General features: G+C 38.3%; 1 protein-coding gene and 1 long non-coding RNA gene across 3 annotated transcripts; one reads left to right on the forward strand and one right to left on the reverse strand.

The window, feature by feature from the left end:
* Nucleotides 1-7,210: 7,210 nt before the first annotated feature.
* Nucleotides 7,211-28,064, reverse strand: YWHAZ (tyrosine 3-monooxygenase/tryptophan 5-monooxygenase activation protein zeta). 2 transcript variants are annotated; one of them, XM_081325175.1, is made up of 6 exons: nt 27,828-28,064; nt 25,141-25,444; nt 15,607-15,730; nt 8,690-8,853; nt 8,510-8,605; nt 7,211-8,253 (listed from the first exon to the last, which is right to left on the reverse strand). In XM_081325175.1, exons 2-6 carry the CDS (start codon nt 25,432-25,434, stop codon nt 8,194-8,196), a joined length of 738 nt encoding a protein of 245 aa, XP_081181301.1. In that variant the 5' UTR covers nt 25,435-25,444; nt 27,828-28,064; the 3' UTR covers nt 7,211-8,193. The 2 variants fall into 2 exon arrangements, with proteins under 2 accessions (XP_081181301.1, XP_081181302.1); XM_081325176.1 differs by lacking the exon at nt 27,828-28,064 and adding an exon at nt 26,269-26,607.
* A 281-nt stretch (nt 28,065-28,345) lies between these two features.
* Nucleotides 28,346-33,497, forward strand: LOC308666383. Its single transcript, XR_014026113.1, has 3 exons — nt 28,346-28,803; nt 29,590-29,721; nt 29,988-33,497. It is a non-coding gene; the product is annotated as an uncharacterized lncRNA (long non-coding RNA).
* Nucleotides 33,498-72,089: the final 38,592 nt, after the last annotated feature.

Here is a 72,089-nt window from a genome sequence, read left to right on the forward strand (position 1 = left end):
TCTTTTTTAAGGAAAATGTTTTCTGGAACAGTTTTAATAACTTGGTAATTGTCTGATGTAGATAGGAGATTAGGAAGAGAAATAAGGGCTTTCCTCATAACCATTCCTTTCCTACTTAAAATTACTGCAAGGAGGCTGTCTGCATCCAGATTGTTGGGGGCAATTAAGCTGACTTTGTAATAATGCCGCTTGGGAGGGGTGTGAAAGCCCTAATAAGCAGGCATATACATAGAATGAAGGCTACTGCTAAGCTTGTAAGCCGCCCTGAGTCTTCGGAGAAGGGCGGGATATAAATGGAATTAAAAAAAATATCTCAGAAGCCTCTTATATTCAATATTACTTTTCTGCCTCTTCAATTGGTCTCTTTGTTTTGCCTGTGTGATTTTAGGCCTTTGGAGGGGTTAGGGAGGTTTTTAAGGCAGGAAATGAGTGATTTGCTTCCTGGAGATTCCTTACTCTTGCTCTCATTCTTATAACTGTTTCTCAACCTTGGCAACTTTAAAAGCATGTGGACTTCAAGTCCCAGAATTCTCCACCCAGTATGCTGGGCATGGGGAATTCTGGGAGTTGAAGTCTGCATCTCTAGAGGTGCTAGAGCAGGGGTGTCAAACTCCCGGCTTGTGGGCCGGATGCATCACGTGGAAGCCGCGCCCACCCCAACTCCAGCAAGGGGAAGTCACAATACATCGCGACACACCACGTGACACAGCAAGTTTGACACCCCTGCTCTAGAGGTTTCAACGTTTCTGAAAGATTCTTTCCATTACAAGAGAGAAAGGAAATCTCTCTGCTCTTAGATCTTAAAGCTGGACTTTAAATCCCAGAAATCCCCAGCCAGTATGCTGGTTGGGGAATGCTGGGAATTGAAGTCCACATCTTTTTAAGACTGCTAAGGTTAACAAATCCCGCCTTACAACTTAATATTTAGAAAAAGAGGCCCCAAAGATCCTGTGCTATCATCATTTTTCTAGTCATATGTTTTCTAGCCCTCAGCTGGTTGCCATAGAGTTGTGCTCTCCTGAGCTAAACAGTGAATTTAATTTTACTAATACCTGAGCCCTGACTAAAGTTCTGAATGGGAACCAAAATATTCATAACCTTTTTAGAATTGTACACCAACTTCAATATATTGTCCCCCTAAATAATACCTACATAGCAGGGGTCCCCAACTTTAAGACCTATGCTGGCTGTGGAATTCTGGGAGTTGAAGTCCATAGGTCTTAAATTTGCCAAGGTTGGGGACCCTTGCTATATATAGTAGTGGCCAAAATTGTGGAAACCTTTTGGGAAAGGTGTACAGTAGAAATGCCACCTTTGGTTAAGTTTCCACCAATTTTTCTTCTAATTTCTTTATAACTGTAGCCTTGTTCACTTAATACTATTTTATATCGCTTTCTGGGCAATCAGTCAACTCTTTGTACCATTACTTTAATTTTATTACGTTTTACAAGTTCACTACATGATAGAACACTGACAAATGTCCTCCTCTCAGCTTCAATATATGACATCAATAACTGAATCCTGTGATCTGATTGGCTCATTGCCAAAACAAGAGGACACCTGATTGGCTCTCTAAACACTCATGCTCATTGGCTACAATCAGATGAAGGAAAGCTACCTGATATCAACCTAAACAAGCTGTGCTTCCTTTTTCTGGTTATTTGGCTATAGCTTTTCATAGAATACAGTACAGATAATTGAACAAACTTTGTCACATTACATTCTTGATTAAATTATCTTTCCATTGGTATATAATTTTATGGCATTACTCCAAAAATAAAGTGGTGTTATTAGCCATCAAACCTCAAAAATACACTTTTCGCAAAAGGTTTCCACAATTTTGGCCACTATTGTACTATTAAAATTCTCATTTCTTTAACCCTTACTTGAGTTATTTTGATAAGATAAGATTCTAATTGGTCATCGCTGCAGCAACACTCATGGAAGAAATGTTACATGACGACTCTTGGTGTGCTAGCTGAAAATTCCAGAGAACTTCAAGGGTAGTTCAGCCTTCTGTGCATTGCTATAATCCAGCCACTAGTTTAACGAAAGTATGAATAATTGAAATAATCTCCTGATGCAAGGGAGGCTGCAGCTGGCTCAAAAGATGTAATTATGAAAAGGCCCTTGTGGTTATGGCCTCCACCTGCTGTTCAAATAGGACCCGTAAGCCCAGGCTGACTGCATCCCAGCTAGCTCCATCTGGGAAAGAAGCACTGTTCCGATCAGAGTCAAAAATGGACAATCCTTAGTCAGCTTCCAAATTAACAGCTACTCTCTTGGTTTGGTAGAATTCAGCGTATGCCTGTTTAATCCTTTCTAGACTAGCTGCCAAGTCAGGACTTCTGTTATCTCTTGCTTAGCAGGGTGAAGATATAAAAGTGGGAATCATCTGCATATTGATTACACCTTATTTCCTAAACATTGAATTACATTTCTTGTAGATGTTAATAGTAAGGGGAGACTGAACCCTGAGGCACTCCGTAACTCTGGAAGAATATAGTATGGGTTCCCAGGAGGGAGAGGCTGAATTCCAGAGGGCAGAGACTTAGTTGATGTGTGTGTGTGTGTGTGGTTAGTTAAGGCTCCTCCCTAGCTATACGGATGCAGATGGTGGCTTTAGTTTGGCAAGATTTCTGTCTACAGGCGTGGAACAATAAAGGAAACTGCAGAGAAATTTGTATCCTTATTAGTTCTTGAATTCTATCAACTATTTCTGATCTGCCTATAATACAACAAAGAATTCCATGTGAATGAAGAAAATGTTATAGACCAGGGTTCCCCAACCTTTCCAGTCTTGCAGACGGGGGGGGGGGGAGGGAGAGGGAGGTGAGAGAGGATGCTGTATGTGAGTGGCTGGAAAGCGTGCGTGTGCAGTTCCATTTGCACAAGCAGTGTACATGCAAATGGAGTCCGTGGGCATGTACTCGCACACTACTTGTGCAAGTGGGACGCATGCTTGCCCATTTCCACGGACCGTTGCAAACACCTCACAGGTGGCCCAGAATTTGGGAACCACATATGTCACTTATCATTTATAAAACAGCCCACTTCTAGCTATGGAACATTGATTTGAAAGACAAGTATAATTTTGTTAGGATGAAAAGAGGACATACTCCTTTTTAAAATGCCTCTTCATAATTTGCCTACAGACTACCGTAATTGACTGAGGTGTCTTCATCAAGTCAAAATTTGTACTTTAATGCCCGTCATGTTCTTTTCCCCCTTGAGTTTATAGAGCTCAATTGGCAAATAATCTTTTTCAGTTTAACAAATTACATCATATCCAGCTGCAGATGTATTTAACTCTTCTTCCACCTGTCAACAGGACCTTTGCTTTTATTATTTTAGCTCCCTGTCCCAAAATAACTTCAGTGAATGAAATGACTATGTTTTTCTTTTGTTCTAATCTTGCAAGTCTTTTGTGAGTCTCTTATATCTTATTTGTAGAGCTGGCACAAGATCTGGATCACTACAGGGGAGTAATCCTCTTCTTTCCAGAAGCTATTACTCAGAAGCATGTAACAAAATAAAAAAGATTCACACTGATTGGGAGAAGGAAGGCAATTCTCAAAAGTAAACTCACACATTATAAGAGCTGTGTGAAGCCATTAGAATTACCTCCCTCTTAAAAAAAAAGTTCTAATCTTCTACAGAACTTTAGAAATACAGTAAGAGTAAAAAACATAAGTGAGAAGGAAATGGATTTGATTACTGAGCTGACAAATCATTCATCTCTTATAATTCTAAATCGGACATCTCAAACCCGTGATGTCACATGACCTCACACAACATATCGGGAGTTTTGCCATTGCTGGCAATGGGATGGGTGTGGCTTCCAGATGATGCATCCGGCCCGTAGGCCAGGAGTTTGACACCCCTGTTCTAAATGTTTTGCACTGTATACTTTTCTTAGTGGAAAATTCATTACCCAGTCTGTTTAGCTGATGATCAGAATCCTCTGAATATGCTTTAATGCAATAGGAAGCAGGCTTTCCTCCATTCCTCAGTTGAAAAAATGTATTTAAAAGATAAATGATATGCACGGAGACAGAAGTGTGAATAGCGATAACCTAGTTTCAAACAATGGCATATTGGAAACACTCCCAAAAAGAAAAGATTTGGAGATAACTTTCAACTAATGGATGCTCTAGGCCTGCTTCTCCTTTGCATATAGAGCTACCAGCTCCTTACAGTTTACATGCAAGAACTACTTTGGTATGTGCTAAATGATTTAGAAACTGACAAAATGGCAAGTTCCACCCTAGCCATGAAAACTAGCTGAGTAAGTTTGGGCCAGGATATACATCCAATAAGTAAATTTTAGCCAATAATCTCTGACTTTTTATGATACTTCCAGCTGCAGAATGAGTGATCCAATATTGACATATAAGAGTATTTCTTTAAAGGTTGAGATTAAATCGCCCATTCATGGGAGTTAATGTCAATTACATAATCTGTTGTCTGGTACTGAGTAACAGTGGAAGGAAGTTCATCAGGTAATACAATGAAGTTGCTACTGTTCCTTTGACAGTGCTGTCTTCTGAAGCAGCAGGTCAATTGATAGTATGAAGGAACTGGGTGAAGTGTGACACAGAAATATAATATAGTTTGGTAGCAGTGTTCCACTGGAGATCTGATAAACATTCAAGCATGGTAAGAGATTCTTGAAGGAGAGGTAAGGGTATAGATTTCAGCTGGAGTTGCTTTACCTTGAGCACAAAATTGGGAAAGTAGCAATGCATTGAAAATACTTCTGAGCAACTAAAGAATTCAGAGAAAACAATTTTGAGAATTGGGGGTCTATAATATAGCACTTCATTCTATATTTTTCTTTTGGCACAATGAAGAACACAAAGGAAAAAATCGAGAACATTTCTGAAGTCAAGACTTTTCTACTAACATCTACATTCAGGAGAAGACTGCCACTGTAAACATATAATGCTTGCTATAAGAGAACAAATTATTAGAAGTAAGACTATGAATCCCAAAGGATACCACATTGCTTCCAGAATCCATCTGAGTCATTTCTTATTCATGAAGAAAAACAAGTGCAAAGAAAAATCTTCCTAACCTCCCGTTGGGTATTTTAAGCATTTTAGGAGATTCTTGGCATTTGTGAGAACTGTAACTCCTTCTGCCTCCCCTACTCCCCAAAATCTAACTTCATCCTAGCCATAAGAAAGGCTGCCTGAAAACATAGGACAAATTCATGTCATCTACAGTTGTATCATTTCGTGCTTGCAGTTCATTGAGCTTCAGAAGCCTTCCTCATACATTTTCAATATGAACAGGTGCCAACAGTAGTCATTTACAAGAAAAAAAAAATCAGTCTGCAGGGAGCAAAATATTGCTCAAATTGATAAGCTCTCTGACGTTGAATTTACCCATTTGGATTTTGCCCGTAGAGAAACATTACAAATTTAGTTTTGTAAACTAGTCAGACAAATTGTGTTGATTTTAAGTAAATTAGCAAAGATGCCATGTATGGCTTGCCTCAACATGCTTTTTATTCTATCAGTTTGAAATCTTCCGAAGACCTTCAATATTATCCTTCCACTCTCAGAATGAGATTTTAGAAGGAGACAAGCTACAAGGAGTATTTTATAGTTAAGAGGAAGGAAACCATCACCCACCCCTTCTGTGGACCTAAGAAGGCAGGAACGGGTTTTTCCCCCTTCTTGGTCAGCAAAAAGCTTTCAAACTGAAAAGAAAGGGATATGCAAGGGGCGGGCGGAGCGTCTTATTGGCTTTTCTGCAACATTTGAAGGATAACCTTATCTTCCACTACTGCTGGAAAAACTGCAGTACATTGGAATTACAGCCATACTACTAAATCTCTAATGAAGGCACAGAAAGCAAAGTTTTGCTTTTAATTTGCCAATTGTATATATAGAACATCTTATATGTTTCATAAGAAAAGGTATCAGATGACTTTGTACCTGAGATATTGAGATAATCTTCATGTCGGGCCTGCATTTCTATTCTTCAGATCTTCCTTTTTGCCGTTTCCAGACCAATGTGTGCATGGGAAATGCACAAGGTAATTTCCACAGAAGGAAATTTTCTCTGAATTGATAAAACCCCAATTTCAGCCATTTCGTGAAGAGGAATTAATCTTTGCTGCTTGCTTTCTAAAATAGTGAATGGGAGAGAGCTCAGACCATAAAATAAAAAGCTTATGAATGAGGGATCAGAAAACATAAAATATTTTACATGCAACTACCACCAGAGGTATATTGAGATGATAAAAATGCTAACATTACATATATATTTTTTTATACTTATAATTCATATACAACTGGAATTGTCCGACTTTGATTTTTTATCTTGGTGAATTATATATTTGGGATTTCACCATTCATTGCAATGACTAATTTGATAAACAGAAAATTTTTGCACATGCTCTCTACCATGGCAACAATGCCTCCCAGTGGGAACTGAAATATCCTGGTAGACAGTAATCCATTGGGAAGCATATCTGATAAATAATGCCTTGCATTGGCCTTCATTAATGATATCTCTCAAGGAGTTTGCTTATGAGATAATGGCAGTTGAGAAATAACATGCTTTATTTTATAGCCAATACCCAGTGAACTCATCTGCAGCATAACTAGACATCTATCAATTTTCTACAAGCAAGGGCTTGGCACATGATTTACTTTGTTGTTAGTTGAGAAGTCGTGTCCGACCCATCGCGACCCTATGGACAACGTTCCTCCAGGCCTTCCTGTCCTCTACCATCTTCTGGAGTCCATTTAAGCTCACGCCTACTGCTTCAGCGACTCCCTCCAGCCACCTCATTCTCTGTCATCCCCTTCTTCTATTGCCCTCAATCTTTCCCAGCATTAGGCTTCTCCAGTGAGTCCTTCCTTCCCATTAGGTGGCCAAAGTATGATTTACTAAACATGTGTTTAAGATTGTTACAAAAACATATTTTAATAATTAGGGACTGAATTCAGTAGGTGCAATTTTGTAGGCTTTACATATATTAACTACCACCTAATATTTCACTCTGAGGTTTCTTTGGTAGTTTCCAGGCAGAGCAGCCTCACAAAAATATGGAAGATTATGTTTCAATTTTTCAGATTCTAAATAAAGACAGCTTCAGAATTAGCCCAATCTGGCACTGCAGACAGTACAATGGAAGATCTCTTCAACAGAAGTTGAGATGTACAGGAAAGCTACTGAGAAAATAGTTGAAAAGTCCATTCATAAAACTTTTATTCCACTTACATCAACTTAATACACATGTTCTTAACAGTTATGTTTAGATTGTTCATGAAAATTTTCAGGAGACATTAAACAAAGCTAGCCATCATCTCAAGTTATTTCCCTGTTAACTATTTTTACAGCACATGCATGTTAGGCAAAGTATCAAAAAAAATCACAAAAGCAAAACCCTAAAAAAGTTAAATACATGGGTTTGTTTTACTGCTGTGCTCGATATACAGTGTAATTATGGATATCAAGCATTTCATTTTTTACTGCATCTTTACTTGTACATTTGTTCTTAGGTTGCCTAAACCATTTAAATACAAATAAATTGTGTAGCAAAAATAATGAAAGCAACAGCAGGTAACTTTACAAGTAATGGAATGTGAACCGTTTCTGCCCTTCTCTAGAGAAAGTTCATTTGGTTAGCAAGCCACTTTAAGGAACATCTTTCAGCTTTAATCGAAGATGTATTCTTGGACTGTAGATTCCACAGATTCACATGATTGACATGTAATATCCATGGGACATTAATTTTTCTTTGCTGTGCGTTCCAACGTTGAAGTACCCACATTCACTACACCTATGTGGTTGCAACCATCATCCCTTTTTTTTAACCACTGTGAAGACCAATATGCAAGCACTTTTTCATTGCTCAACATAGGAAGTTGTTTAACATTGGCTTTTGTGGGAAGCCACAAAGTACCAAGAGTACTATGCCAAACATGTAAAACTTTTATAAAAATTCCACATCCCTATATTGGCCACCTTGGATGAAACAAAAGTTCCCCAAATGTTAACTGGCTCTATTCCCCTAATATTAAACATAAACCACATGGGAAATATAGAAATCCAAATAGAAGTAACATAAACCTGTCATAAATCGTAAACAAAAACTATTTGTGGGACAGCATGGATGACAAATGGTCTACTGTGTAAATTTTTGAATGAGGCAGACAAAAATTGGAAGGCTGGTTAATTCTCCCCTCCTTCTCCTGCTTCAGCTTCATCTCCTTGGGTATCTGATGTCCACAACTGTTTTAAAAAAAATGCAGACATGTGTTACTGTTTAACATTTTAGTCATACAAAGCATTCAGCAGGATTATCTCCTAGAAAGCTATGCTTTTAAGAAAAGAGACTCAAGAGTTAAAACAACCAAGTAAAATAAATCCAGGCCACAAATTTTTACCAATTAGACTTCAGTTTTTATTAGCAATGCCTATTTGATAACTTAGCATTAATCTCCTTATTCTTACTTGTATAAAGTATTTAAAATGTCTAAATACTTACTGTCAAATTGTCTCTCAGTAACTGCATTATTAGTGTGCTGTCTTTATATGACTCTTCACTTAACGTATCAAGTTCAGCAATGGCTTCATCAAAAGCCTATGGTTAAAAAAAAGTACATTTGTACATGGAAAACCTGTTTAAAATACTAAATGCAACGCAATAGTTAGATTATCAACTCACAGTCTTCGCAAGGGAACAAGCTTTTTCCGGTGAATTCAGGATCTCATAATAGAACACGGAGAAATTTAAAGCCAGTCCTAATCTGATAGGATGTGTTGGTTGCATCTCTTTTTTGCTGATTTCAAAAGCTTCTTGGTATGCTTGTTGCGACTGCTCCACTATCCCTGAAAAAACAGAGTAAACATCACACTAGCAATTTTATTTGGAGTTCAAAAGCACAAGCATCGATTAAATTTACTCATCACCTACACATACAAGATAATTTAGTTTCAGAAAGTGATTCTTTTTTACAGAAGTAAAAGAAGTATATTTACAGAAGTACGCTACTTCTTGGAATTTTTATATTGTTAAATTTATGTAATCTAGATGAAATTAATTTACCTACATTTTCAGATTAAAATCTTAAAAAGAACCCCAAAAATGTGACTTTCACAAGTTTGTTACTTCTATAGTTTTTTTTTGTGTGCCAAAAAAGCTACCAGCTACTCAACTATCTGAAAATGCTGTCAAAAGTAATAGTATTTAGGCTAAAGAATACCAAGAATCTTGCTCTACCTATTTCTTGCTTATACCAAGATGGTTCTTACCATCACAGCAATAGTACTTTTCCAATAGTACTTTTCAAGTGATATATTAAATCTAAATATAGAAACCTTGGTTCCATTGGTTCTAGAAAATACGGTAATTTTAAAACGAAATTTAATTTTAAAACAACACACAAAGAAAAAAAAGTCCAAGTTTTAAAAAGGGTAAAACTGGTCAGCAAATAGTTTAATTATTTAATTTTGCTTACTGGCCTGTTTATGTTTGGGCAGTCTTTTGAAATCCAAGGGCAGGCATCTAGATGGAATACATCACATCATATGTGGGTAGGGGGCTACAAGAGCCTTTTTAAAATTGTAATATTTTGGGATCAAACAATTTTTGTTTTATATTTTTATCCTGCCTTTCCCCCCATATATAACTCAAGCTGGTGAACATACCCAATAATCCTTCCTCCTCCTATTTTTCCCGCAACATCACTGTGAGGGGCTGAGGAAGTGACTGGCTCAAAGCCACCCAGCTGGCTTTCATGCTTCAGGTGGGACTATTACCTTCATCTCTTTCTCCCTTCAAAATATAAATGATGCTGAAACTTTATGCAATCCTAATCAGTGGGGAAAGGGCTACAAAGGGCAAAGGAGTTGCTTGCAGCTCTGAACTACCTGCTGCAAGTCTTGGGCCAAGAGTTAAGGAGTTTTGTGACAAGATTTAAGTCTTGCAGTTTTAATACAGCAACATTTATTAGATAAAAAGTGTTCTAGTGCAGAAGAGGCAGATGCTATAGAGGCTAATTATACTAATTTTAAAAAATGACCTTGTGGCACAACCAGTATGGAATGATGGAATGAATGATCTAGATCAGAACATCTATTTTTAAAACAATGACAGGCACAACTTACTTCAGCCTTCCTGAGCTTGATGCCCTTCAGACTGTTGGATTACAATTCCCAGCCAGCAAAAAATACAACAATAAAGGCCTTGTTCTAAATAGGCAGCAAATGATTAAGAACTGTATTTTATGCTGGCAAATTCTGATAGTCAAACGTATGTAGTGTAAAGCATATTTGGGATAACTATCTTACTAATACCCAGAATAAATGGTTTGCTACTCACAACAAGGAGCAACTATATTTTCATTTTATTATTGTGTCAAGTTGCACCCAAGGAAAACTTGCCTTGCATTCTATAACCCGAGAGCAGAGTAGAAGAAGGCCTTTTCCTGAATAGAAGATAGATAGGCATCATGGATTTTAGGGCTTAGTCATATTTGTACAGAAATGAGTACTTGTTCATACAATCAGATCCTAAATATTTAAAATTGAAAAAACAACCATTTGAATTATGTTCAAGACACCATATGATTCCACTACAGTACTGTTAACTGGCACATTTTGCAGAAACTGAAATTTCATCATTCTCCAAACCTGTTGTAACCGATTGCCCAAGTTAACATTTGTTAACTCTCCATCTCTAGAAGCAAAAGAAATTGGTAGGAAGCAATTCAAATGGTCTTAATTCTTTCATGCTTACTGTACAACTTGAGGAAACCACGTATTATCTTCACATTCTTTGTTACTCAATAATCCTGTGTGAGGGGTACAGTTATACCTGTGCTATTAATCTGAATACTCCTTAATGAACTGAGAACATCGAATCAGGTAGTTCTCAACTTACGACCACAATTGGGACTGGAATTTTGGTCACTGAGCAAAGCATTCGCTAAGCAAGATACCACATGATTTCTTTGCTCAATATGGCAATCCCAATTCTCCCAGCTGTGGTTGGTAAGTGGAAGGAGTGAAAAAGCTGTGTGTTGGAGGGCACGCAGCTCCTCTCTCTGCAGTGGAGAAACAAGGTGGGTATTGTGAAGATCCCCACATCATCTTCCAGCCCGGTACACAAGTTCCTTTTCCCTCCATTTGGAAGGGAACTCATGCCCTGGGCTGGAAAGATGAGTGGGAATCAGAGATACAAGCTTCATTTCTGCAGCCTGATGAAGATTCCCCCCTACCACACACACACACACACACACGTGCAGAGGGGAAATCCTTTGGCAAGCAGTAGCATGACTTTCTGGGGAATCTGGCAGAAAAGATTACAAATGACAATCACATGATCGCAGGGAACTCAGCAACCAGTTATAAGCGTGAATAGGCTGCCAAGCACTCAGATCACGATCACTTGATCACCGGGGGGGGGGGGGGGGAGGGGGGAGGGGGGAGGGAAAGAAACCACAATATTTTATGAAGTTCCAGAAATACTTTATGGATCCTAAAGCACCTTTTCAAAGCCGCCATAACTTTGAACAGTCATTAAGTGACTGGTCATAAGTCAAGAACTACCTTCTCTAGGACATAGGAGCCATCTGCTATACAGCTCCTAGCATTTTTTTTAAACGCAGGAGCAGTTACTTCCTTTCTGGATAGCCACAGAAACACAAAGCATCAGAAATTCCAGTCAGTTCTATCAGAAGTATTATTTTAAAATAAACATGCTTTGTTTCAAGGTGCACCCCTCGGCCCAGATAACAAACAAACAAAAGTTGAGGTTACAGTGACTGGTTACTTTGTGGCAAACTTTTTGATAGTGCTCTCAACATTCTACCTGTGGTCACTGGTCCAGAAGAATTAAGAGACCTCTGCTCTCTACATGCAAATCTCATATAGAGCCCCCCCAGTACTGGTTACATACCACTCTTACTTGGGCTTGCCTTCTTCTGCATCTACAAGATCCTGCAGTCTAGTCATGCAACAAGATCGGCTACATTCATCACATCATGTCATCATTACCTTGCCATTTGTCATGTAGCTCTCAAAATCTCCGATGATGCAATTCAGTAAAAGCTGGTGATTTGGCCAGTATTTGTACTAAGGAGATTTATCTCTCTATACTGTTATTCGCTCTATCAGTATTTAGGACACAACCGGAAGGTATTACAGATACACTATAGTAAGAGTGATACAGCAGGCTCCAATAGCCATTAGTTCTTTTTGCTCTTCCCCCCCCCCTAATCTGAAAGAAGAAATCTTAATAAAAACTTTGCTTTCTGAAAGCTGTATTTCCATCCCTGAGGAACAGATTTTGGTCTCTCCTCCCATAAGCTCTGAGGCAATTATCTCAGGAAGCTCTAATTGCCTATGTATTTATCAATAAATGCTACTCATTTGCACAATTATTTGGTTCACTTTTTTACAAAAAATTTGGTGAACACACATTAGATGATGCTGTGCATAAGACTGAAATCTAATCACACGACACAACCTAAATAACTATGGCTGGTCTTCAAGGTTTCATCCATCCCAGTATCTCTGCGTTCATGTGATCATTATTGGGGGTGCTTGGCAACTGGCCAACACTTATGACAGCTGCAGTATCATGCAGTCATGTGACTGCCCTTTGCAACATTCCCTGCTGGCTTTCCACAAGAAAAGTCAATGAGGAAGATGGCAGGGAAGGTCACAAATCACTCCCATCCATTTTTCTTAAGGAACCCAGCTATGGAGCATGAGATCCCTTGTGCACACTCTTACACTTCACAGGAGCCATTCCCTGCTGGCCATGATTGTGCCATGGCAGCCACTGCCCATCCAACCATCAACCTGCTTGAAAGCCGCCCACTATTTGTAACTTTGTGGTGGATGTCCGACTTTGCTTCTTGGAAGCTGGTAGGAAGTCACAGTGACATGAGGTCCTTGCCTAACATGATGTCGTGCTTTATGGCCGCATTGCTTAGCCTTGTACATTCCGGTTCCAATTACTGTACTTAAGCAAGGACTATGGCCATTCATTTAACAATGGTTCAAAATTACAATGGCTTTGGAAAATGTCACATGACCTGTATTTGCTCAGGTTTGTTGCATGCCAAGGGAGATGCTGCAATTGTTGTAAGTGTGAAGAACGGCCATAAGTCACTTTTCTTCAGTGGTGCTGTAACTTCAAAAAGTGACTAAATGAATGGCTGTAGGTTGAGGACTACCTGTAAAGTTTTCTGATAGAATAGCCACCCATTAAATATCCCAAATCAATGTTTAAAGTTATGGAGAGACATATTATAGTAATTCAGCAATTGAACAAACCATAGAATCAGTTTGACCAGAAAGGATGGTTTAAAATTTAGGTAATTATTTCTTGTGACAAGAGCAGAATCAGATCTGTCTATAATTTCTGTCTCTCCTTCTGAGAGAGATACACGTAGTTACATACAGATACACACTCCATCATGTCTAATTGGCAGCACATGAAGACAATAATAGTTTGCAGTGGCAGGAACTAGGAAATAAAAGTTTTTATTGCCCAGTATGAACAGAAGATGAAAGCAGGGTAGTATTTATAGATTTGTGCCCTGCCTCCCTCAAAAATCCATTTTTCCCCCTTTCTAAAGAAGTTTATTCACTCAGCTGGGAGTTGCACCGCATCCACAGTCTACAAGATATAAGGGAGCAAGAATGCTATGAATCACCAATAATTTGCCTAGTATATGATGCAGACAATCCTATTTCCAAATTCCAGCTTAAACTAGCAGCTTCTTCTTAGCTTTTTGTTCAAAAAGACGAGCAAAAAGAGACAAATCTTTGGGGAGGCGTTGCTTATGCATTTTGTATTTATTAAGAATATGTAAAATGGAGAAATTAATTTCCTGAATGTTCCATTTTCTCCTTCGGAATGGGTTGATCCAAGCATATCGGGATGATTACACACACACACACACACACACACACACACACACACACATATATAAAAGATGCTTGGATTGGCCTGTTGTGCAGAAGAAATGGAACATCCCGGGGGTGGGGGAGGAGGGAATAATGTTCCAGAAACAAATAGCACAGTGTTTCTTAGGTCTGTGCAACACTTTGTATTTGAAGGCAAAAAGAGTTAACTTCCACTGTTTAAACCAAACCTATCTTCTCTCATAGGATAACCATGTCACCCTGGAAAAAGGAATATTTTGTTTAAGGAATATTATGTGATTAGTAAAAGTATGCCCCCAAACATATGAAAACCTTTTGAGCTTTAAATCCAAATCATTATATTTAGTAATTTTTTCAGAATTAATGATCACAATGAAGATACCACCTTTTACTTGATTTTAAGCAAAAATAATACTCTCAGTGGCTAAGCAAGACTATTAAACACCCTGGAATAGAGCTTTGAAAAAGTATTGATTCTCCAGATCTGAACGTCTGACATATCCCTTTCCTTCTCTTTTTAGAAATACTACTGAAGAGGTGGCTGTCCCATGTTCAGTCTCCCTTAAAGTTGCTCAGTACTGCACTTTAGTTTCAGCTCTATTTGCAAAACAAATCCTTCTTTTCAACGTTTTCTTCTACATTTATACCTTTACTTCTCATTTAGAAGAAGAAATGGTCTTGACAGTATATTTCTTCCAAATATCTTCCAACTCCTACCACTTCACCCCAATTTCAAGCAACTATAAGATCAGAAAATTTTACCTTCTCAAATAATTGAAGAGGAAAGCAGAAAAGAATTTTGTATCTCTATTTTAATCTTTTCTTTGTTCACCAGCTCTATTTGCAACTGGCTTCTATCACAATGTCTCTGAACTGACACAGTTTTCTCTGGCTTCTGTCTGTCATCTCTCCCCTCTCCTTTCTGATCATTAAGTCTTCATTCTTCCTTTATCTTGCTATCCCACCACTTCAAAAATTCTGGATTAGAAATCAGCCACATTTTCTCACTGACAAAATTGTCCTGATCACATTTGATTGATCTTCTCAAGTTCTTAGTGAACACATCTCAAGTCAAAAGAAACAATCCATACCTGTACCCATTCCAGCTTAATGTATATTCATGCCTGACATCTGAATTTCAGATATAATCAGCAGCTGCCATAATTTTAAATAAAATATTGATAACTTTTTTAAAAAATTAAATGGTATCTATTTTCATTCAGGTGCCAAAGTCCTGCTATTATATCATTTTATGAAATGTACCTTAAAGAACACATACTGGAAAACAATATATATCTTTTGTTCATGTATAAACATAGTTCAGTTAGACAACAGTGAGAGAGGACAATGAAAATGTTGCCTAAATATATCGCCTTGCAACAATTAACTGTATGTATTCATAAATCAACAAGAACATGTTTAAATCTGTATCCTTGAAGCAACTGGTACCCTCACTTTCATGTGCTGGGAATTGTATTCCAATATGTCTCCAGGAAACCAGTTCGGAGAATATTACCATAAAGCAACATTCCATTGCTGCAAAATTCAGGTATATGTTGCCATTGCTGAAAATGTTTAAAATATTTCCTTTACTGACTTATATCAACCGCCTCACCCACAGCTATTATTCTATTAAAGATGAATCTATGAAAATGCAATGTAAAAAAATATAACACACTGTACCTTTCTTGTCATCACCAGCAGCAACCTCAGCCAAATAACGATAGTAGTCCCCTTTCATTTTCAAATAGAAAACTTTGCTTTCTGCTTGGGAAGCATTAGGAATCAAAAACTTTTCCAACAGAGACTGCAATTAAGTAAAAAAAAAATAGAAGGGTTTACATACAGAGAACTTTTAATATGTTATCAACTATTACAAATGGATAAACTCTTATTAAAAAGTTTTTATTAGTGCTACAGAAATGAAACTACTGTATTTATATACTGTAGTAATGTTAGAAATAAACTTAAAATGTCTAGTCTTTTTAAAATTAGCTCATCTGAATATGCATACTGATGTTTAGCATATTTGGCTCCAAATAAAATAGAATCAAATTCATTTGGCTCCATTTGCTTTTGAAAGTTATAGAAAGTAAATAGTAACTAGAAGATTCAATAGCTCTATGTCTGTAGCATCTCACTGTTCTAATAAGGCATAAAGTAACTGACTGATGTTTATATAAAGCATTTAAGTGTTGCTAATCTTTCAGCAATAAAGATATCTTCAAAATGAATAACTATTTTTAATGATTTCAATTGCTTACTGTTCTCCATATTTAGATGGATTTTTATAACTTTTAAAACATCCAAATAAGCCAGTTAGTATTCTTATTTTAGAAAATTTATATGCAAGTATTTATTCAGAGGTTTCAGGATAGCTTATAATATCGTAAAATAAAATGCAACAAGCTGCATGCATGCATGTATTGTTTGGATACATCATTTCACGTTTCCCACCTTGAGTAACTTATGAAATAACAACTGTGAGGTAAAAAAAATCAAATAAACAAACAAGCAACCCTCTTATCGATTCCATTAGCAAAATAAACTATATGAAAATGAACCTGCTCAGTTTTTCTAATAATGATTTCAACCTAAGGCTAATGCTGAATTCAACTAGAGAAACAGATCTCTGGCTGCTAAACCTGCAATTTGGTCTGCTTATATGACCAAGTTATTTAACTATTACCCCATATAGAGATATTCTAGCAGAAAAACGAGCTCCCATGTGGCCACCGTAGGGTTATGTATCAATAAATTAAGATTAAAAAATACAATAGTAACAAATATATTGATGAAAAGTCTCCCAATTTAATAGTTATTACAACTCCGTGTCATAATAATAATAGACCAACTATTTCTGCCTTATTTTTACATATAAGTCAAGGTTGTGAACATATCCAACACAACTTACTATTTTTCCCACAACAACAGAGGGAGGTGGGTTGGGCTGCAAAAGAGTGTTTGACTGGCCACATCATCCAGCTGGCTTTCATGGCTAAGGTGGGACTTAAACTCACAGTCCTTCACTTCCTAGCTTGGTGCCTTAACTACTAGGCCAAATTGGATCAAATCAACATATACCAAAACTACTATATATAGATTTTTCCTTAAACAATAATAAACAAGCTATTATGCATCCCTCCAGATGTTTAGCATTAAAACAGAAGAAATTTTACATTAATCCTGGTCAGCAACAAAGTAATGATTTTTTTAAAAAAACATGTTTCAATACCAACAACAGATTAACATCATACTGTACTTCCAAAAGAATGTCACTGAACTACAAGTTGTAAAAATTAGGGTATAATTAAATATAATTTTAATTGATATACTGGATATCCACCAAAACTGGGAAGTTACTCTTAATAGCTGTTGCAAAAGGTTCCAAACAGTTTGCAGGGTATACTCACAAAAATATTGCAACAGAAGGAGCCTCAGTAAAGATTTTATCCAAATTGTGCTAGCAAATCAGAAAAATGATATAATGATCAAGAGATAGGAAGAAGTCAATCTGCATTCCAATACAAAAAAAGAGACTTAATATAATGTGAACTATTGCACAATATACTTAATATTACATGCTAGCCAAATAATGCTTAGGATCATCCATTGCAGTTCAGAGCCTAGAGTAGAAAAAGAAATGCTAGATGTTCAAGTTGGCTTTAGCAAAAGCCAAGGAACACAACGTATTATTGCTGATGCACACTGGATAATTGAGAAAAGCAAAGAATAAAAAAATGTATTGTATTGACACTGCGCTTTATTGATTATAGAAAGATATTTGATTCTGTGACGTATATCAAGCTGCAGAATGTGCTAGAAAAATGGGAATCCCAGAATATCCTATTGTTCTCTTCTGAAATCTAGCCAGAACATGGAGAAATAGGATGACTCCAGGTTGTTGAAGGAGTAAGGTAGAGCTGATAGTCTCCCTTTCTTTTTTTTAACTATCTGCTGAATATATATTAAGGGCAGGTAGTTTGGAAGATGTTGAATTTGTTTTTAAACTGGAGGAAGAAACATTAATAACCTGACTATACAGATGATATTTCTCTTGATAGCTGAAAATGCAAAGGATCTGCAAACTCTAGTAAGAAAAATTAAATAGTACAATTAAAAACATGGGGCTAAAATTAAATACGAAGACCAAATAACAACAACAGGTACACCAAGCCTCAGAATTGACAATAAAGATACTGAAGTGGTGGATAGCTTCTGCCTTTCAGGATCAACCATAAACAGTAAAACAAAACAAAATGAACAACAACAACAAAAAACCCAAACAAAAAGTACACCAACATAGCACTTGGTAGAGCAGCAATGAAGGTCTTGGAAAAGATATTCAGCTGCCATGATGGGTCTACTTGGAAATAGCAGATTAGTGTAAGCAAAGGTACACGTTGTGACACTTTGTGGAAGCAGAAATTGAACTTTGAATAAGCAAATTAGGAAGAATATTGATGTTTATGAACTTTGGTATTGGGAAAGACTTCTGAAAATACTGTGAACAGCCAAGAAAATAAAACAAATGGATGTTTGAACAAATCAACCCAAAGTTCTCACTCAAGCCACAAATGACTAGGCTCAAATTTTCCTACTTTGGACAAAGTATGCGAAGACTTAAGTCTCTGGAAAAGATTCTAATGCTGGGAAAGATGAAAGGAAAAAGAAAGATTGACTAGGAGCAAGGTAGATACAGTTAGTTACCATTGAAAGACCAGGTTAGGAACAGATTGTTATGTGTAAACAGAGTCAACAGTAATCTGATGGCACATGATCAGTAATTACTTTAAAAAGTAAACAGAAATTGAACTCCACATGAGATCATTTTGGCGCCTTACTTTGAAATAATAAGTTGGAAAAAAGCAACCAGACCTTTATACAGTAAATAAAAGTTCTGGAAAGTGCAAATTTAAAGATAAATAACCAGAACTTTCATACAAAGAATAGGACTGGTAAAGAATAGATATTGCTTTCTACTCATCTTCTGTACAAAAATGAAGACACTGGCAGGGAAGAGAAATCTCTATTCTGCAATCATCTTGCAGCCCTAATAGGCTAGCATTTTTTTAAAAAAAAAAGCCCAATAATTTTAATATTTAAGAGAAGAAAGTTATTTAAGTTAAACTGACTAGCATTTCTAGTCAGAGAGAATAATTTGAAAGCAATATCACATTTTGTTTTTATAAAGACTGAATTTAATAGGACTTATTAATTCTATTAATAAGTTTCAGCTGAAGCTTTATAACATATCATCTGACACCAGACGAAAAACAAGCTTTATTCAGCAGCTTGACATTAAGGAGTCAGTTCTGCTTGTATCAGTTTTTAAAAAGGAAGCATGTGTGAAATAAGTGTTATTAGAATCTGGTCTATGTATCTGAAAGAGAAGAAACAGCTAGCATGGATATTGATAGAGCTAAGCTGAAAGAAAGGGAATATGTTCAGCTTACTTCTGGACACCAAGTTCTGTCGCCTGTATTTATAAAAGCAACTCTATGCACTTTCTAGCTGCAGATCAAAACCCATGAAATTGTAATGGACATTGATCAACTCATACATAAACACATCAGCACTATTAGTGAACAGCAATTCTTGCAGCTTGATGCTATTGTAAAAAAAATACGTGTGGTTTTAAAAGAGATTCAGCTGATGGGCCACTTTCTTACAAATAAAGTAAAAGATAGGGAGCGGATGTAATTCACAATTGCAAATAAGCCATGAAATTTGTGACTGAAGTTCAAGAATTTTCTCTCTACTATTCTCTTTGATGTTGGCAACATTAACATGTTTCGGAATCTTGTATTTTCTAATGCCAACATACTATATTTTCATGCAGTGAAGAATTTCTTTCTCATTGCTATAATATGCTCTTCTCTCAATAATTCTGTTTCCATACTTTTCCCAAAAGTTGGCACACAGCATATTACTTTACTTTTCAACTATTATATGGTCACTATAGCTACACAAATAAATCATGAAATGGCACATTATCAGCAGCTAATAGATTGGTTGTCCTGCCCAACCTATGTCCAAACTCCTGGCATGTTAAAAATTCTTGAACAATTAAGAATATATTCTTAATGATAGTGTAGCTTTTTTTTTACTTTTAGCACCTTACTATATATAGTGTTATAACTAGTACAAGCTGGCAACTTTGTCCATGTATTCATCAAACCCCAAAATGCAACAACTCTGGCTGAAATGTTTGCTGTCACCATTCATGTTTTTTTCCTGAAATCTCACTATTTTCTCAAAAACCAATCCATGCCATAGAAGGCAGAATATGTAGGCAGAGATGCATAGTACTTCAGAACCACACATAGTATCTAGAAATTTCTATAGTTACAATATTGATAGTTTCTTGTTTATATAAATCAGAAACAAAAAGTATATGTAACATATGTTAGATAATTCAGTTTTAAATACAATATCAAATAATTAAAAATGTGTGATATATGTTTATATTATACAATACGATATATATTATATATAGTTTCACATTTGAGATTTTATTCAGAATTGAGTTCCTACCACTACTAAGCTGACCCATTATATAATTATATTGCAAGTTTAGATTCCCCCCGCCCTCAGATAAATAAATTGCAGATGGCAAAAAACTTTGTTCCAGTAAATTAACCTTCTATTTAAGATTCTTTGCTGGCCTATTATGATGAAGGAAGAAACCAATTTTTAGTATTCAGTTTCTCATATGCAGATGCTGATAATGAGCATTAAAATCAACTGGGATTTCAGTAATTATACTAATGATGAATTGCACTAATAATGTTCTACTTCCATTTTGATGAAATATTTCACTTAACCCAAACAATTGTGACTCACTAAGAGGAATGCAGCCATAAGTAAAAGTGAACAGTTCCCCCTCCCCTCCCCCAATACTGGTCTAACTACATCAAGCCAATTGTAATCTTTATATTATTTAGATGAATTCTTCACTTTTATTCCATTATAGAATATTCTGGAGGAGTTACACCTAAACAATTAGAATTACTGACTTCTGACAGAAAATTAGAAAGAGTATGTTAACTTTAGCAAAGGAAATCTTAAGTGTTCTGAAATATGTTCATTCTGACAAATACATTTGTTTTAAGAGTGTGACATCTTGCAACTTCCTAAGCCTTAGCACTATTGATCTCCAACTCAATGAAACTGGAAAGAGGAAGGAATCTCCATATGCACTTGCAGATTACTGAGGTTTCTAGACTTCTGAAATGTTTTCTTCACAGAATCAGTTCTTGAAGTCAAAGCTTATCCTTCATCCTACTAATTATACTTTTAAGGCTGTGTTTTACCTTTGGGAGGAAATTCATTCCAGTGTAAGGATCCAGTTTTTTATGATGCTAAAGTTATCCTTACAATAGAACTCAACTGCCACCCTGACTTGCTGATCCTATTACAATTAAAAATATTATTTTCTAGGTCATAGCAATGCTTCACCATTGATACTACATGAAAAACATATTTATGAATTAGCAAATTCTATACAGTGATTCAATTGGAGTATTTCTTCCACCTTTCATTTATTTATACTTACTAAAAATGAAATCACCACTACATGTAATAAAAACCTGTGGCAGAAACATCCTTTTTGTTTATCAGTTAAGAGTTTTTCATTTGGAATTCACTTCAAACAAACCATGATTCAATATTATATGGATGCTGTAATGCAGACTTGTCAATCTTTGGTGCCATTATGGATAGTATGTAGAAACTATAGTTTAATAAAATAAGATAATGGATTGAAAAACTTAGTTGATTTGTGACAATTACTTCATTCTGACAACCTCACAAGCTTATTTGCAACATTTTAGAATTTTTGCTCTCTGTATAAAGAAACTAACCAATGGTAATGTGAACAGAGATGAATACAATTTTATCTTTTTTGTTTAGATGTTATCTGATATAGTTTAATTAACAGAGCTAGGCTGTCATTTTGAAATCTGGATCTAAATGCTTGGAAAAAATGTAAATGAAGCCATTTCAATGAAATTGCCTAATAATTCCAGGCTTAAAAACAAGGTGCCTCAAATTTTAACACACACATAAGCTCTCAATGATTCCGGAAGTTTCACAAGATATAAAATGGACTTTCTATCCATCTACTAAAATATTAAAAATGCTTTTATTTAAAAATTTCTAAAATCCACAATCAGTAACTATTAGCATTAACCACAAATGGTCAAAATTATAGCTGTTTTTATAATTTTCAGATGTCTTTGATCAAGCAATGTTAAAAACTACATGCTGTAAAGGGGGAAGAGGAAAAGAAAATATAAAAGATTGACAATATCCAGCCAAAGAATTGTATGATCAGTGTTTTAAGATAAGTCTTGCTATTTAGTTAACAGATGCAGGCTTTAAAACAGTAAATTTTATCAGAAACCTTTCTGTATTATATTTATGATTGATTGTGCTACCAGGATGATAGAAATTGAAGTCAAAGCACCTAAAAGGCTTCAGGCTAATCCCTGGTTTCTAACCGTTCCCAAAACTAAATATGCCAAGTGCAATTAAATACATTCAATCAAGTCAAAACTCTTCACAGTATTGTTTAGCATTTTATAAAAATATGACCAGAAATTCATGAAATTTGCTCTGAAATCACAATGTCAATTACATCACTGACAAGAGGCAGATCATTCAGGCTTAATTATTCTTCTCTGTGCCAAGAAGTATTACAGCTATGTTGGAACTGTATGGAATTATTGATTGGAAGCTAATGTACTTGCCTAAACTTAATCAAGGCAAAATTTGTGGTCACCAGGATCCTAACCTTCCTTTCAGCTCAGACCTATATATTTTACTTGAACTAAGGGGCTTCCAGATAGGCAAAATGGTTAGTAAGATGAGGTCAGAAAAAGACAAATTGAGTTACAAATAATTGAGCAAGATTCAATGTCAATGTTAAGTTTTCAGGTGTCTACCAATAGCTTGTGCTACATCACCAACATATACTATACAGTATTTTCCAACACTAAAAAATAAAAATAAAAACATCCCTCCTTTGTGATCCCTTAATTCGGGGGAGAGTTGGGGTGAATGGAGTATTTTCCAACGCTATCATATTAAAATTCAGCAATCTCATGCTGTTTAGGGCTGGAATAGGGATATTAACTTTTCATAAGGTTGAGGATAATCTCTATTCCTGAGCTCCAATCTTGAAGGTGAGGCTAGGACTCTTCTTCACAACATTAGTAAGCATAAAATATGGATTCCTAAACCCCATAATTCTTCACCAGTTGTAATTGTGGGAACTGACATAAGTGTAGCAACATAGCCTGTGAAATAAAAGAGGAATCTGGAATTATGTTCAATTCATGCATGGTGATTTTAATCTCCCTGGTTTCCATGATACTCTCTACATCATCATCCCTAAGAGTGATCCCATTGAAAAGAATATCCATATAAAATAACGGATGAACCATAAAATATTTTCCCCAGCCTATTTCATATTTACATAAGTGATTCTAAAAAAAATATAGTTTACAATCTGGGATGCAAAAATGGACAAAACATAGTATACAGAAGGTAATTCTATAATTTCAACCACAGCTTACATGCCAGAATAAAGTCATTCAATTTTGAGAGAGAAAGTAAGTTTATACTTTAGGGACAATGCTAGAAGAATGGGAATTTTTCTCCACTTTTCAATCCCAAAAGGGATGCTCAAGTGGAAAAGGGAAACAACTACTCATCCTTTAGGAAGCAAAATATTAACATTCCTTTTAACAAATACAAAACAAAAAATCTTGACTGGAGAGACTTTTTTTACTAAAGATCTAGAAGCTACATCCACTTCTTTTCAAACTCTTGATATAATAATTCTACTTACTATTCATATAACAATAAAAATGCCCCAATTTCACATACACAGAAAAATTACACATAAAAATTGTTCCTCCAAGGAATAAATAATCACTGAAAGACCCTAAATCATATTAGTCATATCCACTGTCTCCTGGGTCATATTTATAAAATGAGATTTCAAAAGGTTACAAGGCCCAGTAAATTTAATACTTAGCTGATGTTTTACAAAAAAGGAATTTTTCAACATAGTTTACACCAATTCAAATTATCCAACTCAACAGTTTCCTTCCCTAATTTATAACTAGAAATTCATAAGGTTTGCCATCAGTTGAAGTGTTGTAATAATCTGGGTGAACCAATTTTGACATCTGATGAAAACTGAGAATACAGCTTTATATTATAGCAGAAAAGTATTTTAAATATTCAGATTTATATAAGCTAATAGATACAAAATCATCTGCATAGCTTTAAAGGTTGTATTGCAATAAGCAGTGTTTTGAAAAAGGAAAATGTATTTTTTACTATACCAAAATAAAATTTACTTGGAGATTAACTGGCTAAGATGTTATTTCATATATGTTCTACCTCTCCTGTGATTATCACTCTTATTTCCTTAAGGCTTTGTATGGAGAAAAGCCAAGGTAAATGAATGACCTTCAAATTAATATACTTCAAATATGGCTTTTGGACATACCTAAGCAATATATTAAGATGCACGTTAACTATGATAAAATGATTGATTCAATACATTAAAGGACAATTCTTACTGAAATATATCCAAAATAATATAAACCCAATGTCAAATATTTTAACACAAAAGCTACTAGAAGAAATTGCTGGTTCATCAAAAAATAAAACTTAAGCATATATGGTATTGCTAGATTTTTTAAATTCATACAATCACGTTTAAAGTCCAATGGTGCAGTTATAGAAAACTTGCTTGGAACTTATTCTTTAAAAGTGCTCTATAGGGGTGAGTCATTGCTAACATTACATCATCTTATTTAGGGAGGGACCTGATTTCTGTAGTGAAAATTACAACTTCTCATACAAAGCATATAACCTCTAAGTTACACAGATAATAGGTAAGATTGAAATATTTTACTTTTCCAAAGTACTATGATCAAACATACTTTCCATTTACCTTTAGTGAATTGTAAATTATTTGAACACTGACACTGTCAGCAAGACTTAACATGTTATTGCAATATCTAAACAACATGCTAATTTCCAGGTATAAGATTTTAGAAAAAAGAAAATTATTCTGATTTTCTAAATATGGCTGTACAACAGATGAGATTTTAAAAAACACATTAAAACATGGAGTTTGCCTAAACACGTTTATCCACTCTAAAATGTTAATAAAAAAATTAAATGAATTCTTACCAACACATCATTACAGATGTCCCTTAGTTCAGTCTCAATTTTCTCTCTGTATTCTCGAGCCATTTGCTGCTTTTTCTCAGCACCTTCTGTCTTTTGTTCAATACTTGAGACAACTCTCCAAGATGACCTTCTTGCTCCTACAACATTTTTGTAAGCGACAGAGAGAAGATTCCTCTCCTCATTGGATAATTCTGCTCCTTGCTCAGTCACAGACTTCATGCAGGCTGCCATATCATCATATCTCTCAGCCTGCTCAGCCAGTTTGGCCTTCTGCACCAGCTCGTTTTTATCCATGCTGATTTCTCTACAGAATGAAAAATATCAAAATATTATCAAATATCTACCAAACAAAAGTATTTGGCATTGAGTTTGTCTCTTAGCAAGGGCATGGACAAATTGTTTAGGCTCCAATCTTGTATGCATGAAAAACACATGCAACTGAATATGATTATCTTTAGTCCAAAATGAGTATAAGATTGCAAACTGAGTTCCTATAATTTTGTCACAATAGGAAGAAAATGTATTTATTTTCTATTCAGTAAAACTATAGAAATAATTTTATAAGATCTCCAGACAAGGAATGCAAAGCGTTCCCTTGGAAGCTTCAGCCTTCTATCCCTAGATGATCCTGACTCTTTTTGCTATTTTGAGACAACCATTTTGGAAGTTTGCAATGTTAAGAATTTCATTGGACAAGGTCTTGTGAAAGTCAATTCTTTTTCAAATGAAACTCAAGTTAGATAGTATCAGCTTCTTTACACTCTTACTTCCTTATACACAACTAAGAAAGTTTTGATTATTTATCATTAAATCTAAAAGCATTAAATGTAACTACTATATAGCTAAATCAAAGAGATTCTAAAATACATGTTAACATTGTAATACGTAGCTTTTACACTGGACAAAACTCAGTTCTATTTAAATATCCTAGGATGAAGACGGAAGTGCTACAATCTACACTGCTCGGGTTCGGGGGGGGGGGAAAACTTTTTGATTGTAATCTTATCACAATCTTAGTATTTCAAAGAAGGATTACTTCTGCGTTTTCTGATCTACAATAAAATTTAACGCTAGAGAATTCTAAAACGGGAAAACAATATTTTAAACGTAAGTGGCTATGTGCCTCACTTGCAAAGGATGATCGCGTACTTCTGCTTTTTAAGCGAAAGGGAAGAAGTTGCGGGGGGAAAAGAAACGGACCAATTCCCCGTCGGGCAGACGCTGCGAACCGACTGTATAAAATGGTGCTGCTCATGTGGCCACGGGTACGTTGCTGCATTGGCACAGCTCGGAAGGAGAGCGAACGGCGAGGCTACGGCGCACAAAAACGAATCCGACCGAGATGTGGGCGAGGAGGAGGAGGAGGAAGAGGACAAGATACGCCAGGCCAGACTTTGGTCGCTCCTCCCTGCGCGGCAACCGCCCGCCCGGCTCTCAAGACGTGAAGCGCCTTGTCTGGGCTCTTTGTCATGGCGGATTCGTGTCAGAGCCCAGCCCACTTCTGTGCACGTTAATTCCCCCTCACCTCCGCCCCGCGCCGGGAGGGAGATGCAGCATCTCCGCCCCTGCAAAGCGAAGAAAAGGGGAAGCCCAGGCGGCGCCTAACAGCGGGAGGACGAGCAGACACGCCCGCCCACCTGCCTTCCTGCCCCGCTCCTTCTCTGCCCTGCGGCGCCATCCCGCCCCGAGGGGGGCTCTGGTACCGCCGCGATGAGCTGCTCCAGCCCACCGCCTTCCTCCGGCGCTCCTTCTCCCCCGCCCAGAGAGGAGGAGGAGGAGGAGGAGGAGGAGGCGGCTGCTCCTTTCGCGGCGGCCCCGCGGATCTTTTATGCGGCGACGAGCCGCGGATCGCCCCGCTTGGATGCGCCTCTCCCCGCGGGAGGCCACACCCTAGAAGCCACCCCGCACTCAGTCACTCCAGGCCGGGAAGGAGAAGGCCGCCCCCCCCCCGCCTTCCTAGGGAGAGATGCGGGGAGGAATCGAGAAGCCACCCGACTCCCCAACATGGCGCCCTCACAGGGCACTCCCCATTTTACGCCTTCCGCCGCCCTCATGGAGAGGTTGCTCGACACCCGCCTCCCGCCCGGCACGGGGGAAGAAAGGGGAAGCCGGGCGGGCTAAGGGGAGGGAGGGAGCGGACGGGGGCCGCAGCTCCTTCCCCCTGCCCGCCTCATGCGAAGGCTTCCCAACGCCGACCCCCACCCCACCCCCCGCCCGCTCGCTCGCTCCAACGCGGTAATAACCCCAGCGCTCCGGATGCGTGGAGAAAGGGGCACCGCCCCGCGGCTTCACCTGCCACCGCCTAGCTCCGGGCAGAGGGGCTCCCTCCCAAAGCCGCGCTACTTCCTCCCGCTCCCCACAAGGGGAGGCTGCCAAGGCAGGTGGGGCCGGCCGCACCTGTGCGAGGGCTGAAGGAGAGGAGGCTTCCGCCGCCGGAGAATGAATGGCTCTCCCCCAGCAGGCCGCTCGGACGAGTCAGCCCGGCGGAGGGCCGGTAGCCGCCGCCCTTCTGCCCCAGGAAGAACGGGGCCGGCGAGCCACCGCCTAGCCCTCCGTCTTCCCCTTTCCTCCCTTGCGGTCTCCCGTGCCCAACTCAGCCAGTCCTGCTGCCCCACCTACGGTTCCGCAGCAAGAAAGGAGGGCGATCCACAAGGCGGGACGCCAAAGAGCGCCCTGTAGGCCGTTACCTGCGAGGTTGAGGGTACCAGAGTCTCTAGGCGGGTGGACCGGCGCCGACTGTGCCTATATCGGAGCTCGCTCCGCTGCAGCCTCACTCTCGCTCTCTCAGCGCCACACACAGGGTCTCCGCCAATCACCGCGTCGCAACGCACGGGCAACACAGAGCCATGACGTCAAACGACACCATGGCAACCGCGCGCGGGCACGCGCCTGCGCCTACACTTTCCATCTCTCTCTCGCTCTCGCTCTCGCTCTCGCTCTCCTCTGACCCACCCCGCGGTTTTCTGTCCCTTCGCTTCTCGTTCCTGCCGAGGCGATGACTGCTCTAATCTAACCGCCGCCAGCGCGCGCTCGTTCGCGCGGCGTATCGGCCACGCCTTAACCCTGCTGTTACCCTGTCCCGACGGCGGGGTACGCGCGTACGCGCGCTCTAGCTTCTCACCCCCGCCCCCCGCCCCCCGTCTACCGCAGAGCGTGTTCGCACGCGCATGCGAGAGGGCCGCGCCTCTTCCCAGCGCAGCCGGCGGGTCAGCTCCTGAGCGGGCGGAGAAGGGCAGTGGGGCTCCGCTCTGTCTTTTTCGGGCCCTTAATCTCTTACGTTACCGGCTTTGCCCGTTTCTAATATTTTAATAGTGGAGGCAAAGTGGACCCTCGCGCCCGGAGGCGACAGAAACGCCCGACGCCTCCTTCCCTCAGACGCGCGCGCGGTCATCGCTCGACTCTTTTTTCCCCCCGGGTTTCCAGTCTTGGAGGCCTTGAGCCAAGTCTCAGTCATTCAAGGCCACAGAGGAAGTTCTCTCAGGTCCCTTTTTCAGTGGTTTGCTTTATTTGCTACATGTTTGAAAGGGCGGAAAAAAACAATGTGCGGGCGTAACGGGAGGCTCAGGCCCAGCGCTGCGATCCGTTTTACTTTTTAAATTAAGCTGTGGAGCCATCTTGGGAAATGTACCGATCCCAGTACAGTATAGTGACCAAATACAAAAGGTGACCTTGGCCGCTTTCAGTTGTTTTTTCAGTCTTTTATTATGTGTTGTATACGAACTTGCTCCGAAGGGCTTGGTGTTTATCGATGTGTATCTGAATATTAAAGTTCCGGTTTAAACTGTAGTGTTTTGAAGAAATTATTAACACTACTAAAGTGCATTTTGTGTTAACTTTGTGATAGAAAACGAAAGGAAGTAATGCTTTTGAATTCCATAAATAAAAACGCTGTATATTTGAGAAGCAATCCAGATTTACATGGCACCAGATCTAAACTATTTCATGCTGCCATGTAAATGATTAAAAATTGTATGATGCACCAATCTTTTGTTAAATTACTTCAGAGGATTTTAAAATGTTGAAGTCCTGTAAATGGCAAAGATCTTAACAAAAGAAAAAAAGAAAAAATGGACAGAAGTACAAATTAAACTGTTAGTTTTAATAAAGTATGGTAGCTTTAATGTTACAGCTTCCTAATGGATTCTTGTACACTTCTTGTGAGAAAGGTCTATTAAAAACCTCATAAAGCTTTGAAAGCAGATATTTGTTATTCCCTAACTTTCATTTGATGACAAAAAAGTGTATGTAAGCAAGACATAGGTTAACCAAGAATTTAAAAACTACCACATATAAAGGGCTGTCACTAAAAAAGCTGCTACACATAATATCAGAATAGTTGTTTGAAGTGGTCATTAAGCTTGATTATTTGCATTTATGAAGGTATTCATACCTCTTACTGTGTACAGCAAGTACTTCAACTTGACTCAGTTCATGTTTGTTGGAATTCAGTTCCCAGATTTCCTAGCCAATGCAATCAACATGCCTGAAGACCAACAGATTGGTGAAAACTATCTTGTAGAAAGAAACCTCACAATCATTTGCATTTCTAAGTTCAGCTGGCATCCAGCTACTTTGAATACAGTAAGACCATTTTAATTTTCAAACATGTCAATATTTGATTTCCATTTCAGTCCTAGACAAAATTTTAAAAGTAAAAAATATTGATTTAACAGATTGCCAAAAAATTGTGTGAGGGATTTGGGGACTTTCAAGCCTGCATTGTATTTCTTATTCCATGAAGATAGTATTAAAATAATACTTGCTTAAAAGGTTTTTGGAACCACTCTTATTTGCTATTTATTTGCCCAAGAAGTGTAGTGTTCTTAGGCCTATTTTCTTTCATTCAGGTGTTGCTGTAAACAGAAAAGGAAAGAAGAATATGATGTATTTCATAAAGAGTGTCTGAAATGATTCAGTTAAATGTCTTCATCAGGGACAAGAAATCCTTGTACCTTTTTTGGGCCCCTGAAAAGGAATTTAATCAAGAATGTGCTTTTAAAATGAATTGAAAATGCAATAATTATAAAAAGAACCCTTTTATTTAAGTAAAGGTATTTGAAAAATGTTGAATACTGTATTATTTTTAAAATCTGGGCTATCTTGCATTTTCCTTAGCTTCTCTGAATGTGTGAATGTCATTTATATAAAGAGAATCCTTCTTATTTCATTTCCTTAGCACCTAACAAATTACTGAGGGAATATAGTTGTTCTTACAAAAACCAACACCATTTATTGATTTACAAAATATGTCACTGATCTCCATTGGATAATGTCAATGATGTTTTGAAAATATGTTATTTTTTCACCCTTACTGTATGACCTTTTCCTCAGGAAATTACTTTTCTCAAGTTACATTTGCTTTAAATTATCTTTTCTCATATGTTCTTGTTTGTATCTTAATGTAGAGTTGTCATACCTGGACTGCATGAATATAGATGACCACTGGGTGGAAACAAAGATACACAGGAAACTTTAATATACTGCCATCTTGTGGCTATCTGAATCTAGGTGTGGCTCTACTTAAATGTCAGTGCTGAGAGAGAATATTTATATCTAGGTTAAAATGAGGGGTCCTTGGTGTTCTCTGAGTTTGGTTCTTTTCTTGCAGACATTTCATTACCCAAACTACGTAACATAACATGGCCTAGGCCCGGGATATTTGCAGGACCGTCTGCTGCCGGGAACGACTTCCCATCGCCCAGTGCGCTAACACAGAGAGGGCCTCCTCAGGGTGCCGTCGGCTAGACAATGTTGGCTGGCGTCCCCCAGGGGGAGGGCCTTCTCTGTGGGAGCGCCAGCCCTGTGGAACCAACTCCCCCTTGAGCTCCGGATGGCCCCGGATCTCCGGTCCTTTTGCCGTGGCCTTAAAACTTTCTGACCTGGACTGATGACAGGGTTTTTTAAAATGTTTAATTTTTAATTGTTTAGTTTAACTTATTTATTGGGGCTGTTTATTTAATTTCTTTTAACTTTTGTATTGTTTTTATTGTTGTTAGCCACCCTGAGTCCTTCGGGAGATAGGGTGGCATATAAGTCCCAAAAATAAATAAATAAATAAATAAATAAATAAATAAATAAATAAATAAATAAATAAATAAATAAATAATCAGTGCTAGTGGAGAATGAGGTTTGCTTTCATTTTATATTCTAGGGTTTTGCCCTGTCAGTATTGGTGGGGGTAGTCTTGGGCTGTTGGTTGGGCTGTTTACTCTAGTTGGGCTTTGGTTGGGCTGTTTACTGTTAGCTTGTTTGATAGCATTATTTGCTTTTTGATTCTTAGTCTAATGCTAATCTTGGTGTTAATCTCTGCTCATCTGGGTATTTATTTCTGGTGAGGAGATATTCTGATCCAGCAGAGCGCAGACTATCAGAGCCCATCCATGAACACCAACTAGCAGTCAAAAGAAATAATGAAACCATAGTTTCGACTGGTAAGCTGATCATCTTAGACCAAGCCAAGTCTCAAAAACACTAGAGAATTCCTGGAAGCATAGCACCTTGACAAATCAGCCATCAACAGGCACATAGGAATAAACAATTTCTTCTTACCATTCAAAAGAGACAATGCCAAAGTGAGACCAGAACACTTCCTTACCAGCAATCATATTGTGAAGTATGCAGAATGACATGGCAGTCCGTCTGGTAAACTCGTAAGATTCGTTTTTCTCGCCATACACATGTATACGGTACATAACCCGAACTAGACTTGTTTCTCTGTGTCATATAATATATGTGGGTATATGCATAATTCTGTATTTTTGTCATATTTATGTAGTATATATTGATGGTGACCCTTTACGAGCTGAATGCATTGAAATTTCATTTTAATGTATACCGATTATGTACATTCAAAGTAACAAAAGTTATTCTAGTCTAATCAACACCCAGATGACCAGAGATTAATGTCAAGATTAACATTAGACTAATAATCAAGAAGCAAACAATATCCCAATCAAGGAATTGCCAAACCAGCTAACAATAAACAGCCCAACCGAAGAACCCAGGAGAACACTCCCACCAACACTCATAGGGCATGCCGCTATAAAATGGGAGCAAGCTCCACTCACTACTAGTGCTGATGAAGTTACCTAGTTTTGGGTAATGAAACATCTGCAAGAAAACAACCAAGCTCTGAGACCATAACGATCCCTTACATGTCAGAAAATGGAAAAAAAACCTTGACTGCTATCTAGATAATTTACAGTTCTGCTTTCCACTGTCTGAAAATCAGGTACATATAATAGAAATTTGAATTACGAAAACAGCAAGCTACTTTGTAATTGGACTAACTAGGAATATATTTTGGGCAAATGTTCCCTGTCTGCTTTTTTGAAAATACCAAAGGTTAAACCTAGTCTATTACTTTGCACTTTATCATGGTCTTATACTTCATTTTATTAGTCTATTACAACTTTTAGTTAGTAGCTGCTTGTTAACTATATGTATACTTACATGGATAAAAAAACTAATGCAGTAATTTCACTAAATATAACCCCAGGCATACTACTACACTTCCAGGAAGTTAAATTGCATAAGAATTTTGTTGGCTCAGTTCTTCATGCATTTGTATGGGAACAGTCTCACAGACATCATATGTAAGATAGCAGGATATTCCATTCCAGGTCTGAGGTCATACTATACCAAATACTCTCAGTGTTTGCTTCAAGCTACCAAAGTCTTCTGATGCACTTAGCCAGTGAGCACTTTTTCTTGTTTGTTACAAGTTAGTCAAGTACATTTATTTCATTTACTGTTTTTGAAAAAATGACATTAAAATTTTGCCCTGAACATTAAAGACACCAGGCTGAACAGTTGTTCAGTAGTTTTTGATTTTTCAAGCCCTGATAGACATCAGCATGCCAAGACTATCTGTTAGTAAGTGCTTTGAATTCTTGTAACCTCATGCTTGTTTCATGAGGACCACACAATTTTCTACAGCAGAGGTTCCCCAACCTTTTGGACACCAGGGACCGGTTATGTGGAGAGAGGTTTTTCCACAGACCAGACGGGGTGTGGTTTTGTGCTGCCTGCACCCTGCAGATGGCGCCTTGCTTGTTTGTGCAGACCAGTTGCTGGCATGCCATGGCCCAGTACAGTATAAACAGTACAGTATAAAAAGTTTATACTGTAGACCCTTGCTCTACAGTATAAACTTTTTTTTGCAAAAGGAGGAATTGGAAAGCAAAGTAATGCAAATAGACATTAGAAAAGACAAAGGTTGTAAATAACTGTTGTGCACACTCAAGTCCCATAGAAATACAAAGAGCTTAATCACATTGATCCATTCCCCCCAAATAGGTTGTATTTGCAATTGTTACTACTTATTGTTAATCTATTGATTTGTTTTAAAATTTCAATAAAATGATTTCAAAATATGGTCATTAGCTTACAAATTGACAATGAACATACCCATTCTTCTGTCTAAATAAAGTTGAAAATAACGCTTTATACCTTTAACTCTAGAGGAAAGCAGGGAAATCAGGCTGTTCAAGTGGATATAAAGATTTATTGTAAGCCTAAGGTCTCTACAAGAATCTGAACTACAATTTGGCGGTAGATAAGGAATTCACAGTGGGCTGGACTTGGATCTCTTGTGGGCGTAAGGGAACTCGTAACTGATGACATGTTTGGTCCCTTCCTCGGGCTCAGCCTAGTCATCTCCTACATCTGTCTTCCAGCTTTTGCCCATCAAAAATGGAAACCACATTTTAGATGCTGTCAGAAAGCAGCATCTCTTGTGCAGCCCTGATAAAATCTGGTGCTTTATAAGGCATTTCTGTGTAACAGTGAGTGTGAAACCTGAATGTAGAACACACAGACTTTCAACATTTTACTGACATACCTGAGAAGGTTATTAATGAGGGGAAAGGGCATTAATGAGCTTTAGCTAATAATCATGTTTGTTTTACACAAACTGGTATCAAATGTGATGAGAAATATAGTTGGGCAGATGTTACTGCATCATCTGCTAGCAGGTTTACCTTAAACATTTGATTGGCCTTCATGGAAAAAATGGAGGACAAACTAGGATTTTAGCTAGTATAACTGTTTATACATGTAAGATCATCAGATAATGATTTACAAAAATCAACATGTGAAACATTCCATGGATAGGTTACATATCAAATTAATGAGATCCTCAGAATGTTTTAAAGAATGTTAGTGTTTCAGCAATTTAAATAGTTGTCAGTATTTAACATACAGCCACTAGAAATTTTCAGAAAGGAATGGTATGATTGGCAGATTTTTCTATCCATGGGCTATTTTAAATCTGCATTTAATTTTTATATCTGAATATTGATATAGAAATTAAGAAAATACTCTCTAATTGGATGATACGGATTAAAAGTAGAAACATACATGGAAAATTAGTGCATTATTCTCAGACCAAAATTGAGCTCCTCCCCGTTTTGTTTTGTCTTTGCTTCATGCATTCTGTTTTCTTGCTCATTTCCAAATCTCTTGCACAAGAAAATAACTGAAAATTTATTTCACTGACATTTCTAAAAATATTGGGAAAGATTATTTACTTAAATTTAGAATTGGAACTAAAATGAAATACAGGTAGAAAGTTCAGATAGTACTTTGTCATGTAAATAATATTGAAGTACAGGTAGAAAAATAGAAATATTACATGACATTAACTGAATGTAAAATTATTTTACTAACAATGGCAGTAAATATTTGAAGTTCTTAGTGAAGTTCACTCAAGGTCTAAACAAATGTTAAACAACCAAATGATAATCTCTTTTTAGAATTAATTACTATTAGGAGAGAAGTAATTGTTCCATGCTACATTTGTAGGTACATTTATTTCAGAAAAAATTGAGACACTCAAATAGGATATACTTCAGAATGAATACTTTAAAATTACTCTGAATGAAATTATCCATTAAATTACAGGAACAGAATCATATACATAACATCTTGAGCAGTGAACTTTGTTATGATTGTGATTGCTACCAGTATCATGTATATCTTGCTGCCTACCCAAACAAATAATCTGGATATACATTTAAGTTATAATGTGAATAGCAGTATCATATGGTAAAGTGTTTCTTTGGCTTGCTCATGCTTATCTTTGCTGATCACATAGCACAAAGATTGCCATCTTGCTCATCCCATTAACAATACAAATCCACACTAATCTTTTTAGCTGTGTTCCAGTCTTGGGAAAGTTGAAGAAAGCTATTATTAAGGAAAGTCTATAATCTTGCTTATGTGAGACCAATCTTCTTACTGAATTCAGTGCAGACGGCATTTGTGCCATGTTCTAAAATCTATGTCTCTTGTTCTAGAGTACAAATGCAAAACAGGATTGGATCTATACTTTTGTAATATTTCACAAACCAGTTACAGAGTCATGGCACATCAAATATTGGCTAATAAAAAACTGGGTAAATAAATCATTCCCTATATGCCTAAGAGCAACACTTAGTGCAAGTCATGCCGGAAATAAAATTGAGCAATCTTGAACTTTCTACACATGAGCTGTATGTTTTAAAGCTTGAAAGTTTGAAAAAGGCTTTCCTTTTCTCCAACGTGAAACCAGAGAGTCAGAGGCAACAGAGCTTTGTAGTAATAAATGTTGAGGGAACACTCATGAAGATGTGAATTATGGTAACAGATAAGAACCAACATTCTATAACATAAAATGCATTACACTATACTTCAGATGAACAGGGAAGCAGGATTGTATTTGTTTTAAATTTTGTGAACTTAAAAGTACATTATGAATCTTGTGAGAACATAGTTTTGAAAACTTGCCTTTTTCTAGGCAAGCAGACACCATCATAAAAAACACAGTCCACTGTTTTTTTATTTTTGAAGAAAATGTGGCCATTTCGAGTCAGAAGCATTTATGGAAACTCAAGTGGTGCTAGAAATGGTTGTTGTGCAGAAGGCAAGCTTCCCATTTGACAAGAAGTAATTAAAAATGTGTAAAAGCCCAGGTGAGGCAGGCAGCCTGGAAGGTGCCAAGGGATCCATCCATCTGTTTTTGACCTGATCCCTCTGTAATATTTATGAATGAAATGGGCAAGTTAGTATTTTGTGAAATACGTTTACTGCTCTCTGCGTCACTGAAATAACACTATAAAGGAAAGTCTTTTCTGGACTTCTGTGGAAGGAATGATAATGTGCACATATTTATATCTTTGTATCATCAATGTGCTACACTGTATGTTTCAGACAAGGGGCCTCTTTGAGGAAGAAGTGCTCTGATCTAGTGGGAAAACTTGCCAGCCACTCAACCAAGGAAACCTGCTGTTCAATTGCTGTATTGAGAAACATCAGCTGGCCAGCAAGCTAGGATGCCTGCCAAAACAACCTGCAGCAGCTTGTCTTAAGCTGGAACTACTCAAACTATGAGTAGGCTTTGCACATGTTGGCCAGCCACGTGTCCCTACTTGGCTTGTGGGACACCCAAAAGACTAGATAGTGGCTGCAGCTGCATTTCTGCTCTGAGGAGTGTAAGGTTATGCTTAAGCAGACTTGGGGCTACAGTGCAGGCCAAAACTTTTGTTTTAAATGTTGGTATATCACATTGGACTAAGGTATGGCTTAACTATGGTTTGCTGAATAAGCGACAATAGGCCAGCTGCCATAATATATGCTTTAACAGAATAAGAGAGTTGGAAGGGACCTTGAAGGCCTTCTAGTCCAACCCTCTGCTCAAGCAGGAGACCCTATAACTTTCCAGACAAATGGTTGTCCAATTTCGTCTTAAAAGCCTCCAGTGATGGAGCATCCACAACTTCTAAAGGCAGGCTGTTCCATTGGTTTATTGTTCTCACTGTCAGGAAATTTCTCCTTACTTCTAGGTTGCTTCTCTCCTTGATTAGTTTCCGACCATTGCTTTATAAACTATAGTTATCAGATTCATAAAACATAAACCCAAACCAAGCAAATCACAATATATAATGTGTGAATGTACACTCTGGGTCTGTTGTTTGACAAAGTCACAAACTTCGTCATCAGCAAGGAGTTCCAGAGACATATACTGAAGGCTGAATTTCTTTGATTTAGATCCCACTTTTCTCCTGGGAGCTGGCATATAGGGCAATCTCCTCCATTTTCCAGCAATAATTACCTGAGAAATAGGTTGGGCTAAGATAAAGTGACTAAGCTCCAAGTCATCAAGCAGGCTTCCATAGCAGAGAATGGATCTGAATCTGAGTTTCCCCAGTCCTAGCCTCACACTTGAACCACTGCACTAAATGGGGCTTTTTCAAATTGCAAGCTGAGTTTATCGCTCCAAAAGGAAATTCAATTCATGGCCTATTCAGGAAGAAAGACAGCATTCAAAAGCAGATTTGGCTTAAATAATTCACCTCTGCTTATTTTTTTATTTCCTGAATCAAAACTGTAGTTTTTCTCACTCCACACAGAGAGCTAAAGGAGATTACGTCATCTTTTGCTAAGAGAGAAGGTATGTTCACAACCCCCTTCTCTGATTAGTTTTTCCTAAGCAGAACATTGCAGAATAGCTCTCTATCCAGGAACAATCTCCCAACAATTAGCTCTCACTGAGGGGCATAACTTTAATATCTCAGGCAATTAACATTCCTTCCTCAAGTCAGACTCCAGTCAAGAATTATCCCGAAGGCAAATCACACTGGTAATCTTTGTTAATACCAACAGCAAAACTCAGAACAATGTGTTATTGTTACAAGTGGCTGCATTAGGATGTTTGGGTGGGAAACATTACTTTGGAGAGCAGGACTAACTTAGAGAGTTGGTTTAGAATTTCATTGAAAAAATAAATCAGCAAGAACCAGTGCAAAGCAATTGGGCTAGGACCCAGGTAGCTTAGATTCAAATCTTTATTCAACCATTATTCACTAAATTTCATGTGCCCTGCTTGCTATAAACCTCTCAACCAGCCATAATATATTTGCACACAGTGCAAAGCCAAAACCATACAAATAAGATTTTGGCTTAGCAGCCAACCAAATACTGTGGGTGAGTTATTATGTGAAAGAGAATGGGATAAAAGGCATTTATTTTTTTATTTATTTTATTTTAATTCCATTTATATCCCACCCTTCTCCGAAGACTCAGGGCGGCTTACAAGCTTAGCAGTAGCCTTCATTCTATGTATATGCCTGCTTATTAGGGCTTTCACACACACCCAAGCGTCATTATTACAAAGTCAGCTTAATTGCCCCCAACAATCTGGGTCCTCATTTTACCTACCTCGGAAGGATGGAAGGCTGAGTCAACCTTGAGCCTGGTGGGATGCGAACCTGCACTAATTGCAGGCAGCTGGTGTTAGTTAAGGAGGCATTAGCCCACTGCTCCACCAAAGCTTAAACATTTTAAGATGTTTGTTGAAATGACCATTCAGTATGGGATATATTAATGTTATCCAGCTTTTTAAAGCTACATATTTATTCCCTTGGTCAGTGGAATTTTAATAGGCTAAATTTATGGTGTACTAATTCTAAAACTTAAAAAGAAATGTGTGCTCTATGGAGTTTTAGGCTAAATATGCCTATTTCAGTCCCTGCTCCCAGTGCAAAGTATAGTGCTGCCCAAGATAAACAATTTATTACCAGGTTTCAGTGGAGGTAACAAAAATGGGCTATAGACAATGTGTGGTACATCCTTCCGAGGTCGGTAAAATGAGGACCCAGATTGTTGGCAATATGTTGACTCTGTAAATCACTTAGAGAGGGCTGTAAAACATTATGAAGTGGTATATAAGTGCTATTGCTATTATGAAGCATTCTCATCTAGGCCATGGTGGCTGAGGCAGCTAGGAGTTTGTAGTTCAGCAATATTCCAAGGATCTTCCATTCCCCAACTAGCTGTCTTATATTTGCAGGCTATGCACTTTGATCTAAAAAATAAAGAATTTTGGCTCCCCTTCCCTGGGTGTGTTCAAGCACAGCCTGAAGAGCTCTAAGCATCTATAAGAGGAAGCAGAGGATGTATGTTGAGTGACAACTCATGGAACATTTTATCAAACTAATACAGTTGCGTCAAACAAGCATCACAGTGCAAAATGATACAAGTATGTAAACAATCTCATTTGTATATGAGGATATCATGATGTTCACGGTGCAATTTTTATGTACAATCTCATTTGTATATGAGGATATCATGATGTTCACGGTGCAATTTTTATGTCATTGTGGTTTGTTACAGGTGTCCCTATGGACATCTATGATCCACCTTTCATGGATACCTTAATTTGGATTCCTGTTCAGAGAGAGCTGTCCTAAACCTAAATGGCCCTACCCAATTCTCCAATTCTGTTTTTTCAGGAAAACCACTTTGGTTACAAATTGTCAGCCCTTACTAACTGAGTTTTCAATTAGAGGGAGTGATACAAAAGTTGAGCGCTCTTGGCAGCACCAGTAGGTTTCCTAGCTAAGAATTTTCAGAAACCAGGAAGAATCAAGCAAATCAATTGCCTTGAAACCCTGCACGGATTTATTCCTCCAAACGAGTCCCCTTTAGGCTGGGTGACCTTTAAGCTGTTCAGAACCTTTAGGCAGAACAGCTGGGTAATTATCAATTCTGTCTGTTATTAATTTTCAAAATGGGAGTGTAATTTTTCAGCTCTTCCCTAGATGAGTTCAGGTTATTTTGAAGTGATTCCATTGAAAATGGGCAGAAAAGGCTAAAGCTAAGACCTGATCAAAAGTAGTAAATTTTTGCTACCTGAATTTCCTACTCATAGAAGATATTAGGAAATCCAAGGAAAATGGAGAAAAGATGTTCCTCTGACATTTATTTTAATCCTTTTGAGAATGAAAGGACATTATATTAGAAAAAGTTAAGGCTTGCTGATCAAAACCTTACTTGGGTTTGCAATGTTACACTATATCACAGTTTAATAATAATTTATGGAATAATTTAGAAGTAGTTGGATTCACATCAGGCCAATCCATAAACATGGGTCACAAATCACAATGACTATATTTGCATAGCATATGAAGCCAAAACCAAATAATATACGTGGTTTACCATGTGGTGTGACTGCAGCCATTATGTACATTATTTACCGTAGTTTCCGGCGTATAAGACGACTTTTTAACCCATGAAAATCTTCTCAAAAGTCAGGGGTCGTCTTATACACCGGGTGCTGAAACTTTAGGGACAGGGCTGGCTGGAAAACCTGGAGCGGATCTTCCATTTAGTCTGCGCAGGGAAAGCAGGACCAATTGGAGTAGAAGCTGCAGTCTGATTTTTTACAGGCTGGGGTCTGGGCGTCTTTCCTTCTAAAGTTGAAGAGCAGCTGTAGGCAGGTGGGGAATGCAAGAGCAACTTGAAAGGCAGGTGGGGAATGCCGTAGCCAGAGCAGCTGCTTAGCTCTAAGGACACATTTGACTCAAGAACTGGGCGGGCTGGCTGGAAAACCTGGAGTGGATCTCCCATTTGGTCTTTTTTTTAAATCCCATTTATATCCCGCCCTTCTCTGAAGACTCAGGGCGGTTTACAATTTAAAGTACAGATCAATGTGCTTAGCAATAGCCTTCATTCTATGTATATGCCTGCTTATTAGAGCTTTCACCCCCCCCCCAAGCAGCATTATTAAAAAGTCAGCTTATTGCTCCCAACAATCTGAGTCCTCATTTTACCTACCTCGGAAGGATGGAAGGCTGACTCAACCTTGAGCCTGGTGGGATGAGAACCTGCACTAATTTCAGGCAGCTGGTGTTACTTAAGGCTCTGCGCAGGGAAAGTTTTAGAGTGAATTAGGAAAAGTGAAAAAGTGAATTAGGAAAATAGGAAACGGTTGCTAGAATTGGGTATGTGTAGTTTAACAAAGAGAAGGGTGAGGGGTGACATGATAGCAGTGATCCAATATCTCAGGGGCTGCCACAAAGAAGAGGGAGCCAAGCTATTCTCCAAAGCACCTGAAAGCAGGACAAGAAGCAATGGATGGAAACTAGTCAAGGAGAGAAGCAACCTAGAACTAAGGAGAAACTTCCTGACAGTTAGAACAATTAACCAGTGGAACAACCTGCCTCCAGAAGTGGTGAATGCTCCAACACTGGAAGTTTTTAAGAAGAGACTGGACAGCCATTTGTCTGAAATGGTATAGGGTTTCCTGCCTTAGCAGGGGGTTGGACTAGATGATCTCCAAGGTCCCTTCCAACTTCTTCTTCTTCTTCTTCTTCTTCTTCTTATTATTATTATTATTATTATTATTATTATTATTATTATTATTATTATTATTAAAGTTTAATCCACTTGCACTGTTTTATGTTTACATGTTTGATGACAAACAGCCTTATGTTTATAAGTGACAGTTTTCCTACTAAGTACCTGCATGTCATAAGCATTTGAGTTAAAATTACCATATTAAAATCAAATCTGATGTTTTTTAATTTTTATCTGGTGTGCGTTGGAAGAGGGGTAGTCTTATACGGCGAGTATAGCCCAAACCCTATAATTTAACAGGAAATGTAGGGGGTCGTCTTATACGCCCAGTTGTCTTATACGCCGGAAAATATGGTAGTTTGTTTCTGGCCTGACTACTGTATATCTGTCATTCAAAATGTTGGCCAAGTGATTTGGAGAATATTAGCATTGTGGCTTCAGTTTTGAGTTGGTTTCTTTAACCATTTTCTACCTGGAAAGGAGAATCATGTTCCTTGTTCCATCACCACTGTTGTATAAATACATACATACATACCTGCTGATCCAATTTTTTATCTGCTTTCCAACGTAATGTTGCTACAAATAGGAGCAATGATTTTCCTTTTAATAGCAACATAAGATAGCAGAAAATAGGATTGGGGAAAGGATAAAATAGAAGATATCTTACATTTATCTTTTATTGTAGCACAGAAATAATACCTTTAATTAACTAAGAAATTAAGCCAATTGAAAATAATTTTTAAATCAGAGTTGTTCTGAAACCTGTAAGAGATTGGAACAGTTTCAAGTGCTATTTTCATATAAAGACTTTAAAATCTAATGGGAAACAAAACTTTGAAAGGACAGTTAAAATTAGGTTATATACTGAAAATGCATTACAATTTTTTTTTTGCTATCCCATGAGAACAGGACAAGATTTTGCTCCTTCCGTCGCGACCTAAAGACATTTTTATTCGAACAGGCTGGCCTGGCCTGATGGGGGATGGGTGGGGTTTTTCTTATTGTTATCTTAATATTTGTAATTATTGCTTTTAGTCGGGCATATATTTAATCCTTTTTAACTTTTGTATTTTTGTATTTTTTATGCTTGCCCTGTTCACCGCCCTGAGTCCTTCGGGAGAAGGGCGGTATATAAATAAAATTATTATTATTATTATTATTATTATTATTATTATTATTATTATTATTATTATTATTATTATTTATTATCTTTTTGTTTTCGCCTCTTATCAGCAATCAAAGGTTGCTGGAAGATGAATGAGCAGAAGCAGAAGCAGTAAGATGGCTTATTTGGGTGCCTGTCGTCTTGATTTTGGCAATATGAGACACTCCAAAGTTTCTTAGGATTTGGTGGGAGTTTTCCAGGATTCTGTGTGGACCAGATCTCCCCTTCTCTCTGTTGCAGAAAGAGAAGACACGATATCTGATATTTTATTAAAGAATAGGATGAGATGCCAGACCCTGTATCAGGGCCAGAAAAATGGTCCCTTTATCAGGAAAACATCTGGGATCTTTTTAGCCTTTCTGATGTAGAATAAATGGCAGTTATTACTATTATAATGGAGAGGGATTAGTGCCCTAGGATCTTTGTGCTAAGTCATCACTTTAGTCTAGTTTGACTGTAGCTAAGTCAGACTGGCAATGTTTGCTGGCATTGTGGAGCTAGAAAATCTTTCACTACGCAGTGACACCAATGGATTTTGTCAGAAGTGATGTATTTTACAAAGGTTATATTAGACAAATGCTGCACAGATACATCTTCCCTTGTTTTATCTTGAATCTGAGATCCAGTCTTTTTACCATTCAAGCTGTTAATAGCCAAGCTGTCTGATATCCTGTCATTAGTGAAGACAATGCAGCAATCTGCTCTTTCAAGGTTTCTGCACTGTCAGCACAGCATTTCTCATTGATCTTGCCATTCAAATTTGACTGATAAAGTCAGCATTTTATTCATTTTAAAACCCTTCAATCATTTCCAGGGTGCCCAAGATAACACATCTTGATCCCCCTAACCCCAGGCTCAGCAAACTTGCTCCCACTACAGCAGAGAGAGACAGTGTTGTCTTGAAACCAAGTCAGTTTTCAGCTTAATGTTGTTCTCACCCTAACCCTAGCCCACTCTGAAAGTAAATAGCAGAAACATGGGTTGTAAACTTTTGCATATTCTGGAAAGGGTGACATCTCAAGCAGGCTGTATTCATGTGAACCCAGTGAAGGTAGGTGGTATGTATGTATATGGGGGAAGAGAAAGAGCAGATTGTCCTCTTGTCAATTAAATGTTGCCTTGTGTTTTAAGGCAGGTTTCAGCATGTCTTTGATACATGAGTGCATGGCACTAGTCTGTAGTTGGATGTACTCCCCACATTTGCTGTGGGCGTCTGCTCCCACTATATCTCTGAATATTTATTGGACTGTCAGGTTACAGTAGCTTAATGTCATTTGTGGAATTGCTTTTCAGCGGTCAAACCAGATATAAGAAAGAAAGAGCTTTGCACATGACCTGGCTGTAGTTCTCACCATTCATAATAGCTACTGGGGATTCACAAGAGGTGAATCCCAACATAGTTGCAGAATATTGTTTTCCTTTTCTTGGACAATCTTCTACATTGTTCTGATTATGAAACTGGAGTAGATGGAACCTTGGAATGATTTGTTTTCATAAATGCACATTCAGACTCACGGAAATAAATTCTGTCTTGTGTGTCCAGAGCTTCTAGAAACAAGGTTTGCAGCAAGAGGCTGATCTAGAACAGAAACAGTCTACAAAAGAATCCAAATACGTAGGTTCCTGAAGTTTAGAACAGAGTGAGGTAACTCATTGCCTGCAGTTGCCTGGGGTTTCCAGTAGCATTTCTGTAGACCTCTAGCTATACAAGATTGTTTTATCAAAATTGGAGGGTAAAATGCTGATTTTGGTGGTATGAATTTTGCTGAGATTTTTTCTACCCAACTCCTTTAATAAGTGCATTAAACCTGCACTAGATTTGACAGGCCTGTTGTGCATTTAAAAGCCCCCAAATTCCAAATTCCCCAAAATGGGTTAAAACATTAACTTTTCCCTCACTGGTAGAGTAGAGTGGAGTGGAGTGGAGTGGAGTGGAGTGGAGTGGAGTGGAGTGGAGTGGAGTGGAGTAGAGTAGAGTAGAGTAGAGTAGAGTAGAGTAGAGTAGAGTAGAGTAGAGTAGAGTAGAGTAGAGTAGAATAGAATAGAATAGAATAGAATAGGCCAAGTGTGATTGGACACAAAAGGGATTGTCTCTGGTGCATAAGCTCTCAGTAAACATACAAGCCACAAGTGATAATCATGATAATCATAAAATACAATCATCACAAATCAAAAGATACAACACTCAGTATATCCAGGATGTGAGGGGCCTGTAGTTATATATCATTGGTACTGTCATATCCCTGTAATGCTTGGAGGCCAACAAAGAAAATGGTAGTCCCTGGTTGCAAAACAATTGCCCAGGTCATTATTTTCAGAAATAGCCATGCTCACATAAACTTTGAAGTGACGGGGCATTCAGGAAGGAGACAGGAATTCAACAAGTTGCAAAAAGCTCTATGTATGGAGGGATTCTTGCTACAACCTTAGAAAAAGAAAGGACTAAATTTCTCCATGGTGATGTTGCTAACCTGAAATTCATAGGTCTCTGCCTTGCAGCTGCTAATTTAATACTCTGGGAAAAAGTCTCATAAGTGGAAGTTTGACTCCCAGAGATATGAATCATAGAATAGAAAGATTGGAAGGTACCTTGGGGCTCATCTAGCCCTACCACACCATCCATCTTTCTTAAGGAGTCTTTTTTTCTGTCCTGCTGCTCCTTAGGCCAGTAATCCTCAGCCAAAATATCTGCATCTAATCTGTCCTTCCAACCCTTTCTCTGAATCCCTTGTTTTCCTGAAGACTTATTTGGGTGTATTGGGGGGGGGAGGGGTAGGGGGAAGAAGGAGAGAATGGAAACCCTAAAGTAGTTTCAGGAAGGAAACATCCAGATACAGAGAGCTAGGCAGTACTTCATTGCAATTGCCACTTAATATTTTCTTCTTCAGCAACAACCAGGCCTTTGTTGCTTTGCAGATAGATTCTGCTACCCTATCTTCTTCCGGCCACTCTGCTATCACTTCTCCTGGTGCTAAGAAAGCAACTTCCCGCATCCTGCAGCCACTGAAGGGGGAAATGTTGTCTAACCTGGCTCTCCACTGTGACTTTGTCAGAGAAAATCAAGGTGCTTGCATCTCCTGGCGTAAATAGAGGCAATGGATCGAGAACAGTGGAGATGTGTGTCTTCTTCAACAGTTCTCCTGCTTCAGAGCTGGTGGTTGAAGTCTGGGTGGGGTAAACATCTTCCAAAAAGCAGTGACTAAGAATATCAATACAGAAGTCAGCAGCCTATAATTGCTCTTTTCCTTTGTCTCTTTTATCAGCCAGGTAAGTTGACAAGTTGCGTAGGACCAATAGCAAGCAAATGCTTCTAGGATCTTCTCAGGGACATCTGGGTTTAGTTCTCTATCGAATCTGATGTGTGGTGTGGATAAGGGCTTTCTGCACCCTCTGGTTTTCTGTGAAGCCCTTACTCATTCTTGGCATCAGGTGAGGCACCACATACTCCCCATGCAGAAGAAAGAGTATCTGTCCCTTTTACTCTCACACAGTCTCTTGCTTGCTTTTCTCTCTTGGATCAGATAAAATGAAGGTAGTCAACCTCAGCCATAAGGTGGGGGTTGAGACGAGGGTGCATCATGAGGAGATGATCAGCAAGCCATGTTTGAGGCACAGGTAGGGGGACTTAGGGATAAGCTTTAAGTCAGTGCAGTGGTAATTCAGTTGTGATGGTATAATTCATTAAAATTCTGCAAATCATTCAGTAATTACATAGTTGCAATTGGTGTGGGGGAGGCATAAAATTGTTAAAAGGGAAGAAATTGCTTTCAAATTCTAATAAAATGCACAGTTGACACTTTCCTTTGGTATGTACCACATATCAGTTACATCAGGGGTGTCAAACTGCGGGCCCACGAGCCAGATGCATCATGGTGAAACCACGCCCACCCCATTGCCAACAATGGAAAAAAAGTCACAATATGTCGCGACATTGCAAGTTTGATACCCCTGAGTTACATGAAGAGCTGTTTTCTTATTGCCTGAGACAAAGAGAAGAAAGATCCTGGAATTAAACAACATATTTGGGGCTTAATAGTTTATAAATCATTTTCTCATATTTAAATAATTTCACAGCACTTGCATGAATGAAATGAAAATTGCTAGAGGCCTTACAAGCAAATGCAGCCTGGCAGGGGTTGTGATATTTCTCTTCCTTCATTCAGACTTCATCTGTGCCAGTTCCTTTGACAACCTCAGGGGCTGTCAAATTTTAAAATAGTTTTAAAATAGTTATAATTCAGGTCAAGCTTATTCACTGAAATCCCAGTCTGTTCAAAGAGATGTGTGTAGGAACCAGGGTCTCCGATACAGCATCCAGAAGCAGCGATGTGTCTGGAATTCTCACAAGTCCTATCAAGCTGATGTTCTTCTTTTTATTTTAAAAAAAATAGATGCAAAGCAAAGTGTTCAAAATTACTTTTATTTCCAGAAATGTCCCTGGGGTCCAAAAATGCTCGGTAACTTTTAGATTTGAGATTCAAAATGATGGGCAGTTTAAACCACTTAATGATTTGCTGGGATGATCACCTCCTTAGAAAAAAAGAACAAAAGTAAACAAGGGCGCCATGGAGCAGTGTGCAGAAGGGGAGATTAGAGTGGGTACCAGGACTTGTACCTGGTTCTGATCCGCCTTCCAAGCATTTTATGATTGTGCATACAATATGTTCTGCAAAAAGACGGAGGAGACTGATGGATGAAAGTTGCTAACCCTGCCCATCCCATCATTTCTGTACTTTTACTCCAGCACTGTTTTGTTCCTTGCTCTTAGACAGGATTCCAGATCACACTCAGAGGGAAGAATACAAGCAAGCGGCCTGAAGTATTTGTGTAGGACATTCAGCACAGTTGTACAACCTCCCATTCCTCCAAACACATTGATCAAGATGATGGTCCTGCTTTTCCTAAAAAAAGGGCTGGCTTTGCCTAGTGAGGTATTTGCATTCCTATTTAAATTATAATAATTCCCAATAAAGAGGTAACATTGGACCTTCAAAACTGATGGTCCTTGATTGGCTTGTCCTCCATGAAGGCATCCAATCCTTTTAAGCCATCCAATACATGGCACATTTGCATCAGTGACAACAATTATTTCCCAAAATTGTTAAGCTGTTTTATGTTATTTTAAATAGAGCAACCAGATTTGTGCTAAAGAAATCCAGACTGCCACTATATGGCAACAAAGAAATACAGAAAGCTCAAACTACTAATCTGGATTGCTGCAACTCAGATTTGGCATTCATACTAATGAATTACACCATTTTTTGAGGTCCTTGTAAAGTAACACTTTCTTTGTCTGTTCTAAATCTCTTTATAATCAGCTTCTTTGCCTGACCCCTGATAATCTTTTGTTGAGAGAGGGGAAAAAATATTTTCTCTGTCCATTTTCTCTATCCTATGAATGATTTTATACACCTTGGTCAAATTCTCCATTATAAGGAGTTATAATCCATCCAACCTTTTCTCTTGAGGAATGTCAGTGAGCACTAATATAATTTTGCACTTTTTCCAGCTATATAATATCCCTTTTCAAACGAGGTGTATCTGTACCAAAGCCATTCATAACATTACTGGCATGGATATGCCATACATTTGTACAATGGCATTCTAATATGAGTAGTTCTATGTTCACATTCAACACATTTTGTGCTATGATTTGGCAAAATATAGAATGAGTCACAATCTAAGATCTGAAATATGTTCCAGAATGATACCGTGCAAAGCCAGGCATTCACCGACTTCCAGTGCTTATTCCCTCTCTTCCCCCTATTAAATCTCACCCAGTTGCCACATCAGATGAATGGGCAAAGGATCCTCTCTTTTTTCCTGTAATGAACACTAACTATAGTGTCTTGGCAGGCAGCCTGGCAAAGCTGGAAAGCCAGTCATTGATTAACTAAGGTGTTTAGAACCAGAAGTAGCACCCTAAACTTTTTGATCCTAAAGGAAAAACTCTGCTGCATTTACCTGCCTGCCTGAAAAAAGGCCATTATGCTGCTCATTTCTGGGCGTGAACGAGAAAGTAGATATAGTATGGATTTTCCATTTTTATGAGTTTCTTATGTGTTCAAGTCCTCTCAAGTTTAAGAATGCAAATTGGGTATTACAAAAAGCATTTCTGATAGAGAAATATACATGTATTTGAAGATGGTGGCATAATCTGAGCTGAATGAGGCTTGGGATAAAATACCCTTCCCCCTTTCCAATTTGCTTCCATCAGAATTTCTCCCAAACAGGTATAATCTTATAAAGCTGCCTTGTCCCCATTAGTGGGGAGCTACAGACAAAAAGTTATGTGAATAATTTTTTTATTTTTTATTTTGTTTTGCAAAAAACGCTTCAGTCCATCAATTAGTTGCCCTTATTTGTACAATTCTCGTGCCATAATACATTGTCATCTTCTGACTCAGTGACTCCTTTCCGTAATGGATTTAAAACTGAAAAATACCTACCACACAAAAAAGCTTCGTTCTCTGAAATGGAATGCAGTTTTCTTCTAGTAATAGCAGCAGAACTGGTGCATGGCAACGGGGTTACAGCTATTTTATGAAAGTTCATTTTTACTTCTTTGCCATGATTGCAAGCATTTAGAGAATCATCTGAAGATATACATTGTCCTGTTCAGGCATGTATTCCATTACATATTATATTATATGTTACATATTATATTATATTCATTACATATTACATATTATATTATATCCATTACATATTATATTATATCCATTATATTAATTACATATAAGAGGTATTGAGCCAGGCATGCTGGCCCTGATTCTGATGTTTCTTTGCAAGCCATTCTTGCACTCCCTAACTTTGCCATCCTGAATTATAACATATTTGCTTGAACATCATTAGAATTCTTTGGAGCCCTGATTACATAGAACATGGATCCCCATCTGTCACCTTCTAAAAGGCACACTGATAATTTTCAGAATGTATTATTTGCACTGTGAAAATATGGCTGCCTTGGTGGTCATAGACATTTACAAAACAGAATGCAGCTGCGCGAGTTGTGATGGGAGTCTCCCGATACTCCCATGTAACACCTCCGTGAGCTGCATTGGCTTCCAGTTGCCCTCCGGGTGAGATTCAAGGTGCTGGTGATGACCTATAAAGCCCTAAATGGCATGGGCCCGGATTATCTGAGGGAGCACCTGCTGCCAGCGTCAATTTCCCATCGTCCTGTGCGCTCCCACAGGGAGGGCCTCCTCAGGGTACCGCCGGTCAAGGATTGCTGATGGGTGATCCCCAGGGGGAGGGTGTTCTCTGTGGGCGTGCCTGCCCTATGGAATCAACTGCCAACGGAACTCCGGACTGCCCCCGAACTTGGTTCATTTCGCCGGGACCTAAAAACCTGGCTCTTTGAGCTATCTGGTCTGGACTGAGGGTTTTAATGTTTTTAAATTGTGATTTTAATTTTTTGCGGCTAGACTTAATTTAATTTAATTTTAATTTTATATTGTATTGTTTTTAAATTTTGCCTTGTAAACCGCCCTGAGTCCTTTGGGAGTAGGGCGGTATATAAACCGAATTAATAAATAATAAATAAATAAATAAAACATCCATTTATTGGAAGGCAATCTGAGGCGATTGGTCTCTGTCTCTCTCTAGTAATTGAAGATGCTCTCTACCATTTCTTTATGGTTTTGCTGGGCAGGTGGGCACATTTCTAGTGCTGACTGCAGCCTGCTATCCTTTTAATTTGCTGAGAAGACCTCTGATGTCTATGTGGGGCCTGCAGGCATTGTTGGGAATACAACTACCATAAAATAATGTGTGATGCTTGTGCTTTTCTTTCCAACATACTACCTTCATATTTATTTTATAATTAAAAGAGTTTTTCATAAGTAAAAACAAGTGGGGAGCTTAGCTTGGCAGATATCAGGAGAGGTGTTACCAGATTACTGATGTACCTAGGTACCTTGTTAGGGACTTAGCTTCAAAATGTTGAATATGCACACAGCTGACTCTACATATAGTGGCTTTCACACCTTAGTGCTCAACTTGGCAAGGTTAGGAACTGAGAAGATGGAGAGTCGGTGTGCTTGGCCATCTCTTTTTTTACCTAATACTCCCAAAAAGCTATAGAGTGCATAAGAAAGGGCTGAAAGCAAGGTTTTGCTTATAACAGAAGGATAGACTTAAAAGCTATTGGATCAAATCCCTTAAGACAAGGCTTGTGTTTTCATGGCATGTACAAGCAGATGTTAGGCTTGCAAGATCTACTGTCACTTATACTAGAACCCTGAGGGTTAATAATCTGAGCCAGATGCCAAATAATAGCTTTAGGGAAAATAAATCCATTTACTTTTTACCCTGAATACCCATATGTTAAGAAAATTTGCATGTATAAATTCAAACCTATGTCTGACTTCTATCAGATAAGGAAATCTGTTACCTTAATCTACTATAAGTACTGTAAATCATTCAACAATCTTTTCTTAGATCCTTATCATTCTTAAGTTTGTTCCAATAACAAGGAATCGATTTGCTATTTCCATTTTTATCTGGTTAACAGAAATCTGTATACATGTTTTTTTCTGACTGACTGATCGCACTAAGTCATTGTTTATCTGATTTTAGTTGTAGGAGCACCAATTGGCTGAGCTGATACAATATACTAAGCCATAAACCATGGTTTATATACAATAATGGCTTTGTTCATAGAGCATTCTAAACAAGTTCTAAAGAAAATCTAGACAAATCAAGTTATGGACTGGTATAATACGCAAACTGGCTTGGAAGAATTTCTTTGAATATCACAGGAGGGTTGGCATATCTTAAAATGCATGTACATATATCAGATCTGGACCATGAGCATTTCACTTAGTTCAGAAATCTGATATGTCTTATTACAAAATTGGATTTTCATAGGGGAAAGTTAATGAGAAGATGGAGTGTTTTAAACCTATTTGTTAGGTACATGGCACTGATATGTTGCCATGTGAACCAAAAATCTAAGTGTTGATTAGATGAGATGAATTAGTCTGATTCCTCCAGCCCAACAATGGGAAAGGTAATATATCTTTAGATGAAAAGAACAAATGAGTTCCAGTTTGGAATTAGTCACATAGACAGAGAGAGCTGGATTTTACCCAATAAGCTAAAATTGTTTTGAGCACCAGACATTTCTCTGGAGTTCAGATATGGGAACAATGACTTTTGGACTACAGATAGTCCTCAACTTATTATCACAATTGGGGCCAGAATTTCCATTGCTAAGCAAAGTAGTTATTAAGTTAGCCACTCCTGATTTTTTGCTATATGTTTGTTAAGTGAATTATAAGGTTTTTAAGTGAATCCAGCTTTCTCATTGACTTTGTTTGTCAGAACTAGTTGGGAAGGTCACAAATGGAGATCACATGAGCCTGGGATGCCACAACCATTGTAACTAAATGCCAGTTGCCAAGTGCTTGAATTTTGATCACATGACTATTGGGATGATGCGCTGGTTGTAAGTGCAAGGAATGGTTGTAACTCACTTTTTCTAGTGTCATCGTAACCTAGAACAGCTGCTAAATGATTGTTTGTAAGTTGAGGTCTACTTGTATTGGAATGTTGCATCTTTGTTTCCACCTTTGCTGAACCTGTGTATTTGCAAGGAAAAACCAGACGTGAGTGATCTTGTACTGTGGGGAAGCAAAACCTCTTGACTTACTATTGAAAGAGCTCTGCTGGATCACACTAAAGGTAGATGCACCCTATTATTCTTACAGGCCTTCCTCCATTGTTGCTTTCCATCAGTTTAGAGCTTTGGATACCAGGGGTAACATACAGCTGTTAAAACTCATAGTTGCTAACAACCTACTTCCATGAAATTATTTAATTATTTTGTCAAGGTAAGTAGTTGCCAATATGGCAGCAGTTCCAAAATTCAATCCTGCCTCCTATGAAGAACAATTTGATCGGTCCTGAACCTCATCAGTTACCTACAGCGATTATTTCTGGGTGCTAATATTGTGTCCATGAGGAAAGAAAAAAACAGCCCTATAATGCTGTCCCTATTGTCATATTATGCATGATTTCCATACTTTTATCTCTGCTCCCAGCTAAAAAGCAAACAAAAGAAGGTTTGCAGAATCTATGGATAAATAATGCCTCAATACCAGCCTATTTCCGTATTGCACATTAAACAAAGCATTGTTTTTGTGTATGTGTTTGAGTCAATTTTTGACTCATAGCAACTGCCTGGACTAGTCTCTTCAGTTTTCTTGGCAAAGTTTTTCAGAAGTGCCGTTGCCTCCTTTTGAGAACTGAAAGAGAATGACTGGCCCAAAGTCATCCAGTTGGCTCCATGACTAACCTGGATCAGAACTCACCAGTTTCTAGCCAGAAGCCTTAGCCACTTGACTATATCAAACTGGGTGTTGAACAAAACTAATACATCAATATTATCTTCTCTAATCTGTTCCAGTGCTAAAGCAAGATCCCAACAAGTTTGACTGAGATAAGCTTTAGAGCAGAGTTCCTCAATTTCCACCACTTTAAGATGCGTAGACTTCAACTTCCGAAATTATCCAATCGAGCATGCTGTTAAAGCCCCATACTTCTTAAAGTTGTTGAGATTGAGAAACACTGCTTTAGAGGAAAAAGATGTCTTATTTCTGAAAAAAGGGGGTGGCAATGCAGTTTTTGTTTCTGTTTCCAAAGGATCTATGTAAAGCAGATTCCTCAGGGGTATTTGGCGTACAACCCCTACGATTTCCAATCTCCCTCATTCATATAGAATTTAAACACACCATTTTTTAATGTACTTAAAAGCTAAAACCAATGGAAACTACGGTATCCCTTTCCCACTTTAGTTTTAACAGTGGAGGAACATTCCTTAATTTTTATCTGAAAGGATAGGTCTTATAGAAGCTAACATTATTTCAGATAAAGCCAACGTGGGTTGCTGGGCAAGATCCTTTGGGACCTGTGACTTGACTATGGAAAAGAATTTTATAACTGCCAGGTTCAGACAAACCCTGGGACAGTTCTCAGGAGTTACAGGTTGTTCCAGTAAAGATCAACTACATCTTCATGAACCTGTACCCACAGTGGGCTATACACAGACACCAACCCACCTCCTCGGTGGTTCTGGCAGGTTGCAACCATATTAACTGGGTTAAAGTTTGCCATTTGGAGAAAATTCCCACCACTTTTTCCCGGGAAGAGCCATGACCACTGGACCAGGACTGTATAACAAAGGTCCATTACATTTCCAACTCCTTACTGTCTACACAAGGAACAGTAAGCATGGTTTAGTTACTGCATTGAGCCAATGTTTGGGGGAGATATATTCTGTATTGCCAGGCCTTGACAGTGAGTTCTGTAATGAAAAAGCTTGCTTGAGCAGGCATTCTTTCTCTCCAGCTCTTTTTCTTGGAAGACTAGTAAATTGTCAAGTGACTTGATTTAAATCTTACAAATGATGGACTGGGTGGACTTAGTTTAACCAAACATGATTGAATCTGTTGTGGGTGAAATTTAGTTTCCTTAGGGTTAGTTGACAGGATCAATTGACAATTGTGTTGGAGATCCCAACACAGTAAGACTGTAGCCACTTCCCCTCTCTTTCATGAATCTGTTAAATGTATTATTGAAACAGAATCAAAAACAAAATGTATATAATCCTGAAAACAAGTGTTTTGCCTCATAACCTTTGGGAATGATGAACTAAAACACTTTTTAAAAATAACATTTTTCCTCTGCTACACTACACCAAGTTGAATGACAATATTTTGCTGTTTGCAATATGAGGGAAAATGCAGTTAATGCTGGGATTTTTTTTGAAACAAAAAGACAGTCAATCTTAAAAGAACACATAATAAATTAACCTCCAAAACCTAAACTACGTATAAATGCATGCAATACACAGTCTTATAGGGCATAATAATTATGCATTATGCATAATTGTGGTACAGTCTAAGTAAGAACAGGCTTTCTTTGTGCTAAGCAATGGGAAAATACAGTGTGATATTTCCAGGGTCCCAGAACAGTTCCAGGTTTAGGGAAACATATAATAAATGATTTTATGGTTAACTAACACTCAGTGTTTTGTTTTGCCCAGAGGAAAAGATAAACAGGCAAAGTTGATGGTGGGAATAGAAATAGACTTCATTTTTTTAACACTCCCATTTTAAAATGGTCTGAGTGTGAAGCAAATCTCCCTGGATTCTGTAGAAAAATCCTCTTCAGTCTGGAAATCCTGTATTTATTTTGGGCCACAGATTCCAGCATTCCCAACTTGGCTGTACACCTGGCTTTCTTCTACCATTTTTCAAAGCACATTACTCTCCTTTCAAAAAATCATTGTCATAACTTTATACTTATTAAATGAGGTTTGTAGAAAATGCTTTTCCTTCCTGTTTTCAATCTCTGGGTTCTTCTGGGGGCCATAAAAAGAATGGAATTGGCATTAAATATTGATTGACCAGTTACATTTTGTAGCAGTGAGCACTTCTAGGAATATAATACTACATAGGCAAATGTTAATATTGTCAAGACCTTTCCCCAACCTGCTATGCTCCAGATATATTGAGCTACTACCCCATTATATCCAGCCAGGCTGTAGAGGGTCTATTTGTTTATCATTCAAGTATTCAACAATAATGATTACAATTCAATCCCTTCCTTTCCCTATTTTTTTTAGAGTTCATGCTGGGTTGACTGACTTCCATTTTGAAACATTTGCAATAGGACTTTTGTCAGGGTGATCACTGGTGTTTGTCATTAAAAATCTCTTCTCTGCCAGTGGCAGGCTAATTTTCTTCCTAACTAATTTATGTTGGAGGAATAACAGTAATAGAAGTGCTAAAATTAATTACATGACGCTGTTAAATAGTTTTTCTTCAAACCAAGGTCCGTTCCAATTTTTTTTATAAGCATTACTTTGAAATAAAAAACAACAACATCTGAGTTAACAATTGGAATATTTTTTAATATTGGAATATCTTCATTTCCCAGGAAAGCCATCCTTATGAACAGCTTATATTTATTTTGAAAACTACGTCAACTTGGTTAGAGAGCCAGTTTTAGGCAGTGGTTAAGGCATCAGGCTGGAAACTAAGACTGTGAGTTCTAGTCCCACCTTAGGCACAAAGCCAACCAGGTGACCTTGAGCCAGTCACTTTCTGTAAGGAAGGAGGCAATGGTAAGTCACTTCTGAAAAACCTTGCTAAGAAAACTGCAAGGACTTATCCAGAGAGTTGCTAGGAGTCAAAAACTGACTTGAAGACATAAAAAAGTCAACTTGAGGATATCTTTACATGTTAGGAAGATGTACAATTCTCCATTCATTATTTTGCCTTAATCAGGAGGCATCTTTTCATGCTTCCTAAGAGAAATCTTATTGCATGTCTTTGCTTCTTGTGAGGCTTACTGGAGGTGGGCCAGGCAACAGGAGACCTTGGAGATATGGATGGCCCCTATTCTAGAAATATTTCAAAAACAGACCAACACAGCATTGTTCCAGGAAGAGTTTAGCCCTAAGGTGAATGGCAGTGATGGGATTCAGCCAGTTCGCACCACTTCGGCAGAACCGGTAGCTAATTTTTTGTTGCCCAGGCCAAGAATGGACTTCCAGAAGTGGCATCCACAAGAGAACCGGTTGTTCACATATTTGAATCCCACCACTGGTGAATGGCCCCTTTGATATACTAGCTTTTTTATTGCTTATTTCTATTATTTATATATGTTTTTAATGGAGGGAGGGTAATTGGAGTGGGACTTTGCTTTCTCCTGCCCTGAGTCTGTTAGGATTGGGAGGATTATAAATGCTGTAAAATAAATGAATAAATAACCTGTGAGACAAGATTACTATTATAACTGACAAGCAAGGGGAAAGAATCCCCTTCCCTTCCCTTTACTAAATTAATCCATGGGCAAAATATTTTTCTCATTGCCCTAAGCAGATAAAGGGCAGAAAACTCATTCTTTTTATTAAGCATATTACTCTTTCTGATCACTAAAACACCCAGTGGCTTTGTGGGTTTATTTAGTTACCTGTTTGAAACAACAGGTTTATGATCCAGCACTATGTGGTCCAGGGTATAAAGTTTAGAATCCATGTGACATAGATTTTTGGTGCCGTTGTTACTGTTTTCATTCTTTAAGCCTCTTCTAAATCCAAATAGATGACAGAATTCTGTCCTCCACAGAAGGATTGCCACAATAGATTGGATTCAGAATATGTGAAATAAATCAATGGAAAAGAGATAGTTACAACTACATCAAGTACTACGGATTTCAATGAAAATTTAGTACAATTAACCTTATTAGCTGCAACCCAGTAATTAAAATAAGCACTGCAGTGATCCTGTTAAAAGTGCAGATTCTACCCTAGAGGAAGGGGTGTCCATGGGGTGAAAAATCAAGGAAACATCTGTGACCCTGCGACTAAAGATTTGCTTCTTTTTAAAGTATGTTACACATGTTATACTTGTAAAAAGAAGGGCAGGGCTTCAACTATATGATTGTAGATATCATTCTAAATTTTGACACCCCTGCCTTGATGCAATGTGAAGTAGAGAAATTACAAATTAAGGGAGCAGAGAAGGCATAGATATTGCAACTGGATTGGATGATCCAGATTAAGTTAGATTTTGAGTAGACACTTTGAGTCAGTAGAAATTGAGTTAGTCATTATTACAATGGTTGGAAACTGACCAAAGAGAGAAGCAACCTGGAATTAAGGAGAAACTTCCTGACAGTGAGGACAATTAACTTGTGGAACAGTTTGCCTTCAGAAATCGTGGGCGCTCCATCACTGGAGATTTTAAAGAAGAGGCTAGACAGTCACTTGTCTGAGATGGTATAGGTTCTCCTGCTTGAGCAGGGGGCTGGACTAGAAGACCTCCAAGGTCCCTTCCAGCTCTGTTCTACTCTACTCTACTCTACTCTACTCTACTCTACTCTACTCTACTCTACTCTACTTCTATTCTATTCTATTCTATTCTATTCTATTCTATTCTATTCTATTCTATTCTATTCTATTCTACTTTAAGTCCCATTGTCCCTAGAAGATAAGCTATATAACTAAAGTAGATCAAATTAAGTATGGTTCCTTTACCCTTTTCTAGCAGTAGATCATTCTAAAGAGAAGAAGCCTTTGGAACAGTACAGGATATATCACCATATCTATTGTATTCCTGATGTGTTAAACCATAATTCCCATCTTCCTAGCTAGCAAAGTCATATAGCATTGGATTAATGGAAATGTAGTCTCAAATTATCAGGTTAGGTAGAAAGATCAGGTTAGGAAAAAAATGGATGAAAGTGCTCTTAAGGGAAATGATCTTCAGAACCTTCCTTCCATCTTATATAGCTAAGCATAGAGACTGAGATAGGTTGATTTATTTTTTGTGGGAATCATAAACACAGAAGACAGCTCCATTTGCACATTATGCTAAGAGAGAATTTCTTTTAGCCATGGTTTATTGAACTAGTCAAGAACACAGTGAAACAAAATATGTGTTTCTTATTTGGTCAATTTCTGATTTGCTGGAAAATATTAAATATAAAATATTTGAGAATTAAGCAAAGATTCTGGATTCAGATCTAACAATCAGACTTTAATTAGCCAGGATTCATAAACTAACAAATAAGGGTTAAATGATGGTTTATTGCCAATAACGAACAATTTTCCCCTTGGGATAAAGCTACAGACCAAGCTAAGCCAAATATAGAAATAGAGAAATGAACATATTATGATTTAGTATCATATTCAGACCAGACTACAGATATTCCTCCCATACCTACCTCCCATATTTTATTGCTATGCAAATCCTGGGAACTGGTTGCGATGATAAACATATACAATTTCTGTAGAGAAAACATTCATCAGAAGGCTGTGTGCTGAATTATATATGCAGGTTTAGTAGCATAAGGGATGCGGTGGCTCAGTGGGTTAGGATGCTGAGCTTGTCGATCAGATGGTCGGCAGTTTGGCGGGTCAAATCCCGAGTGCCGCGTAACAGAGTGAGTGCCTGTTACTCGTCCCAGCTTCTGCCAACCTAGCAGTTCGAAAGCACGTAAAAATGCAAGTAAAAAATAGGGACTACGGTGGGAAGGTAACAGTGTTCCATGCACCTTTGGCATCTAGTCATGCCGGCCACATGACCACGGAGATGTCCTCGGACAAGCGCTGGCTCTTCGGCTTTGAAATGGAGATGAGCACCGGCCCCTAGAGTTGGAAACGACTAGCACGCATGTGCGGGGGAACCTTTACCTTTACCTTTACCTTAGTAGCATATCAAAGGTTCAGCCTTTTATGATGTTCATTGCTTTTGTTATCTCACTAAACAACAACAAAACTCTGCTGTTGTTTTTGTGAGTTAAAATTCTATATCTATCCTGTTTCATCCCCACCCTGATTCAGTACCCTAAAAAAAGAACCAAGGAAATAATGTAATATTTAGCAGCTTATTAGCACCAAATTAAATTAGGTGAAAAAAAATCATTTATGCAAGGTGTTGTAGAAAACATGAATGTAGCTCTGCAAAAGAAAAGCTGTGTATACAGAAAGGTTTTAGGGGGGAAATCAATTTTGGATAACTTCTTCAAAACGTACTGTATGGTTTAAGCCTGGCAAATGCTACACTTTAATAATTTTCACAGCAGTAAAAGGAAGCTTTCTGTGCTAAATGCATATTATTAGCATGACCTTTAAAGGCAACAATAATCCATCTAGGGCTACACTTAATGCATTTCAAATCCTGTTTTTGGAAATAATTTTTAGCGGGCTGCAATGCCTTCTGAATAGGTCCTTCAGTCTCAGGTTTGTGTTTGTAGATGGGACCCACCCATGTAAATTTCCTTGTAAAGTAGTGTGTTGTATGGAAACTTGTTCACAGCATGTGTCTTTCCTATTTCTTCACTAGTCACCTGGAAAGCATCAGCATGCATGCGGATTGGTTGGAAATCAGATCCATCCCACAGGGAATGGTTGAGGATGAGGTAATGTGAAAACAATAGGAATCTGGACAACTGGTTGGGATGGAAAGGGGAAACTGCTCATTCCTTGTTTGGAATTAATACGGAATTACAATCACTCACAGTTGTTCCTCAGCTAAAGAAAGGGATGGGCCTGCAGCCTGTCAGTGAGAGATGATCCCTGGCCACAGGGACCCAAGTGAGATTTTGTGCCTCTTTGAGAGTCTAGCTGTTGCTGCTAAAACAAGGTGCTGTTCATAGCTGAACTTTGCCAGTGCATTTGGCCATACTGAACAATACCTTTTAAGCCACAGAGGCTTAAATTTTAAATTTTCAATGTGAAAATTATTTTTCACCTAGTTGAACTGAATTGTCTTGGAAGTTGGTAAAAAAGGTGCTTGTGTACTGAACTATTCCAGGTGTTAAATGTTGACTTAATGAACTGGGTCAAGTCTCAGCCTTTGTAGCAACTTCGCACTGACACAGGTAAGACTGGATGATGTGATTCCATATGGCCTAAATTCAATTTATTGTTTAAAAATTGAATCACGACCTTGAAAAATGAAAGAAAGCTAGATGATTTAAAATCAGTTAGTTCTCCACTTACAACAATTCACTTAGGGACTATTCAAAATTACAGTGTTGAAAAAAACTTATGACCGTTTTTCACATTTACGACTGTTGCAACATCCCCATGGTTACGTGTTCAAAATTCAGATGTTTGGCAACTGACTCATATTTATGATAGTTGCAGGCATACGATCAACCTTTTGCAACTTCCTGACAAGCAAAGGCTGATGTCGTCAATCCATCTTGTTTTATGGATGCTTTTTATCTTTTATCTTTCATGGATGCTTTTTATCAAGTGGAATCCATTCTATGACTGCTTTGGCCTACTGTCATCAACTACTACATAACCAGCACAACTCTATTTCAATTCTTTTACTCTCTTGTTGATATCTTATACTTTCATTTGTTCTCTAATCCATGTGTGGGTCTTTCTATCTTGTGTTGTAATGCCAAGCAAGTATCTTTCCATGGCTCTTTGCACCACTTGTAGCTTTTGTATTGATTGTGAGGTTGCTGTCCATGTTTCACCCGCATATGTTAGAGCAGGTAGCACACACTGATTGAAAACTTTTCTCTTTAGGCATAAAGGGAGGTTGTTCTTGAAAATGATGCTTAGGTTGCCGAATGCCTACCAAGTGCATTTAATATTTTATATTTAAATATTATATTTTATATTGTATTTAAAAATGTTTCTAAATACATAAATAAAGGAATAAAAAACATGTACTATACATGCCATAAATCAATTGGTGGGATTGTAAGCCTAAGAAATAATGTGACCAAGATCTAACACATCAAAATCAAAGACTTGTTTTCCGTATTCCCAAACAATATCTCTGTTTTTTAAAAACAATTTAATATACAATATTTGTTGGGTACTTTGCTCTAATATACCCTATTGCTTGGCAAGTCCAAAATATTTCTGCTGCACATTCCCTCCCAATATCCTGGATGACACTGTGTATGCTGTCTATAGGCTTGTTTACTCATAGAAGTAGAGCCTAACTGATTCATGCTACATACACATCATTCACAGCCTTGTTTGATGATTTACCAGACTGTGATTTGTAGCCAAAAGTTAGACTTCCCTCTATTTTAAAGAGATGCATTTGGAAAGATGCTAGGTTTAGGGCCAAAATGTTATTTAATTTCTTGATCTGATTTGTGTGCCATCAAGTCATTTTCAACTCCTAGTGACCACACAGATAGAACTTCCTTAGGATGATCATATTTAGAACAATGCTATTTAATTTTTTAGGATATTCTTTTAATTAAAAATGAAAAAAGAGCTAGCCTGCTGTTCAGAAACACTACTCTCAACTTAACTTCTGGTTCCAGCAATGTTTCTTGACCTCATAGAGGGCATCATAGCAAATAAATTGGTAGTTAACTACATCCTAAAATTTTGTTTTAGTTCTAGTATTTGGTTCCTTTGGTCACACCCACCATGGCAACCATGTTTTGAGGACAGCCATGGCATGCTCTCAAACCCCCAAATATTTAACTAGCCAATGAATGAGTTTTCTGGATTTACACAACACAATGAACCAGAAACAAACTAAGTAAACTGGGTCATAAAACACGCTTGGCTAAAATGAGATTAACAAGTTTGTGGCTAATGCCTCATAGAAACATATGTATTTATCTTTGGAGCAAGAAGTAAGTACCAAAAGGAAGTTACGGCCACAGCAAGATACGTGATTGCATAAGAATATTTCATTAGTTAAGCAAAGCCAAACTGAAATTTGATATTAGTTTGGCCCTGAAGAATCCACCAGCCAACTTAGGTGGATGAATCATTCCAGGAATGAAAAATTCTTCCCCGGAAAGTACTATCTGCAGTGCAGCCTATCAATGCACAAGGCAGCAGTGTGCAAGGAAATTTTGCTATTTTCTTTTTATATTTCTTCCTTCCTCCTTTCAAACTTTAAATAATCACAAGAGAACAATGGTTTGGTTCAGTTTAATTTGAGGAATAGCTGCCCAGAAATCTAGAATCAAACAAAACAGAAGAATATGTAGTCTATGCCAGTGTTTTTCAACCTTGGCTCCTTGAAGATATGTGGACTTCCACCCCAAGAATTCTGGATGGGGAATTCTGGAAGTTTGAATTCCACATATCTTCAAGCTACCAAAACTGAGAAACACTGGTCCGTGTGGTAGACTATGCTTAATGGGCATTACCCAAAAGTCTTTTGTGCTGGTAAGTATAGTATTTCTTAGTCAATGCCTCTAATACAATCAATTTCTAAAATAAAGCTATTGGTCCATGTTCTTTGTTTAGCTCAGGTGTGGCTGGTTGGCATGATTCCCAGGTTTCTTTGTGGAGAATGGCACTTTGTGTTTGCATCAATGAACCTGATCATGCCAGATATGAGCTGTATTGCCTAGCTAAGAATCTACTTCAGACCAATGGTCCTACGATTGGGTGTGAAGACCAAAACCAACTTTGATAAGTGCATATTTAGGTCTGCCTTTGCTCCCTCCCCTGGTCTCCCCTTTTGGTTCCTTGTGAAGTTGAGACAATCTTGAGCCAATCTAGCCATAAATAATGTGGCAGTTAAGCCACCTGAGGCAGCAAAGAGGTAGATGAAAATAAGGAATTCACCTCTATGAACCTGGAACATTTTGATCTACATCTCTATTTGAGGTAAGAATTCCACGTTTTTGGCACTTCCACTGAAAAGGTCCTGCCTTGCCCAGATACCAAATGTATTTCAGGGGATAGGCGATGCATGATGCCCATTTAATTGGAGGCACAAATTTATTTTAATGTTTTTAATTCTATGTTTTCTGTTGCAAAGCATAGCCACTTTGTAGAACCTTGCAGGATGGAAATGAGGAATACAAATGCATTTAAATAAAAACAGTTCAATCTGTTGAATGTCCTAATGTCCTAAAGTATCCTTATCCCTATCCCATATGGTTACATGTATTTTCCCTTTGTTTCTGCTTGTCATGAGCAGCAGTCCAAAGGAATAAACTTCTGCCTGTTGCTGTGATAGATGTGTTGTTCCCTAAATACTTTGGGCATTTTTGTGGAAAGACAACCCAATGGTAGGAAGTTGGCTTGCCTATCTGCTCCCTGCATTTCAGCTCAGACCACTTTGCACATATCCTTATTCCCTCTCTCTTTCTTCTTCTACCAACCTTATTAACACAGCTCTCTCACAAATGCAGTACCTTTCAGCAGAAGTTGCAACACAAATTAGGTCAAGTTGCTCTCTCTGTGTGTCAAAATTAATAGCCAATTTTCTGTAAGCACAAATGAAGCTTTTAGAATGCAGTCAACCTGTCTCCAACATGAAATTTTGAGAAATAGTTTGTGTTTTCCACGAGGCTTCATTCTTGCCGAATGCTTAGCCTGGTTTTCAGTTAACCCCTTTTCTGAATCCTCATAATACACTGAATCACTCATTAATCAAGTAGGCTGGTTGCACACAAAACACAGAGTGGCATTAAAGGTTATTAAACTTAACGTGTGGCTCAAGTCCATCTGCTTTATCTGACCTGGCCATTAGGGGAATGAGAATATACCAATAGCATGAGGACCATAAATCTAGGTTTCTTTTCTTTTCTTTTCTTTCTTTCTTTTCTTTCTTTCTTTCTTTCTTTCTTTCTTTCTTTCTTTCTTTCTTTCTTTCTTTCTTTCTTTCTTTCTTTCTTTCTTTCTTTCTTTCTTTCTTTCTTTCTTTCTTTCTTTCTTTCTTTCTTTCTTTCTTTCTCTTCCTTCCTCCTTCTTCCTTCCTTCCTTCCTTCCTTCCTTCCTTCCTTCCTTCCTTCCTTCCTTCCTTCCTTCCTTCCTTCCTTCCTTCCTTCCTTCCTTCCTTTTTTCTCTTTTTCTCTTTCCTTATTTGTTTGTTTGTTTATTTGATGGCCAGGAGATTTTCCCATGAACTGTTCTGAAAGCCCTCTTGGGAAATATAGCATCCTGCCATACTATGCTCTTGAACCAATTGCATATCTGTGGGCTTTCTTTTGAGAACCTGCAGAAGTGTCATTGTAACAAAACTCATGCAGCGATTACGTCGGGTGCTATTTCAAGGCAAGATTTGAGCCCTTTCTAAATCAAGGGCAATGGGGAAAATTGCTTTGGACTCCACGCAGGGAGGGATGCAAAATAGGATCAGTATTTGAGATGACCTGAGAGGTCAATGCTTTTTGTTTAATTTGACCATAGCTCCAAGAATTATTTCGCGATCTTGGATTTTCTCATACAGTTTTTTTGTTTGGTTTACATTTTGCCTTTCCTCCTGGAGCTCAAGATAAGGTTTACTACTTCCAATTTTTCCCTTCAACAACTGAGAGTGACTTTGATGAGCAATGGTCTTGGTCATCTGTAGTCCTGCTGGTGTTAATATATATACTACTATAGTTTGTTTATAACTTTTAATATGCCAAGATGGTGTATTATAGAGCAACAAATTTTGAATCAAGGTACTTCAGATCTGCTAACTTAAAGAATAAATAAAAACTGCGACTCATTATCCTATGGAACTGAAATGTCAAAGATCTTCAGACCACTTGCATTTGCAAAACTATGACCGCTGCAGTGTCTTTCCCGCAGTCATGCGATCATGATTTCCCATTTTCAGGTCTGACATGAGTGTCTCAGGTCTTCCCAAATATAAATATGAATTAAGTAAAGGTAAAGGTAAAGGTTCCCCCGCACACGTGTGCTAGTCGTTTCCGACTCTAGGGGCCGGTGCTCATCTCCGTTTCAAAGCCGAAGAGCCAGCGCTTGTCCGAGGACGTCTCCGTGGTCATGTGGCTGGCATGACTAGACGCCAAAGGCGCACGGAACGCTGTTACCTTCCCACCGTGGTGGTCCCTATTTTTCTACTTGCATTTTTACGTGCTTTCGAACTGCTAGGTTGGCAGAAGCTGGGACGAGTAACAGGCGCTCACTCTGTTACGCGGCACTCGGGATTCAACCCGCCAAACTGCCGACCTTCTGTCGATCAGAAATATGAATTAGTATTCATTAATCTTTTCCGAGAAAAATGGCATCATAATTTAAGAGAAGCTGGAAAACTCAATGAATTTCTCCCTCTGGTCACGAAGAGCAGATCAACAAAGCAGGCAAAACCAAAGAAAAATAGCTACCCAAGCATTCCTTTAGACCAGGGGTAGGCAACCTTGGCTCTTTTATGACTCGTGGACTTCAACTCCCAGAATTCCTGAGCCAGTCAGGAATTCTGGGAGTTGAAGTCCACGAGTCATAAAAGAGCCAAGGTTGCCTACCCCTGCTTTAGACCAACATGCCTGGCATCTTCTGGGCATGTTGGACTATAGTATTCATCTCTCCCATTGGCTATGTTTGCTGGAGAAGTAGGACCTTGCAGTTGTCTGTTCCCAAAGAGCATTGGGTTGGAAAAGGTTGCCTTAGTATATCAGCTATGAGGCTGTCCCAGCAAGGAGTTATAAGCAAACAAGTGCTTAATATGCAGGCACACATAATGGCACGGGGGTGGCGGGGAGAAAGAGTGAGATACAAATAATATAGCACCCTTTGGCATGAATACTGCAATAAGCTTCAGTTCCACATGGCAGGTGGTGCAGAATACAATGCAGATGTCCTATTTACTGCAGAAGCTGGGTGTGAATTTAAGGCTGGTTTGGAGAAAGAGAAGACCTTGAGAAGGCGGGGAGTGACTGATGCTGTCCTCACTAATGGATGTGGAAGGCATTTATGTTCAGAACCACCTATAAGAGCCACTCTACCTAAATAAATAAGTAATTTTCAGGTGCCACTTTCTGCAAAACCATTTAAATCAGCCAGCTGCCTGATGGTTTGTGATACTGTCACCATTTATAGGTGACGTTGCTATTTTAATGTTGCTTGCTGCTGGTATTCTTTACCAGGCATTTAATTTTATTCATCGATTGACACGCTACTGCTATCTTATCAAGCTATTGCCTTCCCTTGTTTTCATCTTATGTTGCATAATAGTTGGTTGTCTGCTGATTTTGGAAGCCATTGGTAAAATGATCTCTTAGTAATCTTTCTTAAACGGGGTTTAAAATTCATTTGTGGGGAAAACTATGCAAAAATGGGCCTGAATAACAACATTTTGTGTTCTGAAAATAACTTTGGAAAGTGGTATATTTATTTATTTATAAGACTTTCATCTCCCTTTTATTACTTTACAAGTAACTCAGTGCAGCAAACATATCTAATACTCCCTCCTCCTCTTTAGTCCTGTGAAGTGGTTTGGCTGAAAGAGAGTGACTGACCCCAAATCACCCAGTTTTTCATGCCTAAGGTGGGACTAGAACTCACAGGCTCCTGGTTTCTAGACCACCACTACACCAAAGTGGAAATGATGTGGAATCATTGTCCAAATATATGCTAAAGTGAAATACCAAGCAGACTAAGAATGTCAATTACAATTGGATCTAGTAAGTAGCTAACATTCAACACATAAACTCTCAGATATGAACTCAACATCTCATGGTTGGATATTTTATTCTGTTATTTGCGGTTAATATGACTGTAAAGTCCCTCACTGTTTTTCTTTGGGTATTAAAAATAGGTTTCAAACAATGGCTTTATCGACTGCAAAATTAGGGGGGTTACATTCAGCACATCTGGAAGATACTGTGCTGGAACAGACTTCAATAACACATATAATTTGCGTGCCACACAAAGAAAAATCCTGTTTGTCTTTATTACTCTTGGGTTACTGTTTTTTTTTTAACATAGATTCATACATTTTATTTTAAAATGTTTCCCTCTGCTCTTGACTTTGTATAAATATATTATAATGAGTCATGCCATTATGTTACAGATAATGAAGAAAATGATTCTTCTTTAGATAATAGATGTTAATGGATGGCAAAACTAGATGCCAACAAACTGCACACTCTATAGCAGCCTCCCCCAAACTCATCATCCTCCAGAAATCTCAGTCTTGGCAAAAACTGGCTGGGTAGTTTTTGTAAGATGAAATTCACAGATCTAGAAGACATCGGATGTAGGCATGCTGATGTTTATAAGCTCCTACAACTGTATCATTAATCAATAATTAATGATCAGGAGTGGCATGGCTAAGTAGTAATCCTCTATATAAATCCTACACATCAGAAACTGACACCTGAACCTCATGGCTAGGCTGCAGTCTGTCTCCTTGGCATATGACACAGGTGGGGAACTGTGGCCCTTTTATGACTTGCGGACCTCAACTCCCATGCTGGCTCAGGAATTCTGGGAGTTGAGGTCCACAAGTCATAAAAGGATCATCACATGATCCTGGGATACTCCAAGTGTCAAATACATGCCAGTTGCCAAGCATCCAAATTCTGATCACGTGATCATGGGAATGGTGCAATGGTCATAAGTGTGAAAAACTGTCAGTCACTTTTTCAGTGCCGTTGTCACGGTCACTAAATGAAGGGTTATAAGTCAAGAACTTCCTGTGTTGGTATTTGCTTCCTTCGTCCTTAACATTTGCCTGATGAAAAGTTCAGGAGAACTTAAACAATATGTGTTGGATTGGTCCATCTAAAGATATATCCCAGCTATAGAATATGGATATTTCCCCCATTCCATTCCCCTCACCAACCTTGATGTGCCAAGCTTTTCTCTTTATACCATGGGTAGGCAACCTCGGCTCTTTTATGACTCATGGACTTCAATTCCCAGAATTCCTGAGCCAGCTATGCTGGCTCAGGAATTCTGGGAGTTGAAGTCCATGAGTCATAAAAGAGCCGAGGTTGCCTACCCCTGCTTTATACTGATACAGTCAGAAGCACTGTAGATGCTTGAAGATTATGCCTGTATGTTGTATATTTAGTGCAGCTTTTGTGCATGCTGATGAAGATTGCTGAAGAAAATATCTACAGGATCCTGTTTTATACATCCTTCCACAGTTTTCGATCTAAGGATATTGTTTAACTATCTTTCCCCTTGTACTCAAGCAACATGGCCAGTGATAAGGAAAGAGGGGAATTGAGACTCAACAGCATCTGGGAACTCAAGTTTGAGCTAGGAGCATGGTTCTTCTTGTGAGAAGGCATTTAACTTCCACAGGATTTCATGTCTGAAAACTGGACTATGGTCAATGGATAGGGCTCAAACATCAAATACCTTAACAAAGCTGTGAATGGAATTGCCACTAAGAGTAATAACCAAGTTGGAGAGGCCAATGCTTTATTGTCTCAATCAATGTAGTTTTTATGCCTAATAGTATGATTCATAAAATATTTTGGGGCAAGTTGCCATAATCAGTTAGTCAAGGTAGTAAGAAAAGAAAGAACAAATCAAATATAACCCAATGCCATCTGCCATGAAAGATTCTGCAACTCAACGTAAGAAATTTTGGGTTATTAATAAGGATCTTATATTTATTGATGTATGTGCTTGTATTTAACTAGATACAATGAATCATAACTTTTAAAAATAATTTTAAATAATACTTAGACTAAAGCATGAGACTGAACTATGACCCGGAGATTTGATGTTAATATATTAAAGGTAGAAATTAAAATGCTCATCATATACATCAATTATGTAAATAAATATATAGCTAGGATGGGTAGGGTTAATAAAAAATAATTGCATAGAAGGAAGCATTGAAGGTGTTGATTTCTAACACTAGAAGTTATTCATGTATGAGATATATAATAGTATATTAGGCCTGGGGTTTGTGGATTTGTGAGCCCCTATCAATTTTAAAAAATATTATTTCTATAGTTTTGTCCAGATAGTGGTATTTCTTTTAAATTATGTATTCCTTTAAATATTGTAAGCCACCCACAGTCTTTTTGGTGGCCTTGAAATCCAATAAATAAATTTTAATGAAAAAGAGAAAAAAAGCTGTTTTGCATCCATTTCCCCCATATTTGCATTGTTATTTTTCTTGTCTCAATAAAATACATAATAAGTAAGGTTATGTAGAATGAAAAGTTCATATATCACATTATTTTAAGTAGTGACTGGATTCACACATCATACTAAACTGTCATCATTTGGTTTAGTTGACAAAGGTTGAATGTAATCATTTTCGATTAATAAGCCACCACCTAAGTCTGAATATATTGTATTGATCGAGCGAGTCATGGCTTTTTAACAAACTATGGTTAAAAGCAAAGTCAGAGAGTAACTTTATTGCATCCATTGTATTAAGTCAAATAAATCTACAGCCTTTCTTCAATTTGTCTACAGTTTCTTCCTCTTATGGTAACATCCACAAGTAGCTAAAATCATAAAATCATCTGCACGGGTAGCAGATGACACTAAACTGGCAGGAATAGCCCATACCCCAGAAGACAAGCTCAGGATCCAAAAAGATCTTGACAAACTTGAACAATGGGCCCTATCCAACAAAATGAGTTTTAATGTGGAAAAAAAGCAAAGTTTTACATTTAGGCAGGAAAAATCAAAGGTTTAAGTACAGATTAGGCGAGACCCGGCTCAAAAAGCAGCAACTGTGAGAGGGACCTTAGAGTCCTAGTGGACGATCACTTGACTACGAGCCAGCAGTGTGCAGCAGCAGCCAAGCAGGCTAATACAATCCTGGATTGCATAAACAGAGGCATAGAATCAAGATCACGCGAAGTATTAGTACCGCTTTATAAACCCTAGTGAGACCACACCTGGAACACTGCAACCAACTTTGGTCACCATACTACAAAAAAATGTAGAGACTTTGGAAAAAGTACAGAGAAGAGCAACTAAGATGATCAAAGGCCTGGAGACTAAAACTTATGAAAAACGGCTGCAGGACTTGGGTTTGGTTAGTCTAAAGAAAAGAAGAAATAGAGGTGACATCATAGCAGTATACCAGTATTTGAGGGGTTGCCTCAAAGAGTGGGTCAAATTATTCTCCAAAGCACCAGAGGGCAGGACAAGAAACAATGGTTGGAAACTGACCAAAGAGAGAAGCAACCTGGAATTAAGGAGAAACTTCCTAACATTTAGGACAATTAACCAGTGGAAAAGCTTGTCTTCAGAAATCGTGGGTGCTTCATTACTGGAGATTTTTAAGAAGAGGCTAGACCAGGCATGTCAAACTTGCGACATCACATGATGTCGCACAACGTATTGGGACAGTTTTGCCATTGCCGGCAATGGGGTGGGCGCGGCTTCTGCATGACGCATCTGGCCCAGAGGCCGGCAGTTTGACACTCCTGGGCTAGATGGTATAGGTTCTCCTGCTTGAGCAGGGGGTTGGACTAGAAGACCTCCAAGGTCCCTTCCAGCTCCCATTCCATTCCATTCCATTCCATATTCTAAGGCCTGTAAAAAGCTAATGTATTGGTATAAGAGGGAAAGCATACATGTTAGCTGCACATGCTAAGTAATTGCTATAGTCCATGGATAATTGCAACCTTCTAGTTGAAAACTAAAGAAGAACTAACTCCTAAATTCTCCCATAATCCTAATGAATTGACTACCGAGATTTAACATAATCTAACAGGTAAGAGTGCTTTAGCTATAAACTTTATCTCTGTGTTAAGCTGTTTCTTAACCTCAGCCTCTCTTCTGCATAATGGGAAAAATAAAACTGGCAGACTTTACAGAGGTGTTATAATAGATCCCTCAAGTAATATATACCGTAGGAAGCCCTTTTGACAGTGAAACAGCATTAAGTACCACACATTGTTGTTATCCCTTTGTTTGGTGTTGCTTTCTGGTTTGGGAGCTGTGACTTGGTAAGGGGAAGAATCAGTGTAAAGGGATTGTTGCTGGGTGTTAAGCTTTATATTTATGAATTTTAACTATAGCTTTAGGCAGATGCACAAGAAACAATTGCTTTCAGCTAGACCATTTCACCAAGGTGAAAGTCCAGAAAAGATATCTCAAATACGAAAGAAAAATTCCCATTAGTCTTAATCAGAATGTGAAAGCTTAAGCTTCTGATAACACAAGCACACAGACCAAGATATTTACCAAATTGGATAAATTTTAAACACATCACTAGTAAACCTGTGCCCTGTAGGCAGAGATTTTTCTTTAGCTAAACAGAGGAACCAAATGAACACAGGTGGGCAAAAAAATGAACTGCTGTAAGTCAAGGACTACCTGCATATATATATATATTAGCAGAAGTGTGATTTATGCAAACATACTTCTTGGTTTGCCCCATCATTTTTTTAAAAAAAAGTAATGTCCTTTACCCCTTCATGGATTACTGCCTTGTCGTGGCGAAGGGGCTTGCGTAATTCAATGAAGCTATGAGCTATGCCGTGCAGGGCCACCCAAGACGGACAGGTCATAGCAGAGAGTTCTGACAAAACGTGATCCACTGGAGAAGGAAATGGCAACCCACTCCAGTATCTTTGCCATGAAAACCCTATGGACAGTACCAAAAGGCAAAACGATATGACGCTGGAAGATGAGCCCCTCAGGTCGGAAGGCGTCCAATATGCTACTGGGGAAGAGCAGAGGGCTAGTACTAGTAGCGCCAGAAAGAATGAAGCGACTGGGCCAAAGCCGAAAGGACGCTCAGCTGTGGATATGTCTGGTGGTGAAAGGAAAGTCCGATGCTGTAAAGATTTTTTCTCCATAGGAACCTGGAATGTAAGATCCATGAATCAAGGCAAGCTGGACGTGGTCAAACAAGAGATGACAAGACTGAACATCGACATCTTAGGCATCAGCGAACTAAAATGGACAGGAATGGGTGAATTTAATTCAGATGACCATCAGGTATACTACTGCGGGCAAGAATCCCTCAGAAGAAATGGAGTAGCCTTCATAGTCAATAAAAGAGTAGGAAAAGCAATACTGGGATACAATCCTCAAAATGACAGAATGATCTCAGTTCGAATCCAAGGCAAACCATTCAATATCACAGTAGTCCAAGTCTATGCCCCAACCACCGGTGCTGAAGAGGATGAAATTGACCGGTTCTATGAAGCCCTACAGCACCTTATAGAACTAACACCAAAAAATGATGTCCTTATCATCATGGGGGATTGGAATGCTAAAGTAGGAAGCCAAAAGATAACCGGAATAACAGGCAAGTTTGGCCTTGGAGTACAAAATGAAGCAGGGCACAGGCTGATAGAATTTTGTCAAGAGAATACGATGGTCATAGCAAACACTCTTTTCCAACAACCCAAGAGACGGCTCTACACATGGACATCACCAGACGGTCAACACAGAAATCAGATTGACTATATGCTCTGCAGCCAAAGATGGAGAAGCTCTATACAGTCAGTAAAAACAAGACCAGGA

Source organism: Vipera berus (genome assembly GCF_964194415.1).
Source record: "Vipera berus genome assembly, chromosome: 3".
In the NCBI taxonomy this organism is placed as follows: domain Eukaryota; kingdom Metazoa; phylum Chordata; class Lepidosauria; order Squamata; family Viperidae; genus Vipera; species Vipera berus.

Bases quoted from the DNA above. Each gene is read 5' to 3' on its own strand.
- YWHAZ (XM_081325175.1), bottom strand. From the start codon at position 25,434: ATGGATAAAAACGAGCTGGTGCAGAAGGCCAAACTGGCTGAGCAGGCT. The intron at 8,854-15,606 runs GTACAGTGTGTT...CTGTTTTTTCAG, and splicing joins TGCTGGTGATGACAAGAAAG to GGATAGTGGAGCAGTCGCAA. The intron at 8,606-8,689 runs GTGAGTTGATAA...TTTTAACCATAG, and splicing joins CTTGTTCCCTTGCGAAGACT to GCTTTTGATGAAGCCATTGC.